Here is a 72,089-nt window from a genome sequence, read left to right on the forward strand (position 1 = left end):
TTGACCAATTGGTTCAAAATTCCTTAAGTGATATTGAAGAGGAAGAAGAAGCATTCCTTGAAATTGATCTTTTTGGGGCCATGGATCTAGACAAGAATGATAGAATAGATGATGATCTATAATGACTTTGCAATATTCATCAATTTTAGTATACATATGCAAGGTTTCACTTTTATCTCATCGTTGATGCTCTTGCACAACATCTTTTATTGATAGTTTAATCTAGGGCTCCCCGTGTGCTGCAATATTAGAATATAGTGATATTTTTAGTTGTCACATTGAAATATAGATTTTTAATGTTGTAGATGAGCTTAAAAGAACTAAATATGGTAATATTGATTGTAAATATGAGTAGGCTTGTTTTTAAATTTTTTTGCTTGTGTTTTTACCGGCATCCATACCGGTGGTGATACTGACATCTATACCGGCACCTATACCAATGCTCAACATCATGAAATCATGTAGAGACTAAGGCACAATCATCATGAGCCCAATTAGGCTCTTCCACTGCATCAAATGAACCAACACTAGTTGAAAATTTTACAACTGAATCAGAGTATCAATTAGCATCCGATAATGACAAAGAGGAGGTAGATAGATCACTGCATGTGACTGTTAAAGCATAGCCATCATGTGCAAAATTGGCTTCCTTTGCATTATGAGTTGTGGTGCCAACAACAAGACCTTGCTTCTTCTTCTTCTGCTCACTCTGTTTTTGGTTCCAGCATTCCTCAATGACATGACCAGGATTTTAACTATAGTTACATCTCTTTTTCTTAGATTTCTCCTTTTTGGGCTTAGAAGGATCTAAATGGGCTAGTGCTTTACTCTTAGGTTTAGCATGAGAAGGAGCCCCATATTTTCCTTTACCTAATGGAAGGCAGCAAAAGCTTGATCAAAAGTAAGCATGATTAGAACGAGACTACTCTTGGTCATTTTGTTTTGCTATAGATGCTGTTATATTTATTGTAGTGGAAACACAACATTATTACCCGTGGAATTTTTCTGCTGAGATGAGCAGCAAAATAATGTTGCCTACTAGCATTTTGCTATTATAAAGTTACTCAACATTGAAAATAAACCTTCAAAAAAAAAGGCAGGGGTAGACTTGGAAGTTGTCAAAGAACTCCCCAATTTGTCCTAGCTTTAAAAAAAGTTGTTTGTCTCAACTTTTTAAAAAAATAAAGAGATAGTAGAAAGAAGTGGACAAAACATTAACAAAAACATATATTAACAAAAGCTCTAGATATTACAAAACATATATTAACAAAAACATATATTCACTGAGTTGAAACGATTACAAAATATTGATAAGGCCTTTAGCCATATACAAAATAAAGCTAAAGGGATGACTAATCATCATTCTCATCTGAATCATCGGATGATGATGAGTAGAGAGGGTTGCTGTCCCGATGTCAAAGGATAATGAGCAGAGAGGGTTGCTATCCCAAGTCAAAGGAGGATGATGAGCAGAGTGGGTTGTTGTCCCAAGGTGATCTACAAGAGAAAAATGTAGATGTGATGGATGCAGAGAGGACTGTTGTCCTGAGTTTTGCTGCATAACAAAAAGACGTTGATATTTTGAATGCATAGAGGGCTACTATTCCAAGATGTGCTGCATTAGAAAAACACAGATATGGTGAAGATCTAGGTTGCTGCAGAGGTAGGTTGACAGTAGGCAGCAGAGTAGAAGATCTTGAGTATGATGTCGATTATGATGTGGTTGTTGATGAAGAACGATGAAGAGATTCATATATATATGGTTTGGGATAGTGGTTAGCCTAGAGTAGGGGCTGTCAAGCCAACATCACAAAACCGAAATCCAAAAATAAATCAAATAAAAAACCCCTTTTATGGCTGGGAAAAATACCATTTCCACACACTCCCTTTCAAGAAGCCAAAAGGGGACCATGAGAGGAGATGAGGGATACAAGGGTCCCATACTGGTCCACACTCGTAGAAGGAATGTATTCCCCTCTGAAAGCAAAGTCTAATAAGTTATGAGAGAGGAAGATCGTGATAGTAAAGGTGTAGAGGGTGAGTAGGTGTAGATAGGCTCATCGTCTCCTAATGTAAGACCTTCAATGGGCCCTCCAAAAAGAGTAAGAAGTCCCATCCCCTGTGTGGTCTTGATCAAAGTAAGGAGAATCTACTTTTGGTGAGAAAGGTTTGTCCTTTGGAATCATGGGTAGATGATTCATGCTGTGTGCTCTTAAGGTCTTCAATCCCATTACTCATGATAGCTTTGATACCATGTGAGGGAAAAAAGGACAAAGGACCAGATGTACAAGAGATCAGAGTAAATCAACATAGTATGAAATGGATGAATGAGTATGTATGATGGTGAATGTAATCCTATACAAGAGGCCCTCAGATGTGAGGAGACTTTGACTAGTAGACCATCAAAGAAGCAAAGACAAGGTTGGAGATGAATCATGGTCGAATGACAAAGGCTCGCATCGATGAGAGGCCAAGGCACTCCGAGAGGTGGTTGGTGATGAAGGCTCTCATTCGTGAATGCGAAGGCACTCCGAGGTGGCAGACGTCTGTAGTGGGCACAACACAAAAGGTGTAGTGGTGTAGGGTCTGGTGACAAGGGTGTTGCGATTCCTAAGGGGCACAGGCTTTGGTGACAAAGGTGACATGATATTTGAGGGATGGTGTGAAGAATAGAGAGGGCTACTATCCTGAGTCAATGTGGAATGAGCAGAGAGGGCTGGTGTCCCAATGTCAAATGATGATGATAAGCAGAGAGTGCTATTATCTCGATGTTGAATGAGCAGAGAGGGCTGGTGTCCCAATGTCAAATGATGATGAAAAGCAGAGAGTGCTATTATCTCGATGTTGAATGATGATGAGCAAAGAGGGCTTTTGTACCAAGTCGATGGATGATGATGAGTAGAGAGGGTTGCTATCTCAACGTCGAAGGATGAAGTGCAGAGAGGGCTGCTATCCCAACTAGAAAGAGGATGATGAGCAAAGTGTGGGATGTTGTGCCGAGGTGAGCTACAGGAGAAAAACGTAGATGTGATGGACATAGAGAGGGTTGCTATCCCAAGTTGCATTAGGACATTTTGGAGGTCATTCATAGGGCCTTTTGTAGATATTGAAAAAGGAGCGCATCCAATCAAGAAGAAGGCAACATTACAGTGAAAAATAGGTTATGAATGTAGAGATAGCTCCTGTCCCAAGATGTGCTACAACAGAAAAATGTAGATATGGTGAGGATCTAGGATGCTCTACAGAGGTAGGCTCACCATAGCGTCATCAAAAAGATCTTGAGTATGATGTCAATTATGATGTGGTTGTTGCTAAACGATGTTCAATGATTCATATATATATGGTTTGGGCTGCTAGTTGACCTAGAGTAACAGTTGTCGGGCCAACAACACAAGACCAAAATCCAAAAATAAATCAAATAAAAAACCCCTTTTAGAGCTAGGAAAAATACCATTTTCACACACCCCCTCAAGCCAAAAGGGGACCATGAGAGAAGATGAGGGATACCAGGGTCCCATACTAACACATTGGTAGAAGGAATGTGTTCCCCTCTGGAAGTGAAGTCTGATAAGTTCTGAGAGGAAGATCATGATAGCAAAGGTGTAGAGGGTGAGTAGGTGTAGACACGATGATCGTTCTCCCAATGTAAGACCTTGAATGGGGCCCTACAAAGAGTAAGAAGCCCATCCCTTGTGTGGTCTAGATTAGAGTAAGGAGAATCAACTTTTGGTGAGAAAGATTGGTCCCTCGGAATCATGGGTAGACGATTCATGATGTGTGTTCTCGAGGTCTTTAATCCCTTTTCTCCTCAACGATAGCTCTGATACCATGTGAGGGGAAAGGGATGAAAGGACCAGATGTACAAGAGATCAGAGGAAATTAGCACAGCCTGAAATGGATGAATGAGTGTACGTATGATGGTGAATGTAATCCTATACAAGAGGCCCTCATATGTGAGGAGACTCTTAGTGTATGTTTGATGGTGAATGTAATCCTATACAAGAGGCCGCCCTAAGATGTGAGTAGACCACCATCAAAGAAGCAAAGACGAGGTCAAAGATGAAGCATGACTAAGGCTCATATCAATGTGAGGTGAAGGCACTCCAAGAGGTGGTTGGTGTGTCAAAGGCTCGCATATCGATGGATGCGGAGGCACTCCAAGGTGGTAGACGTCTATAGTGGAAGGTGTAGTGGTGCAGGCTCTGGTGACAAGGGTGTTGTGGTACCTGAGGGGTGCAGGCTTTGGTGATAAAGGTGCTGCGATACCTGACGGTTGCTATCCCGAGTCGATGTCTAATGAGCAGAGAGGGCTGTTGTCCCGATGTCGAATGATGATGATGAGCAAAGAGGGCTGATGTCCCAATGTATAATGATGATGATGAGCAAAGAGAGCTGATGTCCCAATGTATAATGATGATGATGAGCAAAGAGGGCTGATGTCCCAATGTATAATGATGATGATGAGCAGAGAGGGCTACTATCCCAAGTCGATGGATGATGATGAGCAAAGACGGGGCCTGCTGTCCCGATGTCGAATGATGATGATGAGCAAAGAGGGCTGATGTCCCAATGTATAATGATGATGATGAGCAAAGAGGGCTACTATGTCCAAGTATGATGAGCAGAGTGTGGACTGCTGCCCGATGTCAAAGGATGATGAGCAGAGTGTGGGATGATGAGCAGAGAGGGCTATTGTCCCAAGTCAAAGGAGGATGATGAGCAAAGTGTGGACTGCTGCCCGATGTCAAAGGATGATGAGCAGAGTGTGGGATGATGAGCAGAGAGGGCTATTGTCCCAAGTCAAAGGAGGATGATGAGCAGAGTGTGGGATGCTATCCCGAGCTGAGCTACAAGAGAAAAACGCAAATGTGATGGATGCAGAGAGGGTTGCTGTCCCGAGTTATGTTGCAGCAAAAAATCATTGATGTGATGAATGTCGAGAGGGTTGATTTCCCATGAAATGCTGCAACATAAAAATGCAGATATGGTGAAGATCCAGGCTACAGAGGTAGGCTGACAGAAGAACAATGAAGAGATTCATATATATATGGTTGCTAGGGGGTCAGCCCAGAGTAGGGTTTGTCAGCTAACAGAGCACAAGACTAAAATCCAAAAATAAATCAAATAAAAAACCCGTTTTAGGGTTGGGAAAAATACCATTTTCACACAAGATTGGGACTAGCAGTGTTTCCTTATTCCAAAAATCCAAACTAGTCAGAGTTCCCTCTTCTAGCCTTGTTTTCTCAATGCTGGAAAGAGAACTAGGGTACAAGATTTTGTGTGGAGTATGTCCATATGTTGTACTTGAAGAATATCCAATCTCATGAGATTTTGACACCATGACGTAGGTTTTTTCAATTGTGAAAAGGATCTATCTGATAGGTGCTATAGTCAACAGGACTACACAAGTACCCCAGACAGGGACTTACAAGCTATCGGGGCCTTCTCCTTTGAAGTTGGGCATCAAACTTGCTATGTGGGTCTTATACAAGTCAATAAACAAATATGTAGAGTTTTTTCATTTTTGGGTCTAGAGGAGGTGTAGCAGAATGGTTAGTATCTGGTCCAAAGCATCTCCATCTCTACCATCTTGCTGATGGAGGTCTTGCTGAAGGAGATTTGAGTCGGAGCTTGGTGTGCAAGTGGAACAGAGGTAGAGGATTTCTCCCATCAAGTTTAGTAGCGTTTGGACAAGTGGAAGTGATCTTGAGTTGACATGCTCTAGGTGGGGTCGATATGATGCTAGATGCTAACTTGAAGGCCAGTGCAAGACATAACTGAACCACCAGACAATTATTCCTCCATGACCTGGGACCTCTCCGTAGACCTCTGATCGACCTTGTTGAGAGAGAAGCACTTGCGGTCCAGCCTATAGAGAGAGAACATCTTTGTAGACCTCTGGTCAACCTTGCTGAGAGAGAAGCACCTATTGTCGAGCCTATAGAGAGAGAACAAGCTGCCCAATCCTAGAGAGAGAAAGTGACCACTATTCAACCCTTTGTACTACCTACTATATCCAACCCTCTAAATCTATTGTTGAGCCCTCTGTACTTGTTGTCTAGCCCCTCTACACCTACCATCCATCCCTAGACAGGGAAGACAATGGATGTAGAGAGAGAAAACAACCCGTTTAGCTCTGTAGAGAGAAAGGTAACAACCCGACCAGCTTTGTAGAGAGAAAGGTATCAACCCAACCTGATCTGTAGAGAGAGATATAACAACCTGACAAGCTTGAATCTTAGTGTTTCTTCTTATCTCTTTCTTGGTGTTTTCTTGTGGGTTGTGGGTGGGATGTGTGGATTGGTGTTTTAGAGCTAGGAAGGGAGCTTGAGGTGAGAGATAGTAGCAAACATGGTTTGCAGAGTGGAATCCTTGTGGTATAAGTTTTGTAGGTGGAAGTGTGGAAGGCACGAGATTGGGACTAGCGGTGTTGTCTTGTTCCGAAAATCCAAACTAGTCAGAATGCCCTATTCTAGCCCTATTTTCTCAATGTGGAAGAGAAGTAGGGTAAAAAGTTTGGTGTGGAGTATGTCCATATGTTGTACTTGAAGAAAATCAAATCTCATGAGATTTCAACATTAGGAGGTAGGTGTTTGTTGCTCTGCTAATAGTTGCTCTACAGACATCAGGACTGCATAAGGACAAGGGAGTATAATTTTTGTACGTGGAAGTGTGGAAGGCAGGAGTTGACAAATGGAGGTGTAGAGTTTTTTACTAGACATTTTGAATATATACTTCCATCACACCATAAGTCAATATGTTGGAGCCCTTCTCTTCTCATATTTTCCCGTTGTTGAGCATTCAGCACCGTATCCTTTCGTCTTTTTTGTGCTGGAGCATATTGTTCTTCTAAGTCGATGTGAAGATGGTGTAATCGCGCTTCTTTTGAGATTGTAACTCACTAGTATCTGTGCTTCTGAGGTTGCAAAGTTTGCTTGTCAATCTCATAGTCTTTTTGTAACATGAATCATGGAAGTGTGGCGGTATCCATACAATCATTAAGTTCAGTGATGGATTCTTTATGAGAGGCCTGCACACGTCATCAAAAGAGATGCGGAATCTTCGCGAAACAAAAAAAAATTAAGGAGATATTTAATGCAAAATCGTGTTAGTTAGACAAAAGATTATCTTATTCTTTTCTGAACTGACAGTTCGGTAGTCCTTACTGACAGTTCTGAGCCACGTTTCCATATTTTATTATTTTTGAGGTCTTTTAGGAGAGAAATAAATCGAGAAATAGTGAATTTCTTACAGGGCCCCAAAATGAGCTCCCTTTTTCCCTAATGGGGATGGAAAAGGCTCCAAAGGAAACATCTCTCGAACCTCACATCAAAACACTCAAGGCCCTGGACCGCACTCTTAGGGGAGCTCCTCCTCAACCCTATTAGTGACACACCAAGCCTAGTGGAGAAGGGAGTAAGGGCAAGCCCACACCTTTCCTTGCTTCTCCTTACTTCACATGCATGGGGCCTATTAAGACTCTACCCAAGAGAAACTTTAAGCATGGAATACAAATATTGCATTGAAATGAGAGAGAGAGAGAGAGAGAGAGAGAGAGAGAGAGAGAGAGAGAGAGAGAGAGAGAGAGAGAATATATGCACTTGATGATAGGAAAAGCCCACAATACAATCTTATTGATATGAAAAGTAGGGATACAAGCATAAGGATTACAAGGGTTGAGGATGGAGAGGAGGACTAGAGTGATAGCCTAAGGATGATGGATAGAGATGAAGGGTAATGGCTCCTATGGATGGATCTCTATTCTCTCTTATGTTGGTGCCAAGACTATGACCCATTTTATAGGTCTCCAAGAGAACAAAGATATTTCATATCATGAGGTATTACAAGGTTTGGTGTCCTCTTAGCTTGCCATGTGGTGGGATATTTTGGATAGATGAGGATATTTTGATAGATGGAGATACTTTGGATATCCAAGGTGAGTTGGGGTTACATGAGCTAAAATATCTCCAAGTAATTCTCCAAAATGAGCCTCTCCAAGGATATGTAAATGGTGTAGAGGCTTAGTGAATCCTCATGGATGTTTCTAAAGATGGTGGGTTTCTCCACCACAAAAGAAAATCTTGAGATAATACCAAGCTTTGATATTTTGTTTCTTTATTACGAAAAGGGAAGGTAGACTCTGCATGCCTTATTCCATAAATGGAAGGTTGGAAATTGTTGATGAAGCGGAGACCACCTTTGAATATCTCTTTTGGAGCCTTGTATCCCTGTAGCAAAGTGGGCATCCTCACATGCCTTTATTGGCTTACATATTTTTCAAAAGGTAGGCCTAGTGTGGGCCTAAGACTAGTGAGGCTACTTTTAGGAATATATATATATATACATATACAATCCAAAGATGGTTTTGACTTTTGTAGGTTCATGATAAATTATCCCAAAAAAAGGAAAGGAACTAACAATCACATGGAGGGTGGCATGTGTGGGTTTGTTGTGGGAGAGCAGCTTGATGAGGGTTTGAACGAGCATGTGTGTGTGTGGGATGGATCGAGGTGGCCCCGGGTGGAGAGGCTATGCATGAGGGTGTGAGGAGGGAGCTTCCAACATGTGTGTGGGACAAGTGGGGTCCATGTAAACACGTGGGCATGGGTTGGCCCATGTTGCCCCCACCAGGTGGTGTCGAGGAAAAAATGGGTGGGAGAGTGGAGATTGATAATCAGGGAGAAAAAAGTGATATTATATAGCATATATGTATATATATATGGTGTAGCATGGCTTTTGTATCTATTAGGTGGGAACTCTAATAAATACAATAAGGTGGTGTAAATAATATATATAGTAGTATCATAGCATAGCTAGGATAGGGCATAGTAGGTTGGGTGAAAAAGGAGACTTTTAGGAAAAAGATATCTTAGGCATAAATATATATATGAGAGAAAAAATATGGCAAATATTAGGTGGTAGAAATATGCATACTTATAGTGTAGTTATAGATATAGTACCTAAGGGATTTCGAAAAGGTAGAAGGGATATGGGGGGCAAGATTTTGTGCATTTTTCCCAAGCCCTATGAGAAAATATCAATGCTTGGGGGATTTCAATTTACCCTGTCTCATATATAGCCCTCTCCCCATAGCTAGAGGCATTTATACCTATAGCCCAATGGTTGGATGAAAAATGCGATGACAGAGGTGGCAAATCTCCTTGATCTTTGTTATGGACTTCCTGCTTTCCTGAAGATTGATGAAGTCAGTAGACGGCTCCTCCTCCTCTACCATTTGCTCTATCCTCTGAAAATAGGGCCATTGGCCCTAGTTTTGTGCATCTTTCCTCTCCTGAGAGATCTTGTAGCTGGTAGCTACCATTATGAAATCTATTCTTGATGATAAAGGGGCCCTCCCATCTCTATTGAAACTTTGCATCATGTCTATTGTCTAATCTACTATCATACCTAAGGACCAACATCCCCTCCTTCAACCCCTTGTTTTGTAGTTTCTGGTTAAGTTTGTCCCTCTTCCTGTTGGTTTGTGCTATGTAGTAATCCACGGCTTGCTCTCTATCGAACTCTAGTCTTTGGAGGTCTAAAAGCCTCTGGTTCAATTTGTCACTGAGCTCTATCCTGCTATCCACCATCAATCTCAAGATGGCTAGTTCTACCTCGATGGGTAGAAGGGCTTCTTGTCCATAGACCAGGTGAAAGGGGGTGAATTGGGTGGAGGCTTTAAAAGGTGTCCTGTAGGCCCATAAAGCTGCAGTTAAGTGCTTGTCCCAATCTTTTGGCCGGTTAGCCACTTGCTTTGTGATGATGTTACATATCATTCCATTGACCTTCTCCACCAAGCCATTACATTGTGGATAGTATGGGCTAGAGTGCCTATGGTTGATGTTTAATCTTCTAAGTAAATCTTGTAAGAGTACTCCTCGAAATCCAAGGCCTCGATCTAACAATATTTCAAGAGGGGCACCAAATCTACTACATATGTGATCAAATATGAACTTACCCACATCTGTAGACGTGATTTTGCTTGTGTTTGTTGCCTCTGGCCATCTCATCATGTAGTCTACTGCTATAATGATGTACTCCTTCCTTGATTGAGTTCTTGGGAAGAGGCCCAACGGCATCAACTCCCCAAATGGGCCAAAAGAGAGTATTGGGGTCCTAGGCTCATAAGTTAGCCTCCTTTTCCCTGCCATCTGACATGCATTGCAAGCTTTGCACCAATGCTAGACATCCCTATGCAAATTAGGCCACACAAATCCTGCTTGAAGTATTTTTTTGCTGGTGATCTCTCCTACGCAACGTGATCCCCACATACCTCATCATGGCAAGATTTTAAAATATGAACTATCTCGTTGGAGGATGGAACCCTTTTCAAGACTAAATCTTTTCTTTTATGGTATAAAGGACCTCCCCTATGAATTGATAAGATATGTCTTTTTGTTCCAGCGCCTAAGTTTTTGAACCTTGGATAAGTGCTTGGGACACTCACCTGTTTGGAGGAGAAATAGGTTATGTCTTGGAGCTCCTCTTGTCCCTAGAATTTCGGTTTGCTGAAATTCGATTGCTCCTACTACCACCACAAATTGGTCATTGGCTAAAGCATCAACTTCCTTATTTTTCATCCTAGATACTTGATGCACTTGTATAGCTTCAAATTTTTGCATCTAACCTTTAATTTGCTTGACCCAAGTAAATAGATTAGCATTTTTGCAAGACCAAACTCCTTGTAGTTGCTTCACCACACACATGGCATATCCTTTGGAAATAAACCTCTTAATACCATGCTCCAAGAACCATTCCAACCCAAATTGTAGAGTGGCATATTCTACTACTGCTTGATCACTTTGTCTCCTATAGGCTCCATCAAAATGCATAATGAAGGAACCTTCTAGACCTTCTTGAATTGTGGGCTTTGTCTCCTCACCGTTGCGCTTGATGGTGATCTTCTTTTCATGGGAAATGTAGGTGAGAATGTCTGCCAAACTTGCCCTAGTGCGATCCTCCACTATAAAAGTGTAGTCATACTCCTGAAGCTCCAAAATCCATTTCGCTATCATTGGGGAGGTGGTCATGTGTTGTACAACAAATGGAAATGTCTGATCCACTATTAAAATTATAAGCTGCTTGGGCAAGAGATAAGACCTGAACTTTCTTATTGTAAACATGAGGGTTGAAACCATTTGTTCTACTTCTTTGTAGCCTTTCTCTGCTTGTATTATAATCCTACTAGAAAAATAGATTGGCCTCATGTAAGAGTTCTTTGTGTCCTTTTGCATCAAGACTACCCCAATAGCCTTGGTCCCCACACTTGGAGAAACATAGAACACTTCATTCCATACTAGTGGCATTAGGGTTGGCAATGAACTAAGAACCTTCTTTATTTCTTAAAACTGAATTTCACACTCCTCATCCCAAGTGAAGGTGCCTTTATGTGCTAACTTCTGCAATGGTGAAACAATTTGTGAGAGAAGATGGATGAACCGAGACATGTACCTCATTTTTTGAATGAATGTGACCAGCTCCCTTGCATTTTTGGGTGAAGGTAGAGCTAAAAGATCTTCAATCTTGGCTGAATCTGCTTCGATTCCTCTTTCTGAGATGATGTGTCCCAAAAGCTTCACTTCACTTTGAGCTATGTGGCACTTGTCAGGATTCAATTGTCCACCCAATTGGTACAACCTTTGTAACCCTTCTTCCACTCTATGGAAATGCAATTCCTTGCTACTATATATGCAAAAATCATCCATGTAGACCCTAATAGAGGTCCCAAAGAAGGGCTAAAAAACATAATTCATGAATCTCTGGAAGGTGGGAGGTGCATTTATGAGGCCAAAAGGCATTACTTTGTAAAGCATACCCATGGAGTGGTGAAGGTGGTTTTACGTTGATCCTCCTCTACTATCTTGGTTTGGAAGTAACCATCACATAATGTGTACCTTTCATGGCCTACTACTTCATTCAAGATTTCATCTTGGAATGGGAGGGGGAAGTGGTCCCTCTTTGTGGCAGCATTTAAGGGCTTGTAATCTACATAGATCCTCCATTTTCCATTTTTCTTAGGGGTAACAACTACAGGGGAGACCCAATTTGAGTTTTCCACCACTAGGTAAATAAAACCTGCTTTCAAGAGCCTCTTTACCTCCATTAGTAAAGCCTCCCTTTGGACCACTCCTAACCTTCTTAATTTTTGAGCCACAGGCTTAGCATCAGGCTTTAGTTCTATATGATGTTTTATGATTTCCACTCCTCTTACCTGGGTGTAGTAGGTGATGAAGAGGTTGGTGTATTTCTTTAGCATGGTGATGTAAGCCGCTTCCTCCTCTGGTGTCAAATCCTTTGGTAGCATCTTCTTTATTTACTTGTCCTCAACGTGTAGAGAATAACCATCCTTTTCTTGGTCTCCCTTTGTTGTGGTGGCCTCCTTCCCTTGAAAGAGGAGTCCCATCACCTCCATAGAGAGGAATCCTCCTCACTAGTACCTGATCGTGACTCTGTTTCTAAGTAATCATATGAGCTTTCTTCATCCAAGCTAGTGTCATACCTTAGGTCCACTTTCCTTTTTTTTTAATGTCAGGTGATATTTTTCCTATTGGCACCATTCTTTCCTTCTGGCTTGAGAACTAGTAGACATGTCCCCCATTTTTGGTCTACCCCAAGAGCTATGAGCCAAGGCCTACCTAAAATAATGGGATAGACCTCCCCCTTTGATGGGATCACGTACATGTCTACCTCTACCTCAACACCACAAACAATTACCTTTACACCCTTGATGACTCCTAGGCACTTGTTGATGCATACATTATTAGCTAGTTTAGCTTTATAGGGAGATGGAGCATTGGCTTCTAGCCCTAATCCATGCATGGTTTTCTCTATCATGACACACATTTGAGCACCCCCATCCACATACACCTTAGGAATCTTATATCCCTTAATCCAAGCATCCACTAGAGGAACAACATCTTCATCAGGATTAACTTTAATTAACTTGATTGATTTTGTATGTTTTCTTCTAGTGCTAACTATCTTTGACCATTTCCTTCTCATATTAGGTGCTATTTGTAAGAGTTGTGGCCATGTGATGTTGGGATGTTGAGTTCTCACATCAAAGAGAACCTTTTCCTAGTACAAAGTCCTCCATATTGATCTTCCTTCTTGGTCTCCAAACTTTCTTGCTTGTTCCTTCAGGGTGTCCTTGCTTCCCCTCCTCTTGGTGCCTGATTCTTCATCTTTGGCCTCTTCTTGAACTCTTGCCTTTTTGATTGGCATTGCATCCATCTCTTCTATCATTTTTTCTTCTTCAAGCAAGTCTCCAAGCTCTAACATCTCTCTTCTCCTTGTGGTAGAGGTGGAATGTCAGCTAGCTATTGAGAGGGTGGTTGTCGTTAAAGAAGTTTGGGTACTTAGGGAGCTTGAGGAGGACCTAGCTGTTGTCGAGGTTGCATGGGCCTTTGTGGTGGGATAAATGTCACTTCGGATTCTTCTTGGATATGGGCATTTATACATTCCATGCCCTCTCTCATTGCAATTGTAACAAATATATTCTTGTGCTTGCCTTCTTTGTTGTAATATTCCTCCCCAGCCTCTCAGGATGTCCAATATCTTCCCCTGTAGTCAAATCCCTCTTCAGAAATATAAAAGATCTTATTTCTATCAGTTTTGGCCTAGAGAGAGAAAATCTTCTAGAGAGTGATAATTCAATTTTTAAATATTTTTGGATGGAAAAATATCTCTTCTTATTAAAATAAGTTCCCGTGAAAGAGAAGTTCAAAAATATTTCCAGAAGGTGCATTAAGTATAATCTGTGTTCAAGAGGCATTATCCCGAGGGGGGTCAAGATTTTTTTCGAAATTTTCAATTAAGGTTCCTATGGACCAATAAGATTCATCCAAATGTAGGGAGGAGATAAATGAAGAAATAAAAGGAAAATCCCCCAAAAATGAGTAAATAACTCACATAAGATGAAGAGTTGACTAAGGATAAGGTAAATAGTTAAAAAAGAGAGATATTTAGAAGTAAAGATGCATTTTTGACACCTTAATATGGGGGAATTTTCCTCATGAAGGAGGTACCTATTTCACATGCTTGAATGAGTTTTAAACTCACAAATAATGAGACATTTTTATCTCTCCTCTCTGCTGTTTCAACTAGATCCAAAAAGTGAGCAAAATTGACCTAAAAATGGTCAAAAATTGACCAAACTGATCCGAAAAATTCTAGAATTAGTTTGCTTGGTTAGAATCTCACGTTTTCCTATAAATAGAAGCATTCCCCTTTGTTGAAACTCAATAGTGTTTTTGCACTGTTACCTTGGCTCTCGCAAGTGCCAAAAACAATGAATTTTACTCATAATTCATTAGTTTTTGACCTTCCCTCTTCTAAAAGATTGGTGGCCACTCTTGTTTTCAAACAAGAGTAGAACCCTCAAACCATCAAGCCAAAGGAAAGATCCCAAATTATCTATGTAAGTTGGAGATTCTTCTCTTTTCTATTTCTTTTATGGTTTTTTTTATGATTTTTGTCTTCTCTAAAAAATCAAATGATGTTATGTCTCATTGAAAAAAGGCATTCCCCTCTCTTCTTTAGTAAATCCAACCATTCTTTATCCTATTGGATAAAATCAAGTTTTTCATAATGTTTCTCTTAGATAAGTAGAAAATGTTTACATCAGAATGATTTAAATACTCTTGGTGAACTTCTAATTAATTTTAGTGAATTAAAAATTGAAAAATGGTCAGCCATACAAAGGAGGTTATGGTGAAATTTTCTAAAAGTTTGTGAAATCAATTTCATCTTTTATTAATCAAAAAGAGTAATCCCCATCGTGTTAGAGTATTCTAAAAGTGTCATTTTATTCATACATAGAAAGATGCATATTGATTAATTTTTATAAAAGAATGATTTTCAATAGAATTAAATTCTATGAAAGATACTTATTGATAAAAAAATTTATTATGAAAGTGTTAATTTCTTCATTATGGATTTTTATGTTGGAATTAGGGTTGCAGGAAAGCACACAAAGCTTGGAGAAGAAGCAGCAAGAATGCACACAACACAAAGTGTATTAGATTGTGTCAATGTATAAAGATAAGTTAGCCCTAGAAGGATGGGCGTATATACAAGCCGGGGGAAAAAACCTCCTAAAGAGGGAAAAAGTGCCCCGACGGTCCTAAGTGTGTTCACACACATCACTGCCTATATATATATGGCAACAAATCCCCCCTGGGAGTGATGGTGTGAACGAGAGCTGGCACTCATGTATAGGGGAGTGCCATGCCCGAAGTAGATCAGTCCACAAAGGGAAGCAAGCCCAAAGCTTTGCGGAAAGCTTCGAACTTCTCACGAGGAAGCGCCTTTGTGAAAAGATCGGCGAGGTTGTCCTGTGTTGGCACATAGGCCAAGCTGATCTCTCCTGCTGAGAGTCTCTCCCTGACATAGTGATAATGCACCTCAATGTGCTTTGTGCGAGCATGAAAAACTGGGTTTCTCGCAACTGCCAATGCACTCTGACTGTCAGTGAAGATAGAGGTGGCAGACTCCTGTCCAACACCCAAATCAGCCATAAGCCGTCTGAGCCACACACACTCAACCGTAGCTGTGAAAGCTGCCCTGTACTCAGCTTCACAACTAGAAGTGGCCACAGTAGGTTGCTTCTTGCTCAACCAAGATATGCATGAGCTACCGAGCATGAAACAAAAACCACTTGTGGACACTCTTGTGTCATAGCAACCAGCCCAATCTGAGTCCGAAAAAGCATGTAAATCTGGCGGCAACGATCCCCCCTTGGGATAAAACAACCCAAGATGTATGGTGCCACTCAAGTAGCGAAAGATGCGTTTAACTGCCTTCCAATGCTGAGACCCTGGGCTATGCATAAACCTGCTCACCTGTGAGACTGCAAACTGAATGTCCGGCCTCGTAATGCATACATAAATGAGGCAACCAACAGCTGTCTGATAGAGTGTGACATCAAAGTGATCTCCAGCATCATGAAGACTCAACTTCAAACCTGTCTCCATTGGAGTAGCAATAGGCTTGCAGTCTTCAAGGCCAAATCTCCGCAACAATGTCTCAATATACTTTGTCTGACACAAAGCAATACCTCCATCACACTGCTTAAATTGTATCCCCAAATAATGATGCAAATGCCCTAAATCTGACATCTCAAAAGAGGCATTCAAATCAGCCTTAAAATCAGCAATATGACTCTCATTTGGTCCTGTGAGCAGCATGTCATCGACATAGAGAGCAATGATTAGATGTACACCATCCACACGTTTAACATACAAAGTGCTTTCTGTTGGACTATTCTGAAACCCATGTGCAGTCAAATATGCATGTATTTTTTCATACCAAGCTCGTGGAGCTGGCTAAAACCATATAAAGCCTTTTTTAACCTGCACACTTTGTTTTCCTGCCCTCTTTGAACAAAACCACGAGGCTGCGATACATACACCTCCTCATGCAAATCTCCATTTAAGAACGCAGTCTTTATGTCCAGCTGATGTACATTCCAACCATTATGAGCTGCCAATGCACAAATGCTACGAATGGTAGTCATACGACAAGTGGGAGCAAAGGTCTCATCAAAATCAATGCCCTTTTCTTGAGCATAACCCTTTGCAACAAGTCTAGCCTTATAGCGATCAACACTACCATCTGGCTTTCGTTTCAACTTAAAAACCCACTTACATCCAATGGCCTTTTTACCAATAGGCAAATCACACAAAGACCATGTACCATTCTTCATTATAGCATCATATTCACTTTGCATTGCAGCCAACCAATTTTTTGAATTTTGTGCCTCATCAAATGAAAGAGGTTCTTCCTCTTCACACATACTAGACACAGCCAAAGCATAACAATCTGATGCATAAGAGGCATGCTGAAAACCTGAACGAGTACGACTAGGCATAGGTGCATCAATCTTACTATCACGCAAGGTTTGCACCAGCCATTTAGGCATACCTCTAGCCTGCTCATTTTCAGCCCTATCCTCATGAATTACATCCTGTAAATCTGCGTCGTTTGAAATCTGCATAGGCTGAATATTTGCCTCATTAGGACTTACATTTGAATTCCCACCTGTAAACAGAGGCAACAATGTATCAAATACATCCCGTGAGCTCACACCTGTCTCTTTGGTACATGATAACAAAGGCTGCACAGCATCTTCTACAAAAACAACATCTCGACTAATCAAGATACGCTTTGACTGTGGATGATACAATCTGTAACCTTTGCTTTCAGCACTGTAACCAACAAAAATGCATTTGACAACCTTATCATCCAATTTTCTGCGTTGTTGCACAGGCACTAAAGCATAGGCCAAGCAACCAAAGACACGCAAGTGACCAATAGAAGGTTTCCTACCATGCCAAGCTTCATATGGAGTAATAGACTGCAAGGCCTTAGTGGGACACCTGTTGAGTACATATGCAGCACACATGACAGCCTCAAGCCAAAACGCATGTGGCAAAGCTTGGCTCTTGACCATACATCGTGCCATCTCCATAAGTGACCTGTTCTTCCTCTCAGCAACACCATTTTGCTGAGGGGTATACGGCACTGTACATTGGTGTTTTATCCCACGACTAGCCAGAAATGCATCAAACTCTTTACACATGTACTCCCCCCCTCGATCAGTACGGAGGGTGCCCACAGTACAATTGGATACATTTTCAACCATAAGAAAAAACTGTTTGAAGCACAAAAACACTTCGGACTTTGCCTTCAGTGGATATACCCATGCATGCCTTGAGTAATCGTCAATGAAAGTCACGAAGTACAAGTGTTTACCAAATGACGGAGTTTGCATAGGCCCACATACATCACTATGTACAAGCTGCAATTTGCGAGTGGCCCGCACAGAACCATCCTTTGGAAACGCAGAACGCTGCATTTTGCCCAAAATACAGCCTTCACAAACATGTTTCAATGGTGCCTCAAGAGGGGGCAATGAAGCAACCATATCAAATTTCTGCAAACGCAGCAAACTAGCAAAGTTCAGATGACCAAAACGAGCATGCCATAGTTTTGCATCTGAAACTGCCTTTTCATCAGAAACTGCATTTGCTGAATCTTCCACACACTTGTCATAAGAATTGAGCCTATACAGCCCACGAAACAAGGTGCCAGATACAATAATCGTATCACCAGAAGTCAAATCATGAACAGTACATCTGTCATCCACAAATTTGACTACAAGTCCAAGTTTAGCAAGTGCAGAGACAGACAATAGATTCTTCTTTATCCCTGGCACATACAAAGCATCTGAAAGTGTGAAAGCACTGCCATTTGCAGTAGTAAGCATAATTTTACCAATGCCCTTCACTGGGTAAGAAGCATTATTGGCACATGTGACAGTATTCCCATTAGGGACAGCCTCAAGAGAAGTGAACATATCACGATGCGAGGTAATGTGCTTTGTAGCACCACTGTCAAAATACCAAACATGAGAGTCAACAGAAACTGCCAAACATGCATCATGTACAGATGGGTTATACTGGCAATACACGCGTGCTAAACGCCCATTCTGTATCCTGCACAACATTTGCAGAATCTGCATTTGTAGAAGCATCCGCTATTGTGGCTGCATTTGACTCTTTCTTCTTTGCCTCTTTAGCCTTTAGCTTAGGGCAATTCTTAATGACATGATCATTTGCCTTACAATAGTTGCACCTGGTCTTTTTCTTGCCTTTATCAAGAGCCTTCTCAGACTTATTGTTGCTACCTGTGGAAGGAGAAGAAGTTGCAGACCTACTAATAGGAGAAGAAACAGTGGAAGGGGCTGCCTTACCACTTCTTCTCTGCTGTTCTGGGCAGCAATAAATGCTTGATCAACTGCACGTTGCCTGGCCCTGTTTTGCCTGGACTGCGCTTCTTGCAAGAGCTTGTTGACTAAAGTATCATACTTGACAGCATCAGGTCTGTCCTCATTAAGAAGTCTCCACGTGGAAGCAAAAGTCTGATATGTCTCAGGTAAAGCATCAAGAACAGTCTGCACAAGAGAATGATCAGGAATAATCTCACCTGCAGAAATCAACTGTTCTTTGAGATCTTTAATCTCAGCAAGAAAAACATTCATGTCATCATCTTCTTGCATAATCTTCAATTCTAGCTCTTTACGCAGGTAAGCGATTTTTGCCTCGTTACGACCTGCATACAAACCAGCTAGAATATCCCAAGCCTGTTTTGCTGTTTTAGCTGAACGAATATGTGGGGTGATGTTACGTTTGACAGAAAGTACAATCAAGGCATGAGCCTGCGCATCTTTACCATCCCAACGAGCTTGTTCAGCAGTGGGTAAAACAGCACCAACAGTAGAGCTGCTAGAACCTGCAACATCCTCAACAGATCCTACATCCACAAAACCTGGACGTACATCCATACCCTGCACAATGTTCCACACTCCTTTTGCAACCAAAACATGCTGCATCATGTATGCCCAAAGTGGGTAGTTGCTGTCTCCATCCAGTTTGTCTTCAGTAGACAACATGCGAAATACATCATTGCTGTTATCAGCCATGGCCACTGACTGAAACTGATGCAAAAGCTGCCTGTAATGAAGCAAAGACTGAATAGAAAACAACTCGTGCTATGTAGCACGGTCCACAATAGAGTACGTATGCCTGTTTTGCAGAAAACTGCACTGTCGAAATTTCTGCAGAAAATGACGAAAACACCTGTGCAGAACTTGAAATGCAAAAACGGAGCCCGAAACGACCTCAGATGCAAATTCTGAGAACGCTAAGCCCTACGGGCTTACTTGCAGAGTATAGGGACCTGCAAGCGCTCGTGAAAAATCACCTCAATCGGAGAACGTGAGTCGGAGGGTGCTGACGGTGTAGCCCTGGGAGCCGATGCCTGCTCTGATACCAATTGTTGGAATTAGGGTTGCAGGAAAACACACAAAGCTTGGAGAAGAAGCAGCAAGAATGCACACAACACAAAGTGTATTAGATTGTGTCAATGTACAAAGATAAGTTAGCCCTAGAATGATGGGCGTATATACAAGCCGGGGGAAAAAACCTCCTAAAGAGGGAAAAAGTGCCCCGACGGTCCTAAGTGTGTTCACACACATCACTGCCTATATATATATATGGCAACATTTTATGTATAAAATAATGCATAAAAGTATAATTTTTATTACAAAAAGAGTTACTTTCATCATATTGATTTTTATGCATAAAAGAATATTTTTTTATTATAAAATTGTATCATTATTGATTTCTATGCATAAAAGAATATTTTTTTAATTATAAAAGTGTTACTTTCATCATAAATGATTTGTATGCATAAAAGATATTTTTTTATATTAAAAGTGTGATTTACATCATAAATGATTTTTATGCACAAATGGATGCATAAAAGAAATTCTTTTATATTAAAAGAGTTATTTTCATTATAAATGATTTGTATGCATAAACATATGTTTATGCATATGATTTTTATGCATAAACATATGCATAAAAGATATTTTTTCATATTAAAAGTGTGATTTTCATCATAAATGATTTTATGCATAAATTAGATGCATAAAAGAAATTCTTTTATATTAAAAGAGTGATTTTCATCATAAATGATTTGTATGCATAAACATATGCATAAAAGATATTTTTTTATATTAAAAGTGTATGTTTGGCTAATGTCTTGATAAGATGTGAGACATTTTACAAACCTCAAAGTGCCGGGTACTAGACATCGGCCAAGATCAGTAAGAAGGTTTGATGTAGTTGCTCTAGGAAAGTTTGGAACTTTATGGGCAGGCAAGATCAGTAAGAAGGTTTGATGTAGTTGCTCTAGGAAAGTTTGGAACTTTATGGGCAGGAAAAACCATGTGGGCAAGAGGTAGGGCAGGTTGTGCACTTTAGTATGCAGTTGTGGGCTGGTTGATTAGGCCAACCCACATAAAGAGGTTCTAAGTGCCCTTTAAATAGCTCTAGCTTCTCCCTCATTTGATTTTTATCATAAATGATTTTAAGCATAAATTAGATGCCTAAAAGAAATTCTTTTATATTAAAAGAGTGATTTTCATCATAAATGATTTGTATGCATAAAAGATATTTTTTTATATTAAAAGTGTGATTTTCATCATAAATGATTTTATGCATAAATTAGATGCATAAAAGAAATTCATTTATTCTAAAAGAGTAATTCCTACTAATTGTATTTATGCATGGAAAGATGCATAAAGAATTTATTTTAATCCAAAAGTGTTACTCTCAACAATTTTGATTTTATGCATAGAAAGATGCATAAAGAAATCTATTTTTAGTTCAAAAGAGTTATTTTCATTAATTTTGATTTTATGCATAGAGAGATACATAAAGAAATCTATTTTTAGTTCAAAAGAGTTATTTTCATCAATTTTGATTTTATGCATAAGAAGAAGCATAAAAGATTGAATTTTAATTCAAAAGTGTCATTTTCATTTAAAATGAATTTATGCATAGGAAGATGCATAAAAGATTGATTTTTATTTCGAAAGTGCTATTCTCCTTAAAATAGAATTTATGCATAAATAGATGCGTAAAGAAATCTTATATCAAAAATAAGAATTCTCTTGTATTCTATAAATGGATATGAGGATGTGAAATGAATCAGTTAGATAAAAATGAACGACGTATGGATGTGAGTATGGATGTGGATGTATAGATGTAGATATGGAATGTGGAAATGGATGTATGGATGTAGATATGGATGTGAATGTATGGATGTGGATGTGGATGTATGAATGTGAAAGTGGATGTGCGAATGAGGATGTGGATGTGGATGTATGAATGTGAATGTGGATGTGGATGTACGAATGAGATGTGAATGTGGATGTATGAATGTGGATGTGGATGTATGAATGTGAATGTGGATGTGGATGTGCGAATGAGATGTGGATGTGGATGTGCGAATGAGATTGGATGGGGATGTATGAATGTGAATGTGGAATTGGATGTATGATGTGGATGTACGAATGTGGATGTGTATGTAGAATAATGAATGCAAATGTGTATGTGAAATGATGTGCCATCTTGATATGAGTGAATAGATGAGATGTGATGACATGTGAATTGGGATGTAAATTTGTGATATGTGATGTGAATGAAATTGAGTTGATGAGATGGAAAATGATGTGATTGGATGAGAATGAGTACATCTATGAAATGGAATGTGGAATAAGTAATGTGGACTGATGAGGAATAATGTGGAAAGATGAGAGTTCAATATAGAAACTGTATTTGTGACCTGTTTGTAAATGACTGTTTTATGTCAAGAATGCAGGATAAGCATTTTGACTGTCTTAAGAATGTGCATTCACACAGGCGAGAGGAAAATAGAAGAGAAAATCAGATTTGAGAGACGAAGAGGATCCCATGCACACGGGAGAGCATTCCATGCTTCAATTGGCTGCCCCACTCTGCATTTTACCAAAAATCGATAAAAATTTGATAGCATACCCGTGCAGAAAAACCCATAAAAAATGTATAAAAAATACATTTTAAACCATAAAAATGCTCTAAAAATTTAGAAAAAATTCCTAAAAATTGTAAAAATTTAGGGAATTCATTCTACTAAAAATATCCATAGTATAATACACAGTATTTTGGTAAAACTTTCCATTAATGCTTATTTTAAACCATAAAAAATAGAGAAAAATAGCATTAAACTCACAGAATTCTCCCATAACGTCGATTCATCCATTGAATAGAAGAAAGACACATTCCAACTACATTTGAATGATCCACGTGCAAAATCATCAACACAAATCAATAAAATAATATATTTTTTATAAATATTAAAATTTACTTTAAAAAATACCAAAAATTACAATAAGAAAGAAAAAACTACAACAATTAACTAGATATTGCTCTGATAGCACTATTAAAACCCTAAGATCTCTCAAGATAATTGTTATGCATAAACATACATAAATCAAGCATAATCTCATTCACCCGACCATCCCCAAGCCCAAGGGATGCACACATGAATTATAATAAAGTACATCATACCTTTACCTTGATTTCCCATACCATCAAGAGGTATAACTCCAATCCAGTAGCATGTAGCTATAGTGTGAAATGGTAGGTGAGTAGATATAATCCTCTATTAATACAACAGAACATCATATCATTCCTAGCCTCAAGATAACATAGCCTTAGCCTCCCTTGAGTGTGTCCCATGCCCCTATTATATAAGAGGGTCCTCAAGTGACTCTTGACTCTCCATTTCCCTTGTGTGACCCTTGGATGCCTGACCCTAACCTTAACTTTTAAAGGTTAGTCCTAACCCATGCTCTAGAGCTTGTTCCCATGCTCCCATGCTCACAAGCCTAATGTGGGTTAGCCTCCTAGTATATGCACACATAATGTGCATATAACAATGGTATTTCTATGTACTTTTCTAACCTTCCACATCCATTCGGGCTTATCCTCAACCGTTTTTGGGTCTCGTAATGTTGGTGCCATTGTGTATGGTGTAGACTTGGTGCATATAGGTAAACTAGAAATTGCTACGTACTTGCCTCACCTTCCACAGCCATTTAGGCTCATATTCAACCCCTTCTAGTTGGTGCCACTGTGCATGGTATAGACTTGGCCCGTATAGATAAACTACAAATTGCTACATACTTTCCTCACCTCTCATGGCCATTCAGGCTCATCTTTGACCCCTTCGAGTTGGTGCCACTGTGCGTGGTGTAGACTTGGCCGACGACTTGAAGAAGAGAGAGACTTTAGAGGAAGAAACGATGATGGCCTCAACACGTGAGCATGAGCGTAGGTGAAATTGCAGGTCTGTGAGAAACCCAAGGTTGCCATAAAATAACTCAGTAAGAGAAGAAGACGAACACCTTCATAATCGTGGGTCCCATATGGCATAAAGTATGCAAGTTTATTCCATGCATTTACTATAGCTCTAACAACTTGAGCTGGCAGCTTGGCCTTCTGTAAGATTTGGTGTATATAGCAGCAAATTCGGTGCATATTTAATAAAATAAAATTAACAAAAGTGAATTCAAATGAATTTGTGCTTAATGTTTTCTTTAACCCTTAGTGTTGTCAAGGGTTCATTCATATACAACCAAATTTTTAGAATTTTTTAAGAAGATGTTCACACACACATGCGGGTCTACTGCGCCCGGCTTTGACCAAAAGGCTTCTGCTGCGCCCGGCTTTGACCAAAAGGCTTTGTATTTTTTCACCCATCTTATGAGGGTAACCATACCTGAGCCTGCATTCTCAAAACGAGGAATGTTTTGATTCACTTATCATGGTACCCGAGCTCACCTAGAAGCTCAAAAGTGATGCATATGTGATTTTTGATGGATTTCGAGATTGTTGTGAGAGTAGTCAGCTCTCACAAGTGGTGGTGTGCATGGGTTGGTGCCTTTCCTGTGAACACTGCGATGATTCAAAAAGAACAAGGGTGGATTTTCCTGAGCAAGTGATGTTGTGAGAGTAGTCAGCTCTCACAAGTGGTGGTGTGCATGGGTTGGTGCCTTTCCTGAACACTACGATGATTCAAAAAGGACAAGGGTGGATTTTCCTGAGCAAGTGATGCTCAAAAACAAACTTGGTGTCTATGTTGGGTAGATACAACACACACACATTGACACATACGAGTGGGTCTAGATGCATCTAGCCACATGATGGCACTCCAATTTATCATTGAGGGGGATTGGTGATAGACATGTTGCATGAGGGCAATGCTAAATTGTATGGGTGATGGGTGAGTGAGATACACATCCTCACTAAGAGGGGGTGTTGAAATATGTAAACTCGGTTTATGTGTGTGTGGAAAATCACTCTAAAAGTGCTAGATATTGTGTGGTGTGAGTTGTGGCCACTCATGTGGAAATGAGAGTGCCACATGTAAAGGAGATTGGGTCAATGGCTATCTATATTAGAAGCTTCATTGGATGGTTCATTAAGCATTTGCAAAGTTTTGCTGAGTGTGCTACTCTCTCTCTCTCTCTCTCTCTCTCTCTCTCTCTCTCTCTCTCATGGATTTCTTGGTGTGGCTTAACCCACCTTAGCTTATGCTTAATCTAAGTTGCTAATCACCATGATCAACCCCATAGTAGGAATCTCAACAAAACTTGCTCGAGGAATGCAAACCAAGGAGGAGGTCTATCTTGTGGTCCTCTGGTCTAGACGGGGGGGCTAGGGAGAGAGATTTTCCCAAAGAAAAATCTTCTGGAACTTTTCATGGAGAGCGTGGTACTTCTTTGAAGCATTGGCCCACGGTCTGGATGTATACCATCACACATTGTGCACCTTTTCTAATTTCTCAGTTAGCCTGTAAAAGTGGCTTATTTGAGGAAAGTTTGGGATTCCTAGCTCACACTTAATGGTCACTGGGGCTTTCGACACATTTCAGATAATATGTAGTGTCCCTATCCCAATTACTATCTGGCTAGAACATGTGAAACCACAAAATTCCTAGAATTATGTTCGCTCCTACCAAGAGGGGCAACCATAAAATCTCGCACAAACTTTATGCCCTAAATCACTAATTTAACACCTTGAGCTTCAAACTTGATGCTCGTTGTCATTCTTATGCTAAATCCCTCAACTTTCTTGCCTGTCAAAGTCAGGACAAATGGGCTCGCAGAGCGGCCTGTTCCATGACCACATTCTCCATGCTATTGTTGTCAAACAAGACAACAACTCTCTTGCCCACCTATGTAGCCAAATTTCTTGTTGAGAAATTTGTTGCACTCATATTCCTAGTCTTGGGTTCCCTTATGCTTATCTTCAAGCTCTCGAATAATGATTGCACCAACCAAAACATTTGGATCTGAAGAACTAGGGATGGTCGTTGGGGTTTGTGTGGGAGTTGGGCTCACCAACGGAAGCTATGGAGGTTGGGGTGGTTGTCTGTGGAGTGATAGACTTATTTGGACAATCCTTAGAAGTGTGTCCTTTTGTGTGACAAAATAAACACCTACCCTGCTTGGACTGAGTTGTCTCCTCATCACTCAATTTCCCACCCGTCTTGCTTGCCTGAGCTTTTTGGTCTGGAGTAAGCTTGGGCCCATTGTTCGAGTTCTTGGAGCCAAAGGCTCTTGTGCTCTATTCTGGGGAAGACCCTGTCTAGTTTTGGCCTTTTCCCTCGTGGTGGTTGCCTTGGGAGTGGAAGGCTGGGAAGGTTTAGGTTTTCTATCATTATACTTCATTTTAACACTCTGCACAAGTGAGAGTGCATCCTTGAAGCTGGTTGGCCAAAACATACACACCTCCCATTGGATTTGTGTGTCAAGGCCATAAAGGAACTTCCCTTTCTTGTCCTTGTCAGATATGCCCGATTTCAAACATAAGTTTTAATTTTTATTGGCAAACTATAGGATTGGTTGTGCATTTTGACATGTCCACTTGAACTCGTTCGAGCCACTCAAGGTATTGGGGCAGTAGAAACCGCCAATTAAGAGGATAAACTTGTCCCAGACATAAGCATCCATACCTAATGTAGTGTGGACTTTGGGTCCACCAAGGAATGGCCACACCTTCCAAACAAGTAGCAACTAGCCAAGAACACTCTGTCGGTATCATTTTTTCTAATTGCAACAAAATAAGCTTCAAATTGATGTAGCTAGGAATAAAGAGTTTTGGAGTCGATCTTACCATTATACTTACTAAAGTTCATTTTCTCAAGAAAATGACTCAAGAAAGTTTTTGGTGTCATTCTTGCATCTAAAGTCGTAAGATATCTTTCATGTTCCACGAGTCGTCTGGTGTCATCTTATGCAGTAGCACGGGATGTCACTGTACATTCTTCTATCAATCGAATCTCCATTACTTGCATTTGCAACTCGAGGTCAAACTTAGTTGCGATCGTAACCCTTCAAAAGAGTCCTTCGGTAGAGGATCTGCCATCAAAATTTGGGAAACAGAAAGAGAGGGAGGAGGAGACAAAGAAAAAGGGGCTGAAAAATAAGTGTGCTCTTCCAGGGCTAAGATCTGTGCCTTTTGCTCTTCCAATTTGGTGCCCTGATCTGCAATTTCTTGCATCATTTGTAGGAACATATCATGCACACTCATGTCTACTGCCCTCAAAGGACTCCCTCGTGCTCTTTGTTCCAAAATTTTTTGTTCTTGCCATAGCAAAAAAATGCACTTCCTTTTCGAATCACAATCTGACCATCCACTATGTGTGTGGGAGACATTCGGGGGCTAAAAACCAACCGTCCTTCTATGGACAAGAGTCACACCAAAAGGTAACGTACCGCTCAACACACTAGAGTACGTTCACATGGGGAAAAAACCCCTGCCAACATAGGGTAAAAAGTGCTCGTGTATAAGACTGTTTACACTAGGGCTTCCTAGAGGCCAAAGGCTAACAAAACCCTATGAGGTGAGTGGTGTGAACGTGTACAGGGTGTAGCAGACTACCTTGGTATAGGTAATAAGTTTAAAGATTTGCGAAAAGCTTCAAACTTTTCTCTCGAAAGAGACTTGGTAAACCCATCTACTGCATTGTCCTATGTAGGCACGTAGGTCAAGGCTATCTCTCATGCATGGAGCCTCTCCCTACCATAATGATAATGCACCTCAATGTGAATTGTCCATGCATGAAAAATCAACAGATCAAAATCTATAGCCCAATGTTGAATGTCCCAAAGGCCGAATGCCAATACCAAATGCGAAAAGATGAATGCAGAGTGCCAAATGCCAAATGCAGAAAACCAAATGGTGAAAGCTAAGCTGAGTGCAGAAAGTTAAATACTAAAAGCCGACTGTTGAATGCGAAAAGCTAAACCGCTGAAAGCCGATTACTAAATGCAAAAATCTAAAGCCGAATGCTGAAGCTGAATGCTGACTGGAAAGCTCACTTGAATGGCTAACCGATCAAAGCTAGCACATGCAACCGAATGGCTGATTAAGCAAAACTAGCACACGGATGCACAAGTCCAATGCCAAAAGTTAAAAGATGATACTCAAACAACAGCTCAGCAGCAATAGAAAAACCAATAGAAATTGGCGGATGGAAGTCCAATGCTGATAGCTTCTTACTTAAGCTGTGTGTAGTGTGTAGGGTATGCACAGAATATACGACAGAATTGGACTTTAGATCCAACTGATTCTGGGGTTCTTTAGATTGGTCAGCCCCCCGCAGAATCCTGGGATACAGATCCCTTCAAGAAGAACATATAGAACTCATTACTAGAGAATAATTCATTCATATTCTTATCACAATAATGGTCCATCAAACTAGAAATTCCATCTGAACATTCCTCCATGGGATTTCAGTTATGCAGGTTCTCAATTTGTCATTCCTTAATTAGATCCACTGGGTCAAAGTTTAAATAGCAACAATTTGTCAGCACAATCCACTAATCTCATAGTGATTTGCTGAAGTCATAATCGTCATTCCACTTACTAACATCATCACTGGGATTCATCCCATTCATCCTCATTGTGGCTTTGTTCAACTTATTTTCTTTCAACCAGAATTCAGAAACTAAATCAAATCCAAATCAACTCATCAATTCTCAACCAGAATTCAAAAATCATATCAATCAGCATTCGAATTCATCCTCGAGATATCATTTTTGCTTATAACTTCAAGGTCTTAGATTTACTCGTATATATTGTCAGTAAAGAGCTGTAGTTATACCCACGGTATATACGGGTAGTCACGGTCCTTGGAGTTATAAGGTAAATACCATCATATTTAGGCCTCAAGCAAGTCAAGGATTTCATACAATTGCGGTACTTCCATCTGAAGACCCAATTTCCAATTTATGAATCTTCATTTTAAATATCAATTTGTATAAATTTCATCACACAATTACAATCTTTTACTGGTACTTCATAAATTTTCGACATTTCTTGCTTCTCGATTGATCCACTTTGGCCAATTTGCTCTAATACCAACAGCTGAAAGATCCTTGCCCCCTCTAGAAACAAATTTCGGGGTGCTAGCAGAAGCGGAAGTAGCACTTCTTGCGCAGGGCACAGCCTCTCACCGAGGGCCTCACCCATGGATATTTGGACAAGAGACTAATCCCTCGATTCTTCCATAACCAAAACCGATAAAATTTTCCTCGCCCCAGCAGAGCAGATATAGGTGACTCCTCCAGAATATTTTATTCTAACGTAGTCAAGGTCATCACTAACCAAACTGATCCGACCAAACCCGTAAGTCTCATGGTCAGATCAAGGAAGAGTCTTGCACTTGGATCATAGAGTCCAATGCTTTTTGCCTCATCAAGAGGCACAGCCGTTGATTCTTTTCCATAGAACAAGGGTTATCCGAGATTTACTTCACCTATCGTAACTTAACAGAATTGAGTCTCATTTTAGGGATCCATCAGTCGAGCCTAACCGCATCCAATCCCATGGGTTAGCCAACCGCCCCAACCACTGTAGTGATAGGATCCATTTAGAAATTTGGTTATGTTTTACCCTGGGTATAGAGTTCCTATGCCCCCTAGCCAGCGCTTCAAGCAAACTTTAAGATAGTCACACCACTTACACACCCGATATGAAATTGCATGTTTCACACATTTAGTTGTCTTTAAAACAATCTTTTAATGAAACCATAGTATCACTGATCATAATCCTCCAAAATATCCAACTTGAATTCTAATTTCTAATCATTCCTTCATCGGTGTACCTATGGCACATTGGCAACTAGAATGCTTACCACCTGTTCACTCGGGGGCTTTTTCAATAGTTCCTAGCTCATAGTACCCAGCAATATGATCACATAAGAGAACCTAGATGGACTCTTCGTTGAAGATCAACAAGATCAACCAACAGATCCATATAAAAGATCTATGGAGTCATCTATTGAGGACCAGCAAGGACAATCAACCAGATCCATGCCGAAGTTCAGAAAACAGCTCTAACACCTTGTTCCATTATTCTTCCCCGATGCACACGTGGGTATCTTTGGTGACCTAGAGCCCGAGCACCGTATGGTCAGTACCCTCTAGCCTCCTTCACGTCACCTAGCGCTTCACTCATAGACCACTTCCTTGGTCCCTCATCCACCATACCGGAAGCTCACCATTTAAACTGAAATTTCTTGACATAAAATAGTCTTTTAAAAACAGGTTTCATAAATACAGTTTCTAACAAACTCTCATCTTTCCACATTGTTCCACCTCATTTTTCGTTATTCCACATTCTTCTACATCAATTCACATTGCTTATTCCACATCCAGTCATATGTATTCCCATCGTCCTTCATCCATTCTCATCCAATCACATCATATTACATCTCATCACATCTATCCACATCTTCCTGATCACATCACATCACAACATATCCACATTTCTTCTCATCCATTCATATCACATCACATCCATCTACATTCATTCAGATCTACATCACATCCATCTACATTCATTCAAATCTACATCACATCTATCTACATTCATTCAGATCTACATCTCATCCATTCATATCACATCACATCCATCTACATTCATTCAGATCTACATCACATCCACATATCATCACATCACATTCACATCTATTTACATTACTTCACATCCATTCACATCTACCCAAGTCCACATCGCATTACATCTCATCTATCCACATCATATCTCATCCATTCATATCTAACAAGATCCACATCACATCACATCCACATCCACTCACATCTCATCACATCCATTCACATCCATCACACCCATTCACATCCCACATTCATTCACATGCATATCTATCACATGACATCTCATTCTCATCCATTTACATCACATCACATCCTTTCACATATCATCACATCTCATTCTCATCCATTTACATCAAATCACATCTTTCACATATCATTACATCTTATTCACATCTCATCACATCCATATCCACATCCATTTACATCACATCACATCTCATCACATCCACATCCATTTACATCACATCACATCTCATCACATCCACATCCACATCCATTTACATCACATCACATCTCATCATATCCACATCCACATCCATTTACATTACATCACATCTCATCACATCTTATCACATCACATTCACATTGCATTCACATTTCGTACCATTTTCTACTTTCGATACTACCGATAGGACTTTTCTAAGTTTCTGCTAATTGCTTGGCCTAGTTAAAGGTAATTTTTCTTGATGGATATTTTCATATTCTTTCTCAAATTTCTCAAGTGAAATATATTCAATATTCTTCTTTTGAGTAAAAGATTCATGGGATTTGCAAAAATCAATTCTACCCATATTTCCCAATAAAATTAATAATGCTCAAAATTTCACTTTTGATAAATACTCATAATTTGAATTATGCCAAAATTCCTCTTTTACCATTTAATTACTTTGATCTCAATTATCATGGGAATTCCTCTTTTTGCATTAAAAAAAATTTACCAAAAATTTCTCTTTTTGCATAAAAATAAATTAACCAAAAATTTCTCTTTTTGCATAATTTTTTTTACCAAAAAATCCTCTTTTACCATTTAATTACTTGGATCTCAAATATAAGAGACTATCATTGAGAAGCATCCTTTTTCAAGGGATTTAGCCATAAAGATGTCTATTCTTTAAAGAGAGAGATTTACTTAAAGAAAGCATTACAAATAAGCAAAAAGATTTACTTTCTCTTACTTAAGCATTAAGACTTTAAGGGAAAGCTTGATTGGAATTAAAACAATTATTTAGAAAGCTTCTCAAGCTTGAGAGGGGTTGAGAAGAAGAAAGTCATTGAGATAAATTGGAAAAAACCATAAAATTTGATTTTACCTCGAGGTTTGTCTTGATTCTCTATTAGCAGCAGTGAAGCCCCCGACCAATCAATTGGTCCACGAAGAGGAGAAGAGAAACTCCAAGAGTTGTTATAGAGAGAGAGAGAGAGAGAGAGAGAGATCCAAGCTCCCAAGAGAGAGAAATTTAAAGGATAATAGAAAATGATTATTTTAATATAATACTGGCATAGTGTATCTCCAATATTCAATTACAAATGATTAAGGGTCTATTTATAGGTGAGGGAGGCCACTAACCAAGTCTAACTAGGTTCTAGAATTTTCCAGGTTCGGTTTGACTCAATTTGGACAAGATTTGGACCAATTTGGCTCCCTTTTTTATTTGGTTTGATCGAGGAGAGAGGAGAGATAAAAATATCACAATTATTTTGCATTAAAAACCCATCCACACATGTGAAAGAGGAGCCTACCTCAAGATTCCCCTTTTCTTTACCAAGGTGTCAAAAATGCATCATCATTCTAAAATATCTCATTTTTTTAGTAATATCTCATCATTTTTAACTAATAAACCTTGTACAGAGTCAACTCTTCATCTTATGTGAGAATTTACTTATTTTTGGATATGTTCTTTTATTCTTTAGATTATCTCATCCCAACACTTGGATTAATCCAATTGGACCATTGGAACCTTAATTGGACCATAATCCAATTGGCCCATTGGAACCTTAATTGGACCATAATCCTGTTTTTTTAATGTAGACCCTTAGGCTAAGGTCCCTTATACTATTTTCGATTAATTCCTAATGCACATTAGAAAGTTCATTTTGAACTTCTGTTTCAAGGGAAACCATTTTAGATACTAGGAGGATTTTTATATCCAAAGATATCTCAATTTTGAATTATCTCTCTCTAAGCCAAAATAGGGTAAAACAAGATCTTTCTTCTATTTCACAGAGGGAAATAATTACAAGAATAGAAGGGGAGTTTCTTACACCTTTACACCTCAAACGTTAGAGGGATGAATCTTACATTTCTTATGTGATTATAATTTCGGGTACTATGAGCTAGGAACTATTGAAAAGGCCCCTGAGTGAATAGGTGGTGAGCGTTCTGGTTACCAATGATGCCATAGGTACACCGATGAAGGAATGATTGCAAATTGGAACTCAAGCTTGATATTTTGGAGGATTATGATCAGTGATACTATGGTTTCATTAAAAGATTGTTTTAGAGACAGCTAGATCTGTGAAGTGGTGTGACTATCTTAAAGTTTGCTTAAAGCACCGGGCGGCTAGGGGGCCTCGGAACTCTTTTCCCTGGTACCTAGGGCAAAACATAACCAAATTCCTAAATGGATCCTATCACTATACCCATGGGATTGGATGGTAGGCTGGACTGATGTATCCCTAAAATGAGACTCAATTCTATTATGTTATGATAGATGAAGTAAATCCTAGATAGTCCTTGTTCTATGGAAAAGAATCAACGGTTGTGCCTCTTGTTGACGAGGAGAAAAGCGTTGGTCTCTATGATCCAAGTGCAAGTCTCTTCCTTGATCTAGCCCCCATGAGATTTACAGGTTCGGTCAAATCAGCTTGGTTAGTGAAGACCTTGACTACATTAGAATAAAATATCTTGGAGGAATCGCCTGTCTGCTGGTGAGGAAAGTTCTTTTGGGTTCAGTTTTAAAAGAATCGAGGGATTAGTCTCTTGTCCGGATATCCGTGGTGGACGAGGCCTCGAGTGAGAGGCTCTGTTGCCCTATGCAAGAAGTGCTGCTTCCGCTGCTAGCACTCCAAAATTTGTTGCGCAGAGGGGGCAGGGATCTTTCACAATATGTAGTGGACATACTGTCTAAATATGGTATGCTGGTTTTGTAAGCCAATTTCTATGCCATTAGATTCAAATGGCAAGTTCAATGCAGTTGTGGGTGAGATTTTGGAGAACCCCACTATGTACATGAAGATAGTGGGTAACTTGATCTACATGACCATCACCATGCTATATTTGAACTATACGTTTGGATTGGAGAGTCAATTTCCTCAACGGAAGCCACACTTGGATGGTGTGAGGCGCACATTGTGCTATGTGAAGTCTACATTAGACTATGGTATCTTTTATGAGGCTAGTACAGAGTTGCAGGTGTATGGATACACCGGCCGAGTGGGCTAATAGTATCGCAAGTAGGAGATCTACTAGGGTGGATTTATATTCTCCTTGGGGAGTGGTGTTGTGACATGGAGTAGTAAGAAGTAGCCAACAATTGCCTTGTCAAGTACAAAGGCAGAGTATAGGGGTGTTGCTATGGCAACATGTGAGGTAGCTTGGTTGTGCAAGATACTTGGTGATTTAGACCTATAGGTTGACAGATTGGTTGTTATCTATTGTGACAACATTAACAATATATAGTTGGCAATGAGGAACCCAATTTTTCAAGCAGAGACCAAACACATAGAGGTCCACTATCACTTCATCAGAAAGAGGGTCTTATTAGGAGACTTTGATCGCGTGTATGTTAGCACAAAGGAGCAAGTAGTTGACATCTTTAGAAAAGCATTGGGAGAGCAGAGAAGCTTCACAAATTGAATGGAGTGGAGCTTGAGGGGGAGTGTTGAGATGTCAAGCTCAACAAGAGCTGACACTTATGATATGCCTGGGTGACCGTTTCCCCCACTTACATCACTGGCGTGTTTGGTAGGATGTTGACATAATAGATATTCACAAGTGATTCTACAACTAGACTACACCAGCTACTAGTCCACCATTGAGTTATGGCATACGTATCTTGCCAGCTCACTCACTTAGCGTGTTCACATTATGGACCGCATGTACATAGAACTTTAGTACTTATGTTGCATTTCCCTTATCTCTTTGGTAGAATATTTTTGTTTTGAAAAAGAAAAAGAACAAATTTTTAACCTCTCATCTTGTGTGTTCTCTTCTAGGGTTTGTGTGAGTGTGTGTGTTGCAAGTGCTCAAGCTCTCTTCCTCCCTACATCCTTTCACTAATGTACTATGGGCACAACACAGAAATTTATGTATTTTCTGCACATTTTACATTTTTTCATAAGTGTAATTAACACGAATTAATTATGCTTAATCCTCTCTCTAATTTGGGGCATCTTGATTGGCTGGCTGCATTTATGCATGCAGGCTTTTAGGTCACCCGGTAAAAAAAGTCAAAAAGTCTGTTTTGAGTGGCTAGATGCATTTAATGCGTGCAGGTCCAAATCAAAGATTGTAGAAAAACCCCTTTTTGGTAAAACCAAAAATTAAAACCATAAATAGTAAGCCGAAAGCATAAAAAAGAAAAAATAAAAAATAAAACATAAAAAAAGAAAATGTAAAAGGAAAAGGAAAGAGGTATAAGGTCCGTGGAAAAAAAAGTCAAACACACAAACTTTCCTAATATATGTTTTAGACTATTACGATCATGTTGACGCAACTTGTGACACTATAGAAATTTGCATTTTTGCATAGTTAAGAAGCTTAACTATGGGAGTCAACGCCCGTAACGCTTGATTGACCCAAAAAAAACACTATTTCTCATGACAAAAGGGTTAAGAAACACAAAAGACATGTATCGAAAAAGCTTTGGACAATCCAAAAAAAATTAAAAATAAAAAAAAAACAAAAACAAAATCTCAAACTTGTCTAGGGCATCTGTAGGAACGTCCCACATCCCATATTTACATGCACCTATGATCTGGGCATGTATTAGAGGTCGATATAGAGGATAGTACATCTATCAAACTAGGTGCGTATAACCTACACTAGGCTCAGAACCTTTAGCGTTCAGAACCCAATTTAGCATAGTACAAGGACCTGCAGGAGGGGCCAGTGATACATCATCAGATTTTGAGTCAATGTAAGGATCCCCAGCCCCAAAAAGTGAGAACCCTAACTAGGCCTCACCCGTCAAGCCAACTACTAGTCTTTTTGACCGTGTAGCTAGCTACCTTAGAGGTTTGGGCTCAACCTCACTACCTCAAAGTTTTGGGCTCAACCTTGCTACCTCTAAACCAAATCTTGCTATATAAAAATCACATGATGAAGGAATTAAGATAAACTCCAGAGAGACACTTGCTTTATTCTCATCGTTACATGCAGGGAGTGTTCACATTGATATCCCTATCCATACAGGTCCTACTACATTAATACAGATCACATGATGAAGGAGTTAAGGTAAACTCCAGAGAGACACCTGCTTTATTCTCATCGTTACATGATGCAGGGAGTGTTCACATTAATATCCCTATCCATACAGGTCCTACTACAACTGTGACCATCAAACCACCCCCTACACAAGTACTTATGCTGCCTGATCATAGAACAAAAAAAAAATTATAGGCGATAAAAGCATTGATCCAGGCTACTAGAGCAAAGGAAGAAGAGAGTTTGCAATTGGCACAACAAACGATTAACAGTGCCCAAATATCCCTGTATACCCAAAACAAGTTCCAAACCAGGATTGCGCAGGTAGTGCCCGATAGTCTCGATGCAAGCAATATGCATCTACCTTGGGGAAAGATCTAGGCTTGCAAATCATGGATCATCTTCTCACAAATGATTGGGAGTATGACGCATCAACAGAGACTCTTGTGGATTTTTCCATAGGCCAAGCTTATGGTGTTAGTTAAGAAGGGATTGTCTAATCAATATTTGGGGCCATAACAGAGAAGGAATGATTGTAGGGTATCTACAATTACATATATAGGGTCATTGAACATGAAAGGATCCAAAGACCTTTGGCACAAGTTGGGACATCCAAAGCAATAATTCCCACAATGAGCAAAATTGTAACACCTCCTGTGAGCCCATCTTGTAGTATCACCCGGCTATACCATGGACCAACCCACATCTTTTGACCCAGAAGGACAAGCTGCAAGGACTAAAGAGCATACTAGCATGAGCTTTCACCTTCTTAGATCCTAGAGCTTCCCCCACCTAAGACAAATATTAGTACACTCCCTCATCCAGTGGTGGCAAGTGCCACACCACCAACTATGGCACCTGTGAGACACACAGAATTACGTTTGAGCCACATGCCCATGGTTAGCATGGTAGCCAACACCACTTCACACATGGATCCTCTTGTGCACCTGGCATATCTAATATTACTAGTCCTAGAGGGGTCACATCTCATTCTAGTGCACCCATGAAACATCCCTTCCCTAGAGTGATTGTGCTACCAACTCCTATTTGAGACCGGCTGCATCTAATGCCCACATGAATAAAACGTCTATTGGGGCGCCAATAGGACACATACCTTATGTAGCACATCTAATGTAGTGCCATGTGTTGCACCTCGACATACTCCTATCATCATTGCTCCTGTTATCAGGGATTTTATATTCACGTGATCACAAGATTTTTTTTGTTAATAACACTTGTGAACATGTTATTCACATGTTCACATGTTTTCATGTTCTCAAAATAGCAGGTTACCAGTGACCTGGTAACCTGCCGCCGAAGCCCGCCGGGAAAATCCATTTTTTCGGCGGAAAAAAAAGTTAAAAAAAATGGTCAAAATATATTCATGTTCACAGTCATTCCTACCATTTTTGGGCCTTCTGGACTCATTTATGATGTCAAAAGTTTAAAATTCTTTGTACAAAAAAAGTTATCTCTAAATTTATCACCTTAAGCTCGATTACCATCAATTAGATCTTATTATACTTCCAATTGAGTCTAATTGACATCAATTAATATCCAATTGAGTCCAATTGGTATCAATTAAGTCTAATTGGGTGTCAATTGATCGATTGGGCTCAATTGACATCAATTGACACCCCATTGGACTCAATTGGGCTTAATTGGACTTAATTGGATTCAATCAATTGACACCCAATTGGACACAACTGGGCTTAATTGGACTCAATTGACATCGATTAACACCCAATTGATGTCAATTGAGCGCAATTGACATCAATCCTAGTCAATTGATATCCAATTGATGCCAATTGAGCCGAATTGACACCAATTGCACTCAATTGGTATCCAATTGATGTCAATTGAGTCCTCAATTAACATCAATTAACACCCAATTGAGTTCAATTGACATCAACTAATACCCAATTGAGTCAAATTGATATCAATTAAGTATAATTGGGTGTCAATTAATCAATTCGACTCAACTGATATCAATTGACATCCAATTGGACTCAATTGACATCAATTGGGTGCCCATTGAGTCCAAGTGACACCCAATTGATATCAATTGCATCCAATTGGGCTTAATTGACATCAATTCACACCTAATTGATGTCAATTGAGTCCAATCCGGTTCAATTCACACCCAATTGATGTCAATTGGACTCAATTGACATCCGACTCAATTGACATCCAATTGATGTTAATTGGACTCAATTGACATCAATTAACACCCAATTGATGTCAATTGAGCTCAATTGACATCAATCGTAGTCAATTGACACCCAATTGATGCCAATTGAGCCGAATTGAGCTTAATTGATATTAATTGCACTCAATTGGCACCCAATTGATATCAATTGAGTCCGATTAGACTCAATTAATATCAATTAATATCTAATTAAGTCTAATTGATATCAATTAATACCTAATTGAGTCAAATTGATATCAATTAAGTCTAATTGGATGTCAATTGATCAATTGGGCTCAATTGGTACCAATTGACATCCAATTGGACTCAATTGACATCAATTGGGTGCCAATTGAGTCCAAGTGACACCCAATTGATATCCATTGCATCCAATTGGGCTCAATTGACATCAATTCACACCTAATTAATGTCAATTGAGTCCAATCACGTTCAATTCACACCCAATTGGATGTCAATTGGGCTCAATTGACACCCAATTAACTCAGCCCAATTGATATCAATTGAGTCTAATTCAAATCCAATTGAGTCTAATTACATCTAATTGGACTCAAGTGACATCAATTAACACCCAATTGATGTCAATTAAACTCAATTAACATCAATTAACACCCAATTGATGTCAATTCAGCTCAATTGACATCAATCGTAGTTAATTGACACCCAATTGATGTTAATTGAGCCAAATTGGACTTAATTGACATCAATTGCACTCAATTGGCACCCAATTGATGTGAATTGAGACTTAATTAACATCAATTAACATCCAATTGAGTTTAATTGACATCAATTAATACCCAATTGAGTCAAATTAATATCAATTAAGTCTAATTGGATGTCAATTGATCAATTGAGCTCAATTGATATCAATTGACATCCAAGTGGACTCAATTGACATCAATTGGGTGCCAATTGAGTCCAATTGACACCAAATTGATATCAATTGCATCCAAGTGGGGTCAATTGACATCAATTCACACCTAATTGATGTTAATTGAGTCCAATTAGGTTCAATTTACACCCAATTGATGTGAATTGGGCTCAATTGACACCCAATTGATATCAATTTAGCTTAATTGATACCTAATTGATATTAATTGAACTCGATTGACATTAATTAACATCCAATTGATGTCAATTGAGCTCAATTGACATCAATTGTAGTCAATTGATACCCAATTGATGTCAATTAAGCCAAATTGGGCTTAATGGACATCAATTACACTCAATTAATATCTAATTGATATCAATTGAGTCTAATTGAGCTCAATTAACATCAATTAGCATCTAATTGAGTCTAATTGATATCAATTAACACCTAATTGAGTCAAATTGATATCAATTAAGTCTAATTGGGTGTCAATTGATCAATTGGGCTCAATTGATATCAATTGACATCAATTGGGTGCCAATTGAGTCTAATTGACACCCAAGTGATATCAATTGCATCGAATTGGGCTCAATTGACATCAATTCACACCTAATTGATATCAATTGAGCCCAATTGATATTAATTGAGTCTAATTCACACCCAATTGAGTCCAATTGCATCTAATTGGACTCGATTGACATCAATAAACACCCAATTGATGTCAATTAAACTTAATTAATATCAATAAACACCCAATTGATATCAATTGACTCCAATTGGATTAAATTGACACCCAATTGATGTCAATTAAGTCCAAATAGATACAATTAGGCTCAATTGACACCTAACTGATGTCAATTGAGTCCAATTGGATTCAATTGAGTCCAATTGGGTTAAATTAGATGCAATTAGGCTTAATTGATGTCAATTGAATTAAATTGGATGCAATTTGCCCAATTGATGTCAATTGAGTTCAATTGGATGCAATTAGGCTCCATTGACACCTAATTGATGTCAATTGAGTTCAATTCATACCCAATTATTATTAATTGTGTCCAATTGAGCTCAATTAACACCCAATTGATGTCAATTGGGCTCAATTAACATCAGTTAACACCCTTTTGAGTCCAATTGATGTCAATTGAGTCCAATTGGGTGTCAATTGATATCAATTGAGCCCAATTGATCAATTAATATCCAATTAGACTTAATTGATGTCAATTGGACTCAATTCATTCAATTTAGCATCAATTATAATCAATTGATACCCAATTGATATTAATTGACATCAATTAGGTGTTAATTGATGTCAATTGAGCCCATGTGACATCAATTGTGTGTCAATTGAATCCAATTGATGTCAATTAAGCCCAATTGACATCAATTGTGTGTCAATTGATACACAATTAGCTTCAATTGGGCTCAATTGACATCAATTGACACCCAATTGATGTCAATTAGGCTCCATTGACACCCAATTTGACTCAATTTGACTCAATTGACATCAATTGACACCCAATTAGACTCAATTTGGCTTAATTAAGTCTAATTAGACTCAATTTGGCTCAATTGATATCAATTGACACCCAATTATACTCAATTTGACTCAATTGACACCCAATTAGACTCAATTTTACTCAATTGACACCCAATTGATGTGAACTGATGTGAATTGAGCTCAATTGCATCGAATTAGGCTCAATTGACATCAATTGACACCCAATTAATATCAATTGATGTGAATTGATGTCAATTGAGCTCAATTGCATGGAATTAGGTTTAACTGACACCCAATTAATATCAGTTGAGTGCAATTGAGCCCAATTCAGCTCAGTTGTGATCAATTGACACCCAATTGATGTCAGTTGCATCCAATTTGGCTCAATTGAAACCCAACTGATGTCAATTGAGTCCAATTCATGTTAATTGGCACCCAATTGATGTTAATAAGGTTCAATTGATGTTAATTGACTCCCAATTGATGTCATTTACGTCCAATTGAGCTCAATTGACACCCAAATTATCCAATTGAAGTCAATTAGACTTAATTGACTTCAATTGTGTTAATTGGATATTAATTGATATCAATTAACACCCAATTGCTATCAATTGAGTCTAATTCGGCTCAATTGACACTCAATTTACATCCAATTGGGCGTGAATTGAGCTCAATTGTATCATATTAGGCTCAATTGACATCAATTGACACACAATCGATCACACAATTGAGTGCAATTGAGCCCAATTGATATCAATTATGATCAATTGACACCCGATTGATGTTAATTGCATCCTATTGGGCTCAATTGAGCACAATAGGATGCAATTAACACCCAATTGAGTGTCAATTGAGTGCAATTGAGCCCAATTGAGCTCAATTGATATCAATTGACACCCAATTGATGTCAACTGAGCTCAATTGAGCTTAATTGATATCAATTGACACCCAATTGATGTCAACTGAGCTCAATTGAGCTTAATTGACATTAATTATAATAAATTAACACCCAATTGAAGTCAATTGGGCTTAATTAATATCAATTAACATCCAATTATTATCAATTGAGTCCAATTCGACTCAATTGATACTTAGTTTACACCCAATTTATGCAAATTGGGTGTAAATTGGGCTCAATTGCGTCGAATTAGGCACAATTGACATCAATTGACACCCAATTAATATCAATTGAGTGTAAATCAAGTGTAATTGAGTCCAATTGGGCTCAATTGAGTGCAATGATGTCATGGACAATTGAGTCAATTGATGTAAGTATAGTTAGATTTAATTGGTGTCTTAAGGCCAGCAAATTATACAAAACTTTTTTTGTGCCAAGAATTTTGAACTTTTGACATCATAAATGAGTCCAGAAGGCCCAAAAATGGTAAGAATGACTGTGAACATGATTTTTTTATTTTTTTATTTTTTTATTTTTTTAATTTGCCCGCCGAGAAAATGGGTTTTCCCGGCGGGCCCGCCGGGAAATGTACATTTTCCCGGCGGGATTACTGGCAGAGAAGGTTTTTGCAGGTCATAAAAAATGCCCGTGAATATACATTGTGATCACAAGAATTTTTATGTTAACAACAGGTTTTGTTAACGTGATCACGAAATTGTGAAGACGTTAATGAAATCCATGCCTGTTATGCTAGCAATAGCTCTACCCATTGACCCAGTTGCTTTTGCACAGGCCCTAGGAAGAGTAGTAGTGGAAAGCATAGCGCGTGTTGTGAGAGATGGTGCTCAACATAGCCATGGAAAGGTGCCCAAACAGCCAAGCTAACTCATAAATTCATTGGAGTTGGTGATCCGAGGATACATTTAAAAGATTTGATCAAGTGTGTGCGGCCCTAGGAGAACAAAATGAGGCTTTCAAGACCAATGCCTTTAGTGTAACATTAGACGGTAAGGCTGGGGATTGGTATAAAACTCTGAGGGTTGAGGAAAACTTGAACTTCATTTCTCTTTATTAGGAGATTATTCTTTAAGCAATGTGTATGTGAAAGAGTCTTATGGGGTGTATCTTCACAGCTACACAAACCTGAGAGGGAAGAAGAGGAATCGATTGGAGATTTCATTAGCCATCTCAAGCATGTGAACTCTTGTTGCCTTCCGCATGAATGCTATTCGAATAATCAAGCATGTGAACTCTTGTTGCCTTCCGCATGAATGCTATTCGAATAATCAAGGTCTATATAATGGTTTAGTCATTAGAGGGATCACTACATGGGATTAAGTCACAACAAATGCCATCCAACTAGAAGATAATGTGATGATCAAAGGAGCTAAAGTATCAGATTCTAAATAATGAGAACTGATTCTAAACTTCTGTTTACTCATTGGATCCTCGATCCTCCCAAGGATTGTAGATTCCCTTTTCTGAATAAGAATTATCCAAGTTTTCTCGATGGATATTTTCACATTCTTTCTCAAATTTCTCAAGTAAGATATATTCGATATTCTTCTTTTTGAATAAATTATTCATGGGATTTACAAAAATCAATTCTACCCATATTTCCCAATAAAAATAATAATACTCAAAATTCCACTTTTGATAAATACTCAAAATTTGAATTATGCCAAAAATTCCTCTTTTAACATTTAATTATTTGGATCTTGAATATCATGGAAATTCCTCTTTTTGTGTAAAAATAAATTTATCAAAAATTACCCTTTTTTCATAATCAATTAATTATGCATAATTATAAAAAAACTTATTTCCCATGAATATGATGAAAATTATTCTTTTTGAATAGGATGTCTAATTTTAGAATATGCTAGGAAGTCCTCTTTTAGCATTATGGATAAAAATAAGATATGTATTATTTTTTAAAAATTTTACCATAGCTTCGTTGTTTTTACTGATAATTCTCAATTTTTCCTAAAAGAATAAAAGCTTGTAATAAAAATATGATAGTAGTTCCTCTTTTATGCTTAAAGTCAAACTATAAATTTAAATCATAATTATAAATATAACTATGATTATCCCACTACATTAAGCTAATTTCAATATTCCTCTTTTCCCAAATTGTTAGGATAATCCATTTCTCATTTAGAATCAATTAAACAAATTTTTAACTACTCATAAACAATCTAAAAGAATTAACCATTATGTTAATAGCACAAAATCATGAAAATATCATTTTCTTAATCTCTAGCTCATCAAGCCTAGAGTTTAGCTTTGAATTAAGAGACTAACATTGAGAAGCATCCTTTTCCGAGAGATTTAGCCATAAAGATGGATACTCTTTTAGAGAGAGAGAGAGATTTACTTAAAGAAAGCATTACAATTAAGCATAAAGATTAATTTAATGCTAATTAAACATTACAAAACTTAGGGAAAGATTGATTTGAATAAAAACTAGCATTTTGAAAGCTTCTCAAGCTTGAGAGGGGTTGAGAAGAAGAAAGTCATTGAGATAATTTTAGAAAACCATATAAATCAAATTTACCTCCAAGTTTGGCTTGATTCTCTATATTCAAAGTAAAGCCCCCGACCAATTAATCGGTCCACCAAGAGGAGAAGAGTAACTCCAAGAGTTGTTGGAGAGAGAGAGAGAGAAGCTCCAAGCTCCCAAGAGAGAGAAAAATTCAAAGGATAATAGAAAATATGATTATTTTAATATAATACTGGCATGGTATAGCTCCAATATGAAAATACAAAGGAATGAGGGTCTACTTATAGTAGGTGAGGGAGGCCACTAACCAAGTCCAACTGGGTTCTAGAAATTTTGAGCTTCAGTTTGTCTCAATTTGGACAAAATTTGGACTAGTTTGGCTCCCTTTTTTATTTGGTTTTGATCCACAAGAGAGGAGAGATAAAAATATAATATTTTCTTGAATTAAAAAACCCTTCCACACATGTGAAAAAGGCACCTACCTCAAAGGTCCCCCTTTCCTTACCAAGGTGTCAAAAATGCATCATTTCTCCAAAATATCTCATTTTTTTTAGTAATATCTCTTAATTTTTAACTAATAAACCTTATACTCAGTCAACTCTTCATCTTATGTGAGCATTTACTCATTTTTGGGTATTTTCTTATTTTCTTTGGAATAATCTCATCTCAACATTTGGATTAATCCAATTGGCCCATTGGAACCTTAATTGGAGTCCCATAATCCAAAATATTTTGAAAATGTAGACCCTTAGGCTAAGGTCCCTTATATCATTTTCAATTAATTCCTAATGCACATTGGAAAGTTCATTTTGATCTTCCGATTAAGGGGAATCCATTTTAGACACTAGGAGAAGTTTTGTTTCCAAAGAAATCTCAATTTTGAATTACCTTTCTCTCTAGACATTTTCTCTCTCTAAGCCAAAACAAGGTAAAACAAGATCTTTCTTCTATTTCAGAGAGGGGAATAATTACAAGAACAGAAGGGGATGTTCTTACACCTTTACACCTCAAAAGCTTGAGGAAGGAATCTTACATCCTACCCCACTTAAAAAACGCGAGATGTCCTGATCTCGCAACCGGAGGATAATCTCTTAGTTCTCTTTCTTCTTCTATTACTTCCAGTGTTACTCCCTTGGAAGTAGATGGTCAATTTGGGAACATCTCTCTTTGACTTCCCTTATTTTGATGTGGAGGTCTTGCATTACTATGGATTGAAATTGAGGGTTGGCTAGAGGGTCTTCTTCTGGGATCTCCCTGATTTTAACGGAAAAGAACCTCATTACTCTGGAAGGAAAGAGCTAGAGTCTGGAATCTTGGTCCTTGACTTCCTTGCCCCGAAAACCTTGATCCAAAAGGAGTTGGGCAATCCATACTGTGATGTACAAATCCTTGAAAATTATAGCATTTCACTTCTTTGTTCAAGGGTGGAACTTCTGAAGTTGAATTCTAGGGGATTGAGTTTTGAGAAAATGACCTTTTTGCTATTCTGGAACTTCCCATATCCTAAGATTGACCTTGTTGTCTCTTAGGCAATGGAAAGTTGGAATCACCTTCCGGAGCTAGAAATCTTTTGAAAGATGATGGTGCTGGCTTTGGTGGGACCTTGACAACAAAGGCCTTCGCGAAATCCTTTGCCATATGTACGGCTTCAGCCATAGAAACTAGCTTGGCATTCTTCACTAGGATATTCAAGGGTTCGTTCAGTCCCCCGAATGAACCTAGCCACCATCAGCTGTTCTTCATCCAGCAGTGTGGCAAGTACTTGAGGAAAAGAGCGAATGCTTCGAGATTCACTTCAATAGTTCTACTCCCCTAGGTTAACCTTAAGCATTCCTTCATCTTGGTTTCCAAAAAGCCGGGAGGATAGAATAATACAAATATCCATATTTTGGAATATGCCAAAAATCCCTCTTTTAACATTTAAATGTTTGAATCCCAAATGTCATGGAAATTCCTTTTTTCTTAGGTAAATCTTGAGATCATTCCATGTCTGGGTGTTCTGATCCATACGGTTTATCTCGCAGTGGTTTCTCCATGCCACTCTGGCTGTTTCTACTATCTTCAGCCTTGCAAGAGCCATTTTACTCTTCTCGTTGTACCCAGTGACATTGAAGTATTCTTCCATTGCTTCGATCCACTTCTCCATAGCTTTGCCCAAGTTTTCCCCTTCTCCCTTGAAAGGTCCAGGCTGCAATCTATGAAGAGTTTTACGAACATCCGAGTCGAGCTCTTCCTCATCAAGTTGGGGATTAACATTCCTACCATGACAACCTTTATCCATGATCCTATCAATACAAAAATTCTTGTTTAAGTCCATTTTTTCCATATTAATCAAGATGCTCTCAGGTGAAAAGACCACTTTGTTTATAATTCAAATCCTACTTTAGATCCAACTGATTATGGGATTCTTTATAGTTTGGTCAGCCCCCTATAGAATTCTGGGATAAAGATCCCTTCTACAAGAAGAACATACAGAACTCATTACCAGAGAATAATTCATTCATAATCTTAATACAATAATGGTCCATTAGACCAAAAATTCCATCTGAACATTCCTCAGGGGAATTTTAGTTATGCAAGTTTTCAATTTGTCATTCCTTAATTGGATCCAGTGGGTCAAAGATCAAACAGCAACAATCTATCAGCACAATCCACTAATCTCATAGTAATCTACTAAAGTCATAATCGTCATTCTAGTTACTAACATCATCACTGGGATTCTTCCCATTCATCCTCATTGTGGCTTTATTCAACTTATCTTCTTTCAACTAGAATTCAAAAATCATCATCTTTCAGTAAGAATCCAAATCAATTCATCAATTCTCAACCAGAATTTTAAAATCATATCACCAGCATTCGAATTCATCATCTGGACAACATTTTTCCTTAAAACTTCAAGGTCTTAGACTTACTCGTATATATTGTCAGTAAAGAGCTGCAGATATACCACGCTATATACGGGTAGTCATGGTCCTTGGAGCTATACCATCATATCTAGGCCTCAAGCAAGTCAGGGATTCCACACATTTGCAGTACTTCCATTTGAAGACCCAATTTTCCATTTATGAATCTTCATTTTGAATATCAATTTGTATGATTTTCATCACACAATTATAATCTTTTACTGGTACTTCCTAAATTTTTGACACTTCTTGCTTCTCTATTGATCCACTTTAGCCAATTCGCTCTAATACGAGCTGAAAGATCCCTGAAAATTTCGCGCAACGAATTCAAGGTTGGTAGCAGCGGAAACAGCACTTCTTGCGCAGCAAGGCAAAGCCTCTCACTCGGGGCCTCGCCCACGGATATCCGGACAAGAGACTAATCCCTCGGTTTTTCCAAAACCGAACCCCGAAAAACTTCCCTTGCCCAGAAAGCACAAGCGATTTCTCTAGGAAAATTTATTCTAACGTAGTCAAGAGCCTTAACCAACCAAAATGATCCGACCAAACCTGTAAGTTACATGGTCAGATCAAGGAAGAGACTTGCACTTGGATCATAGGGACCAACGCTTTTTTTCTCATCAAGAGGCACAGCCGTTGATTCTTTTCTATAGAACAAGGGTTATCCAGGATTTTACTTCAACTATCGTAATATAACAGAATTGAGTCTTATTTTAGGGATCCATCAGTTTAGCCTAACCCCATCCCATGGATTAGCCAACCACCCAACCACTGTAATGATAGGATCCATTTAGGAATTTGGTTATGTTCTACCCCTGAGTACTAGGTAAAAGAGTTCCCAAGCTCCCTAGCTGGCGCTTCAAGAAAACTTCAAGATAGTCACACCACTTACACACCCAACATGAAATTGCATGTTTCACAGATTCAGCTGTTTTTAAAACAATCTTTTAATGAAACCATAGTATCACTGATCATAATCCTCTAAAATATCTAGCTTGATTCTAATTTCCAATCATTCTTTCATCGGTGTACCTATGGCATCATTGTTGGTAACCAGAATGCTCACCACCTGTTCACTCATGGGCCTTTTTTCTATAGTTCCTTTCTCATAGTACCCGAAAATATAATCACATAAGAAAATCCAGATGGACTCTCCATTTAAGATCAGTAAAGATCAACTAACAGATCCATATAAAAGAGCCATGGACTCATCCGTTTGAGGACCAGCAAGGCCAATCAACCAGATCCATGCTCGAGTTCATAAAACAACTCTAACTCCTTGTTCCATTTTCTTCCCCGACGCACGCGTGGGTATCTTCGGCGACCTAGAGCCCGAGCACCCTATGGTTAGCACCCTCTAGGCTCCTTTGCAAGTCACCTAGCACTTCACTCATAGGCCTCTTCCTTAGTCCCTTATCCATCGTATACCGGAAGCTCACCATTTAAATTGAACTGAGGTTGGTCAAGACCTCGGCCGACCTTGCTACGCGAGACGTCCTCCATTGACTCTCCATGACCATCAGCTATTACAACTTTATCACTTAGGTCTCCATGACCTCATTCACAAGATGGTCAAAATCCTTCCCTAGCATTCTTGACATAAAACAGTTATTTAAAAATAGGTTTCATAAATACACTTTCTAACAACTCTCATCTTTCTACATTGTTCCACATCTTTTTTCGTTATCCCATATTCTTCTACATCAATTAACATTGCTTATTCCACATCCAGTCATATGTATTCCCATCGTCCTTCATCCATTCTCATCCAATCACATCATATTAAATCTCATCACATCTATCCTCATCACATCATGTCACATCCATCCACATCACATTCATCCATTCATATCATATCACATCCATCTACATTCATTCAAATCCACATCACATCCACATATCATCACATCACGTTCACATCTATTTACATCACTTCACATCCATTCACATCTACCCAGGTCCACATTACATCACATCTCATCTATCCACATCATATCCCATCCATTCATATCTAACCAGATCCACATCACATCATATCCATTCACATCTCATTACATCACATTCACATCTCACCACATCCATTCAGATATCATCACATCACATTCATATCTAACCAGATCCACATCACATCACATCCATTCACATCTCATTACATCACATTCACATCTTACCACATCCATTCAGATATCATCACATCACATTCACATCCATTCACATATCATCGCATCCATTCACATCTCATCACATCCACTCACATCTCATCTCACAACCATTCGCATCTCATCACATCCATCACACCCATTCGCATCCCACATTCATTCAGATCAGTCACGTCCATCCTCATCTTCTCATATCTCGTTCACATCTATCCACATCTTATCATATCTCGTTCACATCTATCCACATCTCATCCATTCATTCACATCCATCCATTCATTCACGTCCATCACACCCATTCACATCCATCACACCCATTCTCATGTAATCATTCATTCATCCACATGTAATCATTCATTCACATTCACATCTAACGCATCACATATCATTCTCATCCATTTACATTATATCACATCTCATCCACATCTCAATACATCCACTCACATCTCATCACATCACATCACATTCATATCTTATCACATCAAAATTCACATCTCATCTTATCACATCACATTCACATCTCACCACATCCATTCAGATATCATTACATCCATTCAGATCTCATCACATCACATTCACATCTCAGCACATCCATTCAGATATCATTACATCCATTCTCATCCATTCATTCACATCCATCCATTCATTCACATCCATCACACCCATTCGCATCCCACATTCATTCAGATCAGTCACGTCCATCCTCATCTTCTCATATCTCATTCACATCTATTCACATCTTATCATATCTCGTTCACATCTATCCACATCACATCACATTCATTCCATCCTAATTACATCACATTCACATCTATCCATATCACACCACATCCATTCAGAGCTCATCACATTCATCCACATGTAATCATTCATTCACATTCACATCTAGCGCATCACATATCATTCTCGTCCATTTACATTATATCACATCTCATCCACATCTCAATACATCCACTCACATCTCATCACATCACATCACATTCATATCTTATCACATCAAAATTCACATCTCATCTCATCACATCACATTCACATCTCACCACATCCATTCAGATATCATTACATCCATTCAGATCTCATCACATCACATTCACATCCATTCAGATATCATTACATCCATTCTCATCCATTCATTCACATCCATCCATTCATTCACGTCTCATCACACCCATTCACATCTCATCACACCCATTCACATATCATCACGTCTCTGTTGAAATGTCAAGCTCGTATACAGCTGGAGGATAGCACATGGGTGCTGACAGAGTGACAGTATGGTAGATAGATATCGTGTGGTGTGTTTATGACCTCGTCCAGCTGGTCATGTGTGGTGTGGACATTACATTAGGTTTACTTTGTAGTGTGGACATAACACTATGTTGTGTTCCCTTTTGTGGGTGTGAGAGAGATGGTGACTATGGCTTCTCTCCTTCTTTATGGTTGATGGATATGGATTAGGGTTTGCTTCCCTTGTGTGTGCTGTCTACTGCTTCTGTTTTTTATCATGGTATCAGAGCCAAGAGCTCATTAGCTGTGTTGTGTGAGTGAGTGAGAGAAGAGGGAAGAAGAAGAAAAAGCTGTGAAGGAAGCCATTGAAGCTGTGGAGCAAAAGAAAGCTGTGGAGCACACACCGGCATCAGATCTGAGAGCTAAGGACCATTGGTGAGTGTAGCAAGACCCCCTCTGCAGATTGCAGGTATCAAAGAGCAAGTTCAGTGAAGATTGAAGTGCATAAAGCAAGCAGAAAATTTCTGGTTTTGAAGCTTTCATGGAAAGCTTGTGAAGGAATGTATTTTGTCAAATGTATTGGGGCAAATACAAAGGAAACACAGAGGTTCTCATGTATTGTGAAAGGGCACATGTATTAGCAACACTGGAGCAAACCATTGCATGAAACATTGATGTATTTCAGAAGATTTGTGAAAGAAAAATTCTGGTTTTTTTGACTCCTGCAAACCAGAGAATATATGCCCCGTGGAGGATCAATTGTGGCAATTCTACTCAAAATTGAGTCAAACCCTTCATACCCATGATAGATTAGGTCATTGCTAAGAGACCTATCCACTCATTAGTGATTACCCCTCTCTCCTAGAGCTCCAAGAACAGGCGGCGCTTTTTGGAAGAGTTTCTTGGAAAGTTTGCAATGAATTTGGTCTAATTCCCTCATTTGGACACCAAATTGAATGCTTTAAAGCTTGGAGAGTTTAGCAAAGACATTGCTAAGGCCTTGTGATGCTTGGTTGCAGCTCATTTGATGTATTTGGAGCTCATTGAAGTGATTTATCAGAGGTGTGCAGGTTTGCAGAAATTCTGTCCAGAAACAGAGCATTTTTAATCAAGGCATTAATCTTTGTCTATATCAAATTGGCCTAATTCCTTTGGTACAAGTAGAGTCCTATGAGTTGCTAAACTTTTGAATCAAAAAGTTTTGGATTTGGAGAAGATTTGAAGGAGATAGAGCAATTTTAGTGAGAGGTGGTACCTGACAGATGCAGAAAAATTCAAACCAGAGGTTACAAAAGTTGGTGGTTCTCATTCCCCTTGAAGAATTGGATCAAACCCTTCTAGGATATGTTGGAGCAATGTGTTGGGAAGCTAATGCAAGTTGAATCATTGAATTTGGACAAGATTTGAAGGATTTAGAGCATAATCTTGACTGGTTACTGGCGAGAAATTACTGGCGAGAAAAAAACCAGAAAATTTTTTGTGAAGGAGTTTCATTTGATTTCAACTTTGATCGAGTGTACATTGTTGGTGAATCATTGTGGGATGTTAATGCACACAATTTGCAAGCATTTGATGTGATTTGGAGAGATTTGGAGCATTACAGGTACTTCGTACATTGTAATCGAAAGGGTACATCTACTCTATTTTTTTGCAACAATGGGAGATGGTCCGATACAGATTGTTGGAGAGAAGCTTGATCGCACTAACTTTCAAGTGTGGAAGTTTCGAATGAAGAGTTTTTTGAAAGGCAAAGGTTTATGGAGTCTCGTCTCTGAGGAAGACCCGGAGCCATATCTACCTCCTCAACCAAATAATGCTCAGTTACTGGCTCACAAGCAATGGGTAGAGCGGTCTTCGAAGGTGTTGCATTATTTTTCCATATGTGTAACAGATGCCTTGCTTATTCACATCCAAGATGCAGATACACCGAAAAAAGCATGGGGTATATTGTGCCGAATGTATGAGACAGACACTGGTACAAGGAAGATACAACTAAAGCAACAGATTCACAGTGTAACACGAAGGAATCGGAGTATACATGAGTATGTTCAGGAAATCAAGGGTTATGCTGATTCCTTGTCATCAATCCATGCCCCGATGGATGATGATGATTTGGTTGCTCTCACATTACGTGGTTTAGGCAAAGAATACAAATCTTTTGATACTTCCATCTCAGTAAGGTTGGGAGGAATGCCAGACTTTAATGAGCTTGTGTCATTGCTCATTGTGGAAGAATTGAAGCTTGGCCTTGGTGGTCTGAGTGTTACAGGTGGTGCATCTTCGTCAAGCAATGATGAGCATGCAAGGAATCAGGCTTTTTACTCATCTAGAGGCTTTCGAGGCAGGGGGAGATTTACCCCTCGAGGCAGTGGAGGACGTGGTTGGAATGACAGGTCTACTCAACCACAATCAAATCAGAATTTTCAGAATTCACAGTCATCATTTGGATCACGTGGAGGTCGTGGATTTCAATCCCATAGGGGGAGATTTGGAACAGGTGCTCGTGGTAGAGGACGATGGCAAGGTCCTCAACAAAATTTGAATGGGATTGAATGTTACTATTGTGGCAAACTTGGACATTTGGCAAAAGATTGTTACAAAAAGCAGAATGATGTGAGGAATGGAAGACCACAACATGGAAATTATGCATCTACCAGTAACAATGATGGAAGTTCGAATCATCTTTTTGCAATGAAGCATGTTATGGGGACAATGGATTCTCAGAATGCTGGAGATGAGTCATGGTATATGGATTCAGGTGCCTCAAACCACATGACATGTCATGGTCAGTGGTTTGAGAAGATGCAACCATTGGATACAAATGGTTATGTGGTCACAGGAGATGATACTCAGCATCTTATAACACATGTTGGCAGTGTGCCTTTGAGGATGCATGATGGAAATGTGAAGAATATGTCAGAAGTGTTATATGTACCATCCATCACAAAGAGTTTGGCATCAGTAGGACAAATGGTTGAGCAGGGACTACAAGTCAGATTCAATGAGAAAGGCTGTTTTGTGGAAGATTTTAAGCATGGCTGTAGATTGATTGCCAAGGGCAAGAAGGAAGGAAGGTTGTTCAAATTGGATGCAGGCATACTAGAATTGAGCTCAGCCATGTTTTCAAAGAGCAATGGGATTGTGCAGGACATTGACATGTGGCACAAGAGGATTGGACATGTCAATATACAGAGATTAAAGAACATGCAAACAAGAGGCATTGTCAGTGGATTGCCTCGATTTAAATATGATGGACATATGCATGTTTGTGAAGCCTGTCAGTTTGGAAAGCAGGCAAGGTTGAGGTTTCCTAGAGAAGGAAACATGAGTAATAGACCACTTGAGATAGTGCACAGTGATGTATGGGGCCCAGCACAAAACCCATCTATCAAAGGAAGTCTATACTATGTGACATTTATAGATGACTTCAGCAGGATGACATGGATATATTTTTTGAGAGAGAAGAGTGAAGTGCTGGAAAAATTCATGGATTTCAAAGCTCTTGTAGAAAAACAATATGGCTGTTGGATTAAGTGTCTGAGAACAGATGGAGGTGGTGAATACACCTCAAAAGCTTTTGAGCATTTCTTGCGAAAGCATGGGATAAGGAGACAGTTGACATGCAGGTATACACCTCAGCAGAATGGTGTGGCTGAGAGAAAGAATCGAGTCATATGTGAAGTGGCAAGGGCAATGCTCAATGAAAAGAGCATGCCAGATTACTATTGGGCAGAAGCATGTGCTACTGCAGTGTATATCCTGAACAAAACACCTACAGCAGCCATTCATGGAAGCACGCCAGAGATGCGGCTTACAGGTTACAGGCCAGACATTGGACATCTCAAAGTCTTTGGATGCGTAGCTTATGTCCATGTGCCTGATGAAAGAAGACGGAAGTTGGATCCTAAGGCAGAGAAATGTGTATTTGTTGGATATGCACAGGATCGAAAAGCTTACAAATGTTATAACCCTCAAACTAGACAAGTAGTCATCTCACGTGATGTGGTGTTTGATGAGCTTGCTAGTTGGTACAAAGCAAGAGATGAGGGAGTCATTGACACACTTGAGGCTAATGTACCTGTGAACTTGCCATCACAAGCAAGTTCTAGCTCTACTACTATGTCTGGGCCAGCAGCAGAAGCTGAGAGTAGTAGCAGTGTACGTCCATGGTCAAGACGATTGAGGCATGAGAGTGTGAGCACTGGGAGTAGTGCTATGGATAAAGGCAAGAAGAAAGTTGAAGGAATTGGGATCACAGGCTATGAGTCCTCTAGCTCAGAGAGTTTGGATGAGGAGCTCGGGATACCTGTTGTACACACACCTGGTGCTAGGCAGGACAGATATGTGCCACCACATGCTAGAGTTACAGGTGTACAGAGTGACCCGCATGCATTGCGGAGATCCCAGAGAGTCAGATATCCAGTGGAAAGATTGACATATAGAGATTTTGCTATGCACTATGCATACATGACATCTATGGTAAAGCATGTGGAACCTACATGCTATACAGAGGCTATTGGAGAGCATGTGTGGCAGAAAGCCATGGATGAAGAGATGGATGCTTTGGACAAAAATGATACATGGGAATTGGCTGAGTTACCTCAAGGAAAGAATGCAATTGGATGCAAATGGGTGTATAAAGTAAAGTGCAAGTCAGATGGCAGCCTAGAGAGACATAAGGCAAGGCTGGTCGCTAAAGGATATGCACAAACTTATGGTCTTGATTATGATGAAACTTTCAGCCCAGTGGCTAAGATGGCGACAGTGAGGTCTATCATTGCACTAGCAGCACAAAAAGGTTGGGCATTACATCAAATGGATGTCAAAAATGCTTTCTTGAATGGTGAACTACAAGAAGAGGTGTACATGGAACAGCCAGAAGGATATGTACATCCAAAATATCCTACTTTCGTTTGCAGGTTAAAGAAAGCACTCTATGGTTTGAAGCAAGCACCTCATGCTTGGAGTGACAAGATCAGCAGATATCTTGTCAGTATTGGATTTGTGGTTGGAAATGCAGACTCTTCACTTTATGTGAAGAAGACACATGATGGTATCGTGATGATAGTCATTTATGTTGATGATCTGATTATCACAGGTGATTGTGGGAAAGGCATTGATGAGGTTAAGGTCTCTCTATGCAAAGAGTTTGATATGAAAGACCTTGGTGATTTGAGGTTCTTTCTTGGCATTGAAGTGATTAGAACAAACAAGGGTATATGGTTGGTGCAAAGGTAATATGCACTTGACATGCTGGCAAAGTATGGTATGACAGCATGCAAACCAATGTTGACGCCATTAGAGCAAAACATGAAGCTTAGGGCTGATTTGGGTGATGAGCTTGATGATATCACCATGTACAGGCAAATGGTTGGTAGCCTTATCTACATGACCATTACGAGGCCAGATCTCAGTTATGCAGTTGGTTTGGTGAGTCAGTTTATGCAGAGTCCTCGTAAACCTCACTTGGATGCTGTGAGATGGATTCTGAGATACGTCAAAACTACCGTGCATTATGGTCTTTTCTATGAGGCAGGAAAAGACATGCATGTCTATGGATATACAGATGCAGATTGGGCCGGTAGTGCGTATGACAGGAGGTCTACCAGTGGCTATGTTTTCAGCCTTGGTAGTGGAGCTGTGAGTTGGAGCAGTAAAAAGCAACCTACAGTTGCTTTATCTACCACAGAGGCAGAGTATCGTGGAGCAGCCATAGCTGCATGTGAGGCTATGTGGTTGAAAAAGTTGCTAGATGATGTCAGGATACAGAGTGATATGAGAGTTGTCATTCATTGTGACAACATGAGTAGTATTCAGCTTGCTAGCAACCCAGTTTATCATGCCAGGACCAAACATATTGAGGTCCACTATCACTTCATCAGAGAGAAAGTGCTAGATGGGCATGTTGATTTGACATATATGCAGACAGATGAGCAGGTTGCAGATATCTTTACCAAAGTACTTGGTAAGGATAAGTTCGAGTATTTCCGTACTAGATTGGGAGTCCTAGAGATGGACATGTCGAGCTTGAGGGGGAGTGTTGAAATGTCAAGCTCGTATACAGCTGGAGGATAGCACATGGGTGCTGACAGAGTGACAGTATGGTAGATAGATATCGTGTGGTGTGTTTATGACCGCGTCCAGCTGGTCATGTGTGGTGTGGACATTACATTAGGTTTACTTTGTAGTGTGGACATAACACTATGTTGTGTTCCCTTTTGTGGGTGTGAGAGAGATGGTGACTATGGCTTCTCTCCTTCTTTATGGTTGATGGATATGGATTAGGGTTTGCTTCCCTTGTGTGTGCTGTCTACTGCTTCTATTTTTTATCAGTCTCTACACATTCACATCCACATCCACATCCATTTGCATCACATCACATCCACTCACATCTCATCACATCTTATCACATCCACTTTTAGTACCATTTTTTACTTTCAATACTGATAGGACTTTTCTAAGTTTCTGCCAATTACTTGGCCTACATTAGGGGAAGGTTGAGGTCTATAGGGGCCCTTTAAGATGCCATGTGATTAAAAGGTTATTAAGAAAAAGGACCAATCATGTGATGCCATGTATACAAAAATGTTGGGTGATTAAAAGTGATTAAAAGGGCCAATCATGTGATGCCATGTATACAAAAATGTTGGGTGATTAAAAGTGGTCAAAAGATTCTCTAGAAGATTCTTTTTTGTACTTTTCATTCCCAAAAAGTGGGGGGGGGGGGGGGGGGGGAGTTTTTGAAATTTCGGACATCCATAACTTCTACATATGAGCTCAAAATTTGTCGGAGATTAAAGATCCAGAATCTACTCACTGAGCTCTTTCCATAGATATGTCACATGATATGGTTTTGCCCACTCAATTTTAAATTCAATTTTGGCGGAAAACTTTGAAATTCGAACTTCTAGCCATTTGAAGAATAAGAAGGTATCTAAAGTCAAAGAAACTTAACATTTTAACAAAAAGTCATTAAAATCATAATATGGCAGCTTAAAGGGCCCCTATAGACCTCAACCTTCCCCTAATGGTTAAAGGTACTTTTTCTTGATCCCATTGAATCTACGTATGAGAGTGTTCTTGAAGGTTTAAAAAAAGAAAAAATAAACCTTATAAAAAGAATTGAATATTAAAAACTTAGAAAGAGCATTTACATATTGTATTTTCATTCGTTAAGCTTCATTAATGAGAACTAATTCTAACCTTCTCTTTACTCATTGGATCCTCGATCCTCCCAGGGATTCGAGATTCCCTTTTCTGAATAAGAATTATCCAAGTTTTCTCGATGGATACTTTCACATTCTTTCTCAAATTTCTCAAGTAAGATATATTCAATATTCTTCTTTTTGAATAAAAGATTCATGGGATTTATAAAATATTAAAATAATCATATTTTCTATTATTCCTTAAATTTTCCTATCTCTTGGGAGCTTAGAGCTTCTCTCTCTCTCCAACAACTCTTGGAGTTGCTCTTCTCCTCTTGGTGGACCAATTGATTCTTGGGGGCTTCACTGCTAATAGAGAATCAAGCCAAACTTGGAGGTAAAATTGATTTATATGGTTTTTTCAAGTTATCTCAGTGACTTTCTTCTTCTCAATCCCTCTCAAGCTTGAGAAGCTTTCAAAATGCTAGTTTTTATTCAAATCAAGCTTTCCTTAAGTTTCTTAATGTTTAACATTAAGTTAATCTTTATGCTTAATTGTAATGCTTTCTTTAAGTAAATCTCTCTCTCTAAAAGAGTAGACATCTTTATGGCTAAATCTCTTGGAAAAGGATGCTTCTCAATGTTAGTCTCTTAATTCAAAGCTAAACTCTAGGCTTGATGAGCTAGAGATTAAGAAAATGATATTTTCATGATTTTGTGCCATTAAAATAATGGTTAATTCTTTGATATTATTTACGAGTATTTAAAAACTACTTTAGTTCATTATAAATAAAAAATAGATTATCCTAACAATTTGGAAAAAGAGAAATGTTGAAATTAGCTTAATCTAGTGGGATAATCATAGTTATATTTATAATTATGGTTAAAATTATGCTCATAGTTGGATTTTAAGCATAAAAGAGGAACTACTATCATATTTTTATTACAAGATTTTATTCTTTTAGGAAAAATTAAGAATTATCAATAATAGCAATGAAGCTATGGTAAAATTTTTTAAAAATAATACATATCTTATTTTTATGCATAATGCTAAAGGAGGACTTCCTACCATATTCTAGGATTAGACATCCTATGCAAAAAGAATGATTTTTATCAGGTTCATGGGATTTTTTTGTAATTATGCATAAATAATTAATTATGAGAAAAGAGTAATTTTTGGTAAATTTATTTTTACGTAAAAAGAGGAATTCCTATGATATTCGAGATCCAAATAATTAAATGTTAAAAGAGAATTTTTTTGGCATGATTCAAATTATGAGTATTTATCAAAAGTGTAATTTTGAGTATTATTATTTTTATTGGGAAATATGGATACAATTGAAATACTGGCATGGTATAGCTCCAATATGAAAATAAAAATAAATGAGGGTCTATTTATAGGTGAGGGAGGCCACTAACCAAGTCCAACTGGGTTGTAGAAATTTCCAATTTTAGGTTGATTCAATTTCATCACATCCACTCACATCTCATCACATCACATTCACATCTTATCACATCCACTTTCAGTACCATTTTCTACTTTCAAAATTCATAAAACTTTTCTAAGTTTCTGCCAATTGCTTGGTCTAGTTAAAGGTACTTTTTCTCGATCCCATTGAATCTACATATCAAAGTGTTGTTGTTGAAGGTTTAAAAAGGGAAAATAAACCTTATAAGAATTGAATAGTAAAACCTCAGAAAGAGCATTTACATATTGTATTTTCATTCCTTAAGCTTCATTAATGAGAACTAATTCTAAACTTCTGTTTACTCATTGGATCCTTGATCCTTCCAGGGATTCGAGATTCCCTTTTCTGAATAAGAATTATCCAAGTTTTCTCGATGGATATTTTCACATTCTTTCTCAAATTTCTCAAGTAAGATATATTCAATATTCTTCTTTTTGAATAAAAGATTCATGGGATTTACAAAAATCATTTGTACCCATATTTTCCAATAAAAATAATAATACTAAAAATCATACTTTTGATAAATACTCATAATTTGAATTATGCCAAAAATTCCTCTTTTAACATTTAATTATTTGGAACTCGAATATCATGGGAATTCCTCTTTTTGCATCAAATTTTTTTACCAAAAAATTACTCTTTTCTTATAATTAATTAATTATGCATAACTACAAAAAAAATATTTCCCATGAATATGATGAAACTCATTCTTTTTGCATAGGATGTCTAATCCTAGAATATGGTAGGAAGTCCTCCTTTAGCATTATGCATAAAAATAAGATATGTATTATTTTTAAAAAATTTTACCATAGCTTTGCTGCTATTACTGATAATTCTCAATTTTTCTTAAAAGAATAAAATCTTGTAATGAAAATATGATAGTAGTTCCTTTTTTATGCTTAAAATCCAACTATGAGCATAATTTTAACCATAATTATAAATATAACTATGATTATCTCACTAGATTAAGCTAATTTCAACATTTCTCTTTTTCCAAATTGTTAGGATAATCCATTTCTCATTTATAATGAATTAAAGTAGTTTTTAAATACTCATAAATAATATCAAAGAATTAACCATTATTTTAACAGCACAAAATCATGAAAATATCATTTTCTTAATCTCTAGCTCATCAAGCCTAGAGTTTAGCTTTGAATTCAGAGACTTACCTCCAAATTTGGCTTGATTCTCTATTAGGAGTAGTGAAGCCTCCAACCAATCAATTGGTCCACCAAGAGGAGAAGAGCAACTCCAAGAGTTGTTGGAGAGAGAGAGAAGCTCTACGCTCCCAAGAGAGAGCAAAATTTAAGGGATAATAGAAAATATGATTATTTTAATATAATATTGGCATGGTATAGCTCCAATATGAAAATAAAAAAAAATGAGGGTCTTTTTATAGGTGAGGGAGGCCACTAACCAAGTCCAACAAGGTTTCAGAAATTTTGAGCTTCAGTTTGACTCAATTTCATCACATCCACTCACATCTCATCACATCCCATTCACATTCTATCACATCACATTCACATCTTATCACATCCACTTTTAGTACCGTTTTCTACTTTCAAAATTGATAGGAATTTGCTAAGTTTTTGCCAATTGCTTGGCCTAGTTAAAGGTACTTTTTCTCGATCCCATTGAATCTACGTATCAGAGTGTTGTTGAGGATTTAAAAAGGAAAAATAAACCTTACCACAACTGAATAGTAAAAACTCAAAAAGAGCATTTACATATTGTATTTTCATTCCTTAAGCTTCATTAATGAGAACTAATTCTAAACTTCCGTTTACTCATTGGATCCTCAATCCTCCCAGGGATTCGAGATTCCCTTTTTTGAATAAGAATTATCCAAGTTTTCTCGATGGATATTTTCACATTCTTTCGTAAATTTCTCAAGTAAGATATACTCAATATTCTTCTTTTTAAATAAAAGATTCATGGGATTCACAAAAATCAATTGTACCCATATTTTCTAATAAAAATAATAATACTCAAAATTATACTTTTGATAAATACTCATAATTTGAATTATGCTAAAAATTTCTCTTTTAACATTTAATTATTTGGATTTCGAATATCATGGAAATTTCTCTTTTTGCGTAATTTTTTTAATAAAAAATTACTCTTTTCTCATAATTAATTAATTATGCATAATTACAAAAAAAAATCCCATGAATCTGATGAAAATCATTCTTTTTGCATAGGATGTCTAATCCTAGAATATGGTAGGAATTCCTCCTTTAACATTATGCATAAAAAAAGATATGTATTATTTTCTAAACATTTTACCATAGTTTTGGTGCTGTTACTGATAATTCTCAATTTTTTCTAAAAAAAATAAAATCTTGTAATGAAAATATGATAGTAGTTCCTCTTTTATGCTTAAAATCCAACTATGAGCATAATTTTAACCATAATTATAAACATTACTATGATTATCCCACTAGATTAAGCTAATTTCAATATTTCTCTTTTTCCAAATTGTTAGGATAATCCATTTCTCAATTATATTGAATTAAAGTAGTTTTTAGATACTCATAAATAATATCAAAGAATTAACCATTATTTTAACAGCACAAAATCATGAAAATATCATTTTCTTAATCTCTAGCTCATTAAGCCTAGAGTTTAGCTTTGAATTAAGAGACTAACATTGAGAAGCATTTTTTTCCAAGATATTTACCCATAAAGATGTCTACTCTTTTAGAGAGAGAGATTTACTTAAAGAAAGCATTACAATTAAGCATAAAGATTAACTTAATGCTAATTAAACATTAAAAAACTTAGGGAAAGCTTGATTTGAATAAAAACTAGCATTTTGAAAGCTTCTCAAGCTTGAGAGGGGTTGAGAAGAAGAAAGTCATTGAGATAATTTGAAAAAACCATATAAATAAAATTTACCTCCAAGTTTGGCTTGATTCTCTATTAGAGTGAAGCCCCTGACCAATCAATTGATCCACCAAGAGGAGAAGAGCAACTCCAAGAGTTGTTGGAGAGAGAGAGAAGCTCCAAGCTTCCAAGAGAGAGGAAAATTTAAGGGATAATAGAAAATATGATTATTTTAATATAATCCTGGCATGGTATAGCTCCTATATGAAAATAAAAAGAAATGAGAGTCTTTTTATAGGTGAGGGAGGCCACTAACCAAGTCCACCTGGGTTCTAGAAATTTCCAGCTTCAGTTTTACTCAATTTCATCACATCTCATCACATTCACTCACATCTCATCACATCACATTCACATCTTATCACATCCACTTTTAGTACCGTTTTCTACTTTCATAACTGATAGGACATTTCTAAGTTTCTGCCAATTGCTTGGCCTAGTTAAAGGTACTTTTTCTCGATCCCATTGAATCTATGTATCAGAGTGTTGAAGGTTTAAAAAGGGAAAATAAACCTTATCACAATTGAATAGTAAAAACTCAGAAAGAGCATTTATATATTGTATTTCATTCCTTAAGCTTCATTAATGAGAACTAATTCTAAACTTTCGTTTACTCTCATTAGATCCTCGATCCTCCTAGGGATTCGAGATTCCCTTTTTTGAATAAGAATTATCCAAGTTTTCTGGATGGATATTTTCACACTTTCTCAAATTTCTCAAGTAAGATATATTCAATATTCTTCTTTTCGAATAAAAGATTCATGGGATTTACAAAAATCAATCGTACCCATATTTACCAATAAGAATAATAATACTCAAAATTTTACTTTTGATAAATACTCATAATTTGAATTATGCCAAAAAATCCTCTTTTAACATTTAATTATTTGGATCTCGAATATCATGGGAATTCCTCTTTTTGTGTAAAAATAAATTTACCAAAAATTACTCTTTTCTCATAATTAATTATTTATGCATAATTACAAAAAAAAATTCCCATGAATCTGATGAAAATCATTCTTTTTGCATAGGATGTCTAATCCTAGAATATGGTAGGAAGTCCTCTTTTAGCATTATGCATAAAAATAAGAAATGTATTATTTTATGAAAATTTTGCCATAGCTTCGCTGGCTGCTGGCTATTATTGATAATTCTTAATTTTTTTCTAAAAGAATAAAATCTTGTAATGAAAATATGATAGTAGTTTCGCTTTTATGCTTAAAATCAAACTGTGAGCATAATTTTAACCATATTTATAAACATAACTATGATTATCTCACTAGATTAAGCTAATTTCAACATTTCTCTTTTCTCAAATTGTTAGGATAATCCATTTCTCATTTATAATGAATTAAAGTAGTTTTTAAATACTCGTAAATAATATCAAAGAATTAACCATTATTTTAACAGCACAAAATCATGAAAATATCATTTTCTTAATCTCTAGCTCATCAAGCCTAGAGTTTAGCTTTGAATTAAGAGACTAACATTGAGAAGCATCCTTTTCCAAGAGATTTACCCATAAAGATGTCTACTCTTTTAGAGAGAGAGATTTACTTAAAGAAAGCATTACAATTAAGCATAAAGATTAACTTAATAATTAAACATTAAAAAACTTAGGGAAAGCTTGATTTGAATAAAAACTAGCATTTTGAAAGCTTCTCAATCTTGAGAGGGGTTGAGAAGAAGAAAGTCATTGAGATAATTTGAAAAAACCATATAAATAAAATTTACCTCCAAGTTTGGCTTGATTCTCTATTAGAATGAAGTCCCTGACCAATCAATTAGTCCACCAAGAGGAGAAGAGCAACTCCAAGAGTTGTTGGAGAGAGAGAGAAGCTCCAAGCTCCCACAAGAGAGAGGAAAATTTAAGGGATAATAGAAAATATGATTATTTTAATATAATACTGGCATGGTATAGCTTCTATATGAAAATAAAAAGAAATGAGAGTCTTTTTATAGGTGAGGGAGGCCACTAACCAAGTCCAACTGGGTTCTAGAAATTTTCAGCTTTAGTTTGACTCAATTTGAACAAAATTTAGACCAGTTTGGCTCCCTTTTTGAATTGGTTTGATCCAGGAGAGAGGAGAGATAAAAATATCACATTTTTTTGAATTAAAAAACCCTTCCACACATGTGAAAAAGGCATCTACCTAAAAGGTCCCCCTTTCCTTACCAAGGTGTCAAAAATGTATCGTTTCTCCAAAATATCTTATTTGTTTTTAGTAATATCTCTTACTTTTTAACTAATAAACCTTGTACTCAGTCAACTCTTCCTCTTATGTGAGCATTTACTCATTTTTGGTTATTTTCTTTTATTCTTTGGATTTATCTCATCCCAACATTTGGATTAATCCAATTGGCCCATTGGAACCTTAATTGGACCATAATCCAAAAATTACTGAAAATATAGACCCTTAGGCTAAGGTACCTTATACCGTTTTCAATTAATTCCTAATGCACATTGGAAATTTCATTTTGAACTTCTAATTCAAGGGAATCCATTTTAGACACTAGGAGAATTTTTATATTCAAAGATATCTCAATTTTAAATTACCTCTCTCTAGATATTTTCTCTCTCTAAGCCAAAATAGGATAAAACAAGATCTTTATTCTATTAATTACAAGAACATAAGGGGAGGTTCTTACACCTTTACACCTCAAAAGCTGGATGTAGGAATATTACATTAATCCTACTATACATGTGGTGCAACATTAGCACTTCTTACATCTGCATATCTTCTATCGCCTTCATTGTTGGTGCATACCAGCTACTCATCTCATCAAAGAAAACATCTCTGCTTACTCGCATCTCACGAATGGTAGGGTTATAACATCTATAACCTTTCTTCTCCATAACATAACCAATAAAGATGCATTTCTCTATCTTTGGATCCAACCTTGTTTTCATTTCATTAGGAACATGCACATATGCAATACACCCAAACACTTTCAAGTGAGACACATCCGGTCTTATGCCTGTAAACTTCTATTTAGGTGTCATACATGAACAGCTATAGTGGGTGTCCTGTTCATAATTTACACAACAATTGCTATTGCTTCTATCCAAAAATAATGTGGCATATTCTTTTCAACCCCATCAAGGCACGTGCCACTTCTGTAATGTGCCTGTTTTTTCTTTCTACAACAGCATTTTGTTGCAAAGTGTACCTGCGTGTAAACTATCTCTTGATTACCTCTTTGCTTAGAAAATCACTGAAATCATTGGAGAAATATTCTCCCCCACCATCTAATCTCAAGCATTTTATGTGCATACCTTTTTCCTTCTTGACCAAGGCTTTAAATCTCTAAAAGTAAGAAAACACCTCACTTTTCTCCTTCTCATCATGAAGTAAACTTACACTTTCCTAGTGTGGTCATCAATGAATGTAACATAATACCTGCAACCTGTAATTGTTGTAGTCTTGGTCGCGGTCCCCATACATCTGAATGCATGACATCTAATGGACTTGCACTAACATGCTTTTCATGTAGGAAAGCATGTTTGGCATGCTTTTATCAAGCTGGCATGCTTCACATACTTTGTGCATACCATCAACCTTAAACGTTGGCAAACCTACAAAAATATTTTGGGCATGCATAGACTCCATTCGATGTACATTCACATGACCAATGTGCTTGTGCCATATGTCAATATCTGCAATGACACATCATTCATACGCAAACATGGTTGCCTTTACTTCAGGCATGTTCACATCCAAGGTAAACATCCTACCATTTCTATTACCCTTTGCAAAAACCACGTGACACTTATTTTCCTCAAAACATCCTTTAGGATTAAACCTCACTTGCAAACCCTGCTTAACCATCTGTCCAATAGAAACTAGGTTCTTTGTAATATTTGAAACATGAAGTACATCTACCAAGTACTTCATTTTTCCATCTTGCAGCATAGACAATGGCACTTTACCAACATGCACAATGGGATCCATAGTATCATCACATGTTGCTACATAACGTTGTGTTTCTATTTTCTACATGTCTCTAAACCACTTAGCATGACTGGTCATGTGGTTAGACGTGCCAGAATCCACATACCATATATCTTGAGATCTTGACACATCTCCTATTATGGAAATAAGCATGTGCTACATCACAAATAATTGCTCACTTATTTCATCACCTCCTTGTTTATACTAGATGATGCATAGTTTCCTTGCTACAACTTTCCACTTTTAATGTCTTTTGCTTTTTATAGTAGCTGTCCTTTGCCATGTGCCATGGTTTTTCACAATAATAGCACTCTATGCTATTTGCATTTTGAATTCTTTGCCAGCCACCTCGTCCTCTTTGGCTCCCCCTGCCTCTAGATTGACCTCTTTCACCTGCTGCTATGAATCATTAGACTGTTGTCCAGAATTTTGATTCCCTTGTCAGCCACCACCTTGGCCTTAACCATGACCTCTACCTGAATTGGAGTAGAAGGCATGTTCTGATGTGTTCTTGCTTTGTGAAGAAGATTTCTCACCTAAAACCTTTTCTTCTATGATTAGCATAGACACCAAGTCTCGAAAGTTGGGAATATTCTCCTTGACTACAATGGAGGTCTTGAATGGCTTGTACTCTTACCCATTTAAACAGACACTCACCAAATCATCAGCTTCCATCGATAGATTGATAGACCTAAGGGATTCAAAAATTCCCTTGATCTTTAAAGCATACTCATTTGATAGACATGCTTTTCTTTTCCATAGCATGGAGCTCTTGTTTTAGCTCCAATTTCCTTGCCTTTATGTTGGTCTGGAACATCTGCACCATATTATGCCATGCAATTGCTGGAGTGTTGGCATCATGTAAGTGTCCTATTGCTGTCACACTATTTGAAATCCAATACATGACTTTCCTTACACCTTGATTCCAATCCTTCAGTGCCTTTATATCTGATAGAGTGGCATTCTCTTCAGACAACTTAGGAGGCTCCTCTTGTCTCCTTCAACGTAGTCTCAAAATCCTTTACCCATAAGAAAATTGGTCATTTTAAACTTCCAGGCATGGAAGTTTTTCTTGTCCATCTTCTCACTGACAATTTGATTGATTTCATCAAGCATGTTTTCCTACATTAATCAAAAAACTGCAAGAGACAATTTCTGTACGTAACTTGTAACACAATAGTATCTTCTGTGTGACTACTTAGCGGTACTTCAGCGCACAATAGTATCTTCTGTGTGACTACTTAGCGGTACTTCAGCGCACAACCTGTAGGTTACCAGATTTGACCAAAGTACATTTACATACACCCAATTCTAGCAATACATGTGCAAACACTGCCTGCTCTCCCAAAATGCATTGCTGCATTGCAATAACCAGATTTTGACTAGAGACAGTTCTCAACAACCAAAACTTTCCAAAACTGTAAAAAATACCTTGCAGTCATATAACAAAGAACAAGACATGCCCAAAAATACGATTCTATCTACAAAAATTTAGTACAAAGTACTGCGTACCACATAGGCACCTCCAAGCTTGCGCGAAGACAGCTCCTCAATCGAAAATGTGTAAATCTTAGAGCTATCGAGGGGTGTTGTACCTAAACCAAGAAGAGATGATAATGCCCTTACATGTACCGCTTCCTTGCTTGCTTGCTTGCTTGTGCTTGCCTCCTTAGCTCTCACATGAAATGGAACTCTGATACCATAAAGAGAATGTGAGGAGGAGAGATAGAGCTTGAGTTCCATGCAAGTACACACACACACACACACACACACACACACACGAGTCCAAGACAAAGAGAGATGGATGGCTGATTTTTCTTATATCTTCTTCTCTTCTCTACAACCATGTAACTAAATGATAAGAGTACATACAACCATGTAACTAAATGATAAGAGTACATACATAAAGGGAAAGTACTCTCCTACAATATAAAAGTGGTTGGTCTATAGTGTGAACCCGACTATATGAGCTGGCTCTATAACTATACCATAACTCTAGTACTCCAAAGTGCTTGTCATCCATTGGTGGCATATCAACCATAGTTGCACCAACTACGCTAGTGACATAAGTGGGGAAGCTATCACCCAAGCAGGTCATCAATGTCCACCATAGCACTAGTTGAGCTTGATATCTCAATAGGTACTCCCTTGAACATCCCTAAATTGTTAGAGTTCATTTCTTCTGAAACAAAGACCACGATGACTACGCCCTTGTGTGGAGATTCCGAACTATTTAGAGCATTAAAATCTCTTTTAAATGGAGAACTCAACGTAGGACTACGACCATATGTAGAAACCCACTCAACCCTACTATGGAATTTCACCGACTCAAGTCACATAAGATCCAAGAACCCAAGTAGAGGATGAGTACACCAAATCAATGGTGGTCAAAATTCCATTCAATAAATTGGGTCAATACTTTAAAGGTGATGAATCCAATGCATTACTACCAGTCTCATCACCACGAAGGCCATCATATTAATGGGAGTCTTTGATGGTGGTGTGGAAGTCAATATAACCACCAAAAAATGTTAGAAGATAGTTGTGATTGCGTGGCTGTAGCTAAAGGCTAGTTTTTAAATCAGATGGATGTCAAAAATGTTGCTATATATATATATAGGCAGTGATGTGTGTGAACACACTTAGGACCGCCGGGGCACTTTTTCCCTCTTTAGGAGGTTTTTTCCCCCGGCTTGTATATACGCCCATCCTTCTAGGGCTAACTTATCTTTGTACATTGACACAATCTAATACACTTTGTGTTATGTGCATTCTTGCTTCTTCTTCTCCAAGCTTTGTGTGCTTTCCTGTAACCCTAATTCCAACAATTGGTATCAGAGCAGGCATCGGCTCCCAGGGCTATGTCGCCAGCACCCTCCGACTCACGTTCTCCGATTGAGGTGAGCTTTCACGAGCGCTTGCAAGTCCCTATACTCTGCAAATAGTCCCATAGGGCTTTGCGTTCTCAGAATTTGCATCTGTTGCATCTGAGGTCGTTTCAGGCTCCATTTTTGCATTTCAAGTTTTGCACATGTGTTTTCGTCACTTTCTGCAGAAATTTCGATAGTGCAGTTTTCTGCAAAACAGGCATACGTATTCTATTGTGGACCGTGCTACATAGCACAAGTTGTCTTCTGTTCAGTCTTTGCTTCATTACAGGTAGCTTTTGCATCAGTTTCAGACAGTGGCCATGGCTGATAACAGCAATGATGCATTTCTCATGTTGTCTGTTGTCTGCTGAAGACAAACTGGGATGGAGATAGCAACTACCCACTTTGGGCATACATGATGCAGCATGTTTTGGTTGCAAAAGGAGTGTGGAACATTGTGTTGGGTATGAATGTACGTCCAGGTTCTGTGGATGTAGGATCTGTTGAGGATGTTGTAGGTTCTAGCAGCTCTACTATTGCTGCTGTTTTACCCACTGCTGAACAAGCTCGTTGGGATGATAAAGATGCACAGGCTCATGCCTTGATTGCACTTTTTGTCAAACGTAACATCACCCCACATATTCGTTCAGCTAAAATATCAAAACAAGCTTGGGATATTCTAGTTGGTTTGTATGCAAGTCGTAATAACGAGGCAAAAATCGCTTACCTGTGTAAAGAGCTAGAATTGAAGATTACGCAAGAAGATGATGACATGAATGTTTTTCTTGCTGAGATTAAAGATCTCAAAGAACAGTTGATTTTTGCAGGTGAGATTATTCTTGATCATTCTCTTGTGCAGACTCTTCTCGATGATTTACCTGAGACATATCAGACTTTTGCTTCCACGTGGAGACTTCTTAATGAGGACAGAGCTGATGCTGTCAAGTATGATACTTTAGTCAACAAGCTCTTCCAAGAAGCGCAGTCCAGGCAAAATAGGGCCAGGCAGCGTGCAGTTGATCAAGCATTTATGGCTACCCACAGTAGCAGAGAAGAAGTGGTAAGGCAGCCCCTTCCACTGTTTCTTCTCCTATTAGTAGGTCTGCAACTTCTTCACCTTCCACAGGTAGCAACAATAAGTCTGAGAAGGCTCTTGATAAAGGTAAGAAAAAGACCAGGTGTAACTATTGTAAGGCAAATGATCATGTCATTAAGAATTGCCCTAAGCTAAAGGCTAAAGAGGCAAAGAAGAAAGAGTCAAATGCAGCCACAATAGCAGATGCTTCTACAAATGCAGATTCTGCAAATGTTATGCAGGATACAGAATGGGCGTTTAGCGTGTATTGCCAGTATGACCCATCTGTACATGATGCATGTTTGGCAGTTTCTGTTGACTCTCATGTATGGTATTTTGACAGTGGTGCTACAAAGCACATTACCTCACATCGTGATATGTTCACTTCTCTTGAGACTGTCCCTAATGGGAATACTGTCACATGTGCCAATAATGCTTCTTACCCAGTGAAGGGCATTGGTAAAATTATGCTTGCTGCTGTAAATGGGAGCGCTTTCACACTTTCAAATGCTTTGTATGTGCCAGGGATAAAGAAGAATCTATTGTCTGTCTCTGCGCTTGCTAGACTTGGACTTGTAGTCAAATTTGTGGATGACAGATGTACTGTTCATGATTTGACTTTTGGTGATACGATTATTGTATCTGGCACCTTGTTTCGTGGGCTGTATAGGCTCAATTCTTATGACAAGTGTGTGGAAGATTCAGCAAATGCAGTTTCTGATGAAAAGGCAGTTTCAGATGCAAAACTATGGCATGCTCGTTTTGGTCATCTGAACTTTGCTAGTTTGCTGCATTTGCAGAAATTTGATATGGTTGCTTCATTGCCCCCTCTTGAGGCACCATTGAAACATGTTTGTGAAGGCTGTATTTTGGGCAAAATGCAGCATTCTACGTTTCCAAAGGATGGTTCTGTGCGAGCCACTCGCAAATTGCAGCTCGTACATAGTGATGTATGTGGGCCTATGCAAACTCCGTCATTTGGTAAACACTTGTACTTCGTGACTTTCATTGATGATTACTCAAGGCATGCATGGGTATATCCACTGAAGGCAAAGTTTGAAGTGTTTTTGTGCTTCAAACAGTTTATGCATATGGTTGAAAATGTATCCAATTGTACTGTGGGCACCCTCCGTTCTGATCGAGGGGGGGAGTACATGTCTAAAGAGTTTGATGCATTTCTGGCTAGTCGTGGGATAAAACACCAATGTACAGTGCCGTATACTCCTCAGCAAAATGGTGTTGCTGAGAGGAAGAACAGGTTACTTATGGAGATGGCACGATGTATGGTCAAGAGCCAAGATTTGCCACATGCGTTTTGGCTTGAGGCTGTCATGTGTGCTGCATATGTACTCAACAGGTGTCTCACTAAGGCCTTGCAGTCTATTACTCCATACGAAGCTTGGCACGACAGGAAGCCTTCTATTGGTCACTTGCGTGTCTTTGGTTGCTTGGCCTATGCTTTAGTACCTGTGCAACAACGCAGAAAATTGGATGATAAGGCTGTCAAATGCATTTTTGTTGGTTACAGTGCTGAAAGCAAGGGTTACAGATTGTATCATCCGCAGTCAAAGCGTATCTTGATTAGTCGAGATGTTGTTTTTGTGGAAGATGCTGTGCAGCCCTTGTTATCATGTACCAAAGAGACAGGTGTGAGCTCATGGGATGTATTTGATACGTTGTTGCCTCTCTTTACAGGTGGGAATTCAAATGTAAATCCTAATGAGGTAAATATTCAGCCTATGCAGATTTCAAACGACATCATAGATCAACCTATTTCTGATGCAGATTTACAGGATGTAATTCATGAGGATAGGGCTGAAAATGAGCAGGCTAGAGGTATGCCTAAATGGCTGGTGCAAACCTTGCGTGATAGTAAGATTGATGCACCTATGACTAGTCGTACTCGTTCAGGTTTTCAGCATGCCTCTTATACATCAGACTTTGGCTGTGTCTAGTATGTGTGAAGAGGAAGAACCTCTTTCATTTGATGAGGCACAAAATTCAGAAAATTGGTTGGCTGCAATGCAAAGTGAATATGATGCTATAATGAAGAATGGTACATGGTCTTTGTGTGATTTGCCTATTGGTAAAAAGGCCATTGGATGTAAGTGGGTTTTTAAGTTGAAACGAAAGCCAGATGGCAGTGTTGATTGCTATAAGGCTAGACTTGTTGCAAAGGGTTATGCTCAAGAAAAAGGCATTGATTTTGATGAGACCTTTGCTCCCACTTGTCGTATGACTACCATTCATAGCATTTGTGCATTGGCCGCTCATAATGGTTAGAATGTAGATCAGTTGGACATAAAGACTGCATTCTTGAATGGCGATTTGCATGAGGAGGTGTATGTATCGCAGCCTCGTGGTTTTGTTCAAAGAGGGCATGAAAACAAAGTGTGCAGGTTGAAAAAGGCTTTATATGGTTTAAAGCAAGCTCCACGAGCTTGGTATGAAAAGATACATGCATATTTGACTGCACAAGGTTTTCAAAATAGTCCAACAAAAAGCACTTTGTATGCTAAACGTGTGGATGATGTACATCTAATCATTGCTCTATATGTTGATGACATGCTGCTCACAGGACCAAATGAGAGTCATATTGCTAATTTTAAGACTGATTTGAATGCCTCTTTTGAGATGTCAGATTTGGGGCA

The sequence above is a fragment of the Cibotium barometz genome, chromosome 10 (genome assembly GCF_041138505.1).
Source record: "Cibotium barometz isolate CiBa-2024 chromosome 10, ASM4113850v1, whole genome shotgun sequence".
Classification (NCBI taxonomy): Eukaryota; Viridiplantae; Streptophyta; class Polypodiopsida; order Cyatheales; family Cibotiaceae; genus Cibotium; species Cibotium barometz.